At 42.5% G+C, this 72089-nt stretch overlaps 1 protein-coding gene across 2 annotated transcripts; it reads right to left on the bottom strand.

Annotated features, from left to right (window-relative positions):
* Positions 1-17668: 17668 nt before the first annotated feature.
* Positions 17669-71613, bottom strand: SGPL1 (sphingosine-1-phosphate lyase 1). 2 transcript variants are annotated; one of them, XM_082673206.1, is made up of 15 exons: positions 71455-71613; positions 70544-70605; positions 49356-49521; positions 44515-44582; positions 41483-41630; positions 39035-39111; positions 37495-37623; positions 28048-28136; positions 26000-26105; positions 24618-24716; positions 23832-23981; positions 23193-23431; positions 21703-21849; positions 20659-20779; positions 17669-20152 (listed from the first exon to the last, which is right to left on the bottom strand). In XM_082673206.1, exons 2-15 carry the CDS (start codon positions 70568-70570, stop codon positions 20012-20014), a joined length of 1707 nt encoding a protein of 568 aa, XP_082529332.1. In that variant the 5' UTR covers positions 70571-70605; positions 71455-71613; the 3' UTR covers positions 17669-20011. The 2 variants fall into 2 exon arrangements, with proteins under 2 accessions (XP_082529332.1, XP_082529333.1); XM_082673207.1 differs by lacking the exons at positions 70544-70605; positions 71455-71613 and adding an exon at positions 55832-55868.
* Between the last annotated feature and the right edge of the window lie 476 nt (positions 71614-72089).

The following is a 72089-nucleotide window of genomic DNA, read 5'->3' as shown; positions in this document are numbered from 1 at the left end:
AAAATGTGTATTCTGTTGTTTTTGGATGGAGTGTCCTATAAATATCAATTAAGTCCATCTTATTTAATGTATCATTTAAAGCTTGTGTTTCCTTATTTATTTTCATTTTGGATGATCTGTCCATGGACGAAAGTGGAGTGTTTAAGTCCCCTACTATGAATGTGTTACTGTCGATTTCCCCTTTTATGGCTGTTAGCATTTGCCTTATGTATTGAGGTGCTCCTATGTTGGGTGCATAAATATTTACAATTGTTATATTTTCTTCTTGGATCGATCCCTTGATCATTATGTAGTGTCCTTCTTTATCTCTTTTAATAGTCCTTATCTTAAAGTCTATTTTGTCTGATATGAGAATTGCTACTCCAGCTTTCTTTTGGTTTCCATTTGCATGGAATATCTTTTTCCATCCCCTTACTTTCAGTCTGTATGTGTCTCTAGGTCTGAAGTGGGTCTCTTGTAGACAGCATATATAAGGGTCTCGTTATTGTATCCATTCAGCTAATCTGTGTCTTTTGGTGGGAGCATTTAGTCCATTTACATTTAAGGTAATTATCGATATGTATGTTCCCATTCCCATTTTCTAAATTGTTTTGGGTTCGTTATTATAGGTCTTTTCCTTCTCTTGTGTTTCTTGCCTAGAGAAGATCCTTTAGCATTTGTTGTAAAGCTGGTTTGGTGGTGCTGAACCCTCTCAGCTTTTGCTTGTCTGTAAAGGTTTTAATTTCTCCATCAAATCTGAATGAGATCCTTGCTGGGTAGAGTAATCTTGGCTGCAGGTTTTTCTCCTTCATCACTTTCGGTATGTCCTGCCACTCCCTTCTGGCTTGTAGGGTTTCTGCTGAGAGATCAGCTGTTAACCTTATGGGGATTCCCTTATGTGTTATTTGTTGTTTTTCCCTTGCTGCTTTTAATATGCTTTCTTTGTATTTAATTTTTGACAGTTTGATTAATATGTGTCTTGGCGTGTTTCTCCTTGGATTTATCCTGGATGGGACTCTCTGTGCTTCCTGGACTTGATTAACTATTTCCTTTCCCATATTAGGGAAGTTTTCAACTATAATCTCTTCAAATATTTTCTCAGTCCCTTTCTTTTTCTCTTCTTCTTCTGGAACCCCTATAATTCGAATGTTGGTGCGTTTAATGTTGTCCCAGAGGTCTCTGAGACTGTCCTCAGTTCTTTTCATTCTTTTTTCTTTATTCTGCTCTGCAGTAGTTATTTCCACTATTTTATCTTCCAGGTCACTTATCCGTTCTTCTGCCTCAGTTATTCTGCTATTGATCCCATCTAGAGTACTTTTAATTTCATTTATTGTGTTGTTCATCGTTGCTTGTTTCATCTTTAGTTCTTCTAGGTCCTTGTTAACTGATTCTTGCATTTTGTCCATTCTATCTCCAAGATTTCGGATCATCCTTACTATCATTATTCTGAATTCTTTTTCAGGTAGACTGCCTATTTCCTCTTCATTTGTTTGGTCCGGTGGGTTTTTAGTTTGCTTCTTCATCTGCTGTGTGTTTCTCTGTCTTCTCATTTTGCTTATCTTACTGTGTTTGGGGTCTCCTTTTTGCAGGCTGCAGGTTCCTAGTTCCTGCTGTTTTTGATGTCTGTCTCCAGTGGCTAAGGTTGGTTCAGTGGGTTGTGTAGGCTTTCTGGTGGAGGGGACTAGTGCCTGTGTTGTGGTGGATGAGGCTGGATCTTGTCTCTCTAGTGGGCAGGTTCACGTCTGGTGGTGTGTTTTGGGGTGTCTGTGGCCTTATTATGATTTTAGGCAGCCTCTCTGCTAATGGGTGGGGTTGTGTTCCTGTATTGCTAGTTGTTTGGCATAGGTTGTCCAGCACTGTGGCTTGCTGGTCGTTGAGTGAAGCTGGGTGCTGGTGTTAAGATGGAGGTCTCTGGGAGATTTTTGCCGTTTGATATTATGTGGAGCTGGGAGGTCTCTTGTTGACCAGTGTCCTGAAGTTGGCTCTCCTACCTCAGAGGCAGAGCCCTGACTCCTGGCTGGAGCACCAAGAGCTTTTCATCCACACGGCTCAGAATAAAAGGGAGAAAAAGTAGAGGGAATTAGTAGAAGTATGAGGAAAGAAAGAAGGAAAGGAGGGAAGGAAGGAAGGAAGGAAGAAAGAAGCAAAGAAGGAAAGAAGGCAAGAAGGAAAGAAAGGAGGGAGGGAGGGAGGGAGGAAGGAAGGAAGGAAGGAGGAAAAGAAGGAAAAAAGACAGAAAGAAAGAAGATACAGTAAAAATAAAATAAATATAATAAAGTTATTGAATTTAAAAATTCTTATTTAGAAAAAAAAGAAGGGACGGATAGAACCTTAGGACAAATGTTGGAAGCAAAGCTATACAGACAAAATCTTACACAGAAGCATACACATACACCCTCACTAAAAGAGGTAAATGGGGAAAAATCATAAATCTTGCTGTCAGAGGCCACCTCCTCAATTTGGGATGATTCGTTGTCTAAAGGAGGGAAGGAAGGAAGGAAAGAAAGAAAGAAAGAACGAAAGTAAAGTATAATAACGTTATTAAAATTAAAATTGATTATTAAGAAAAAAATTTTTAAAAAAAACCATGGACGGATAGAACCCTAGGACAAATGGTGGAAGCAAGACTATACAGACAAGATCTCACACAGACGCATACACATATACATTCACAAAAAGAGGAAAAGGAAAAAAAAATCATAGATCTTGCTCCTAAAGTCCACTTCCTTAATTTGGGATGATTGGTTGTCTATTCAGGTATTCCACAGATGCAGGGTACATCAAGCTGATTGTGGAGCTTTAATCCGCTGCTTCTGAGGCTGCTGGGAGAGATTTCCCTTTCTCCTCTTTGTTCTCACAGCTCCCAGGGGCTCAGCTTTGGATTTGGCCCCGCCTGTGCGTGTAGGTCGCCGGAGGGCGTCTGTTTTTTGCTCAGACAGGGCGGGGTTAAAAGAGCCGCTGATTCGGGGGCTCTGGCGCTGATTCGGGGGCTCTGGCGCACTCAGGCCGGCGGGGAGGGAGGGGCACGGAGTGCGGGGCGGGCCTGCGGCGGCAAAGGCCGGCGTGACTTTGCACCAGCCTGAGGCGCGCTGTGCGTTCTCCCGGGGAAGTTGTCCCTGGATCCCGGGAACCTGGCAGTGGCGGGCTGCACAGGCTCCGCGGAAGAGGGGTGTGGAGAGTGACCTGTGCTCGCACACAGGCCCCTCGGTGGCGGCAGCAGCAGCCTTAACGTCTCCCGCCCGTCTCTGGGGTCCGCGCTTTTAGCCGCGGCTTGCGCCCGTCTCTGGGGTCCACGCTTTTCGCCGCGGCTCGCGCCGTCTCTGGGGTCCACGCTTTTAGCCGCGGCTCGCGCCCGTCTCTGGGGTTCGCGCTTTTAGCCGCGGCTCGTGCCCGTCTCCGGAGTTCCCTCAAGCAGCGTTCTTAAACCCCTCTCCTCACGCCCCAGGAAACAAAGAGGGAAGGAAAAGTCTCCTGCCTCTTCGGCAGGTGCAGACTTTTCCCCGGACTCCCTCCCGGCTAGCCGTGGTGCACTAACCCCTTCAGGCTATGTTCAAGCCGCCAACCCCAGTCCTCTCCCTGCGCTCCGTCCGAAACCAAAACCCGAGCCTCAGAGCCTCAGCTCGCAGCCCCGCCCGCCCCGGCGGGTGAGCAGACAAGCCTCTCGGCTGGTGAGTGCCGGTCGGCCCTGATCCTCTGTGCGGGAATCTCCCCGCTTTGCCCTCCGCACCCGTTGCTGTGCTCTCCTCCGCGGCTCCGAAGCTCCCGCCTCCGCCCCCCCGCAGTCTCCGCCCGCGAAGGGGCTTCCTAGTGTGTGGAAACTTTTCCTCCTTCACAGCTCCCTCCCACTGGTGCAGGTGCCGTCCCTATTCTTTTGTCTCTGTTTTTCCTTTTTTTCTTTTGCCCTACCCAGGTACGTGGGGAGTTTCTTGCCTTTTGGGAGGTCTGAGGTCTTCTGCCAGCGTTCAGTAGGTGTTCTGTAGGAGTTGTTCCACGTGTAGATGTATTTCTGGTGTATCTGTGGGGAGGAAGGTGACCTCCACGTCTTACTCTTCTGCCATCTTCAAGGTCCCCCCTTGAGTTTATTTTTTTGTATGGTGTTAGGGAGTGTTCTAATTTCATTCTTTTATATGTAGCAGTCCAGTTTTCCCAGCATCACTTAATGATGAGGCTCTCTTTTCTCCATTGTATATTCTTGCCTCCTTTATCAAAGATAAGGTTGACCATATATGTGTGGGTTTATCTCTGGGCTTTCTATCCTGTTCCATTAATTGGTATTTCTGTTTTTGTGCCAGTACCATACTGTCTTGCTTACTGTAGCTTTGTAGTAGAGTCTGAAGTCGGTGAGCCTGATTCCTCCAGCTCTGTTATTTCATTCTCAGGATTGCTTTGGCTATTCGGGGTCTTTATGTTTCCATACAACTTGTGAAAGTTTTTGTTCTAGTTCTGTGAAAAATGCTGCTGGTAGTTTGATAGGGATTGCATTGAATCTGTAGATTGCTTTGGGTAGTAGAGTCATTTTCACAATGGTGATACTTCCAGTCCAAGAACATGGTATGTCTCTCCATCTGTTTCTATCATCTTTAATTTCTTTCATCAGTGTGTTATAGTTTTCTGCATACAGGTCTTTTGTCTCCTTAGGTTTATTCCTAGGTATGTTATCCTTTTTGTTGCAATGGTAAATGGGAGTGTTTCCTTAATTTCTCTTTCAGATTTTTCATCATTAGTGTATAGGAATGCAAGAGATTTCTGTGCATTATTTTGTATCCTGCTACTTTACCAACTTCATTGATTAGCTCTAGTAGTTTTCTGGTAGCATCTTTAGGATTCTCTATGTATAGTATCATGTCATCTGTGAATAATGACAGTTTTACTTCTTCTTTTCTGATCTGGATTCCTTTTATTGCTTTTTCTTCTCTGATTGCTGTGGCTAAAACTTCCAAAACTATGTTGAATAAGAGTGGTGAGAGTGGACATCCTTGTCTCGTTCCTGATCTTAGTGGAAATGCTTTCAGTTTTACACCATTGAGAATGATGTTGGCTGTGCGTTTGTCATATATGGCCTTTATTATGTTGAGGAAAGTTCCCTCTATGCCTACTTTCTGCAGGGTTTTTATCATAAATGGGTGTTGAATTTTGTCAAAAGCTTTCTCTGCGTCTATTGAGATGATCATATGGTTTTTCTCCTTCAGTTTGTTAATATGGTGTATCACATTGATTGATTTGAGTATATTGAAGAATCCTTGCATTCCTGGGATAAACCCCACTTGATTATGGTGTATGATCCTTTTAATGTGCTGTTGGATTCTGTTTGCTAGTATTTTGTTGAGGATTTTTGCATCTATATTCATCAGTGATATTGGCCTGTAGTTTTCTTTCTTTGTGACATCTTTGTCTGGTTTTGGTATCAGGGTGATGATGGCCTCGTAGAATGAGTTTGGGAGTGTTCCGCCCTCTGCTATATTTTGGAAGAGTTTGAGAAGGATAGGTGTTAGCTATTCTCTAAATGTTTGATAGAATTTGCCTGTGAAGCCATCTGGTCCTGGGCTTTTGTTTGTTGGAAGATATTTTTTTTTGAATTTTTGAAATTTATTTTATTTTCTTATACAGGTTCTTATTAGTCATCCATTTTATACACATCACTGTGTACATGTCAGTCCCAATTCATCACACCACCACTCCCACCCGCCGCTGCTTTCCCCCCTTGGTGTCCATACGTTTGTTCTCTACATCTGTGTCTCAATTTATGCCCTGCAAGCCAGTTCATTTGCACCATTTTTCTGGGTTCCACATATATGCGTTAACATGCGATACTTGTTTTTCTCTTTCTGACTTACTTCACTCTGTATGACGGTCTCTGGATTCATCCACGTCTCTACAAATGACCCAATTTCGTTCCTTTTTATGGCTGAGTAATATTCTATTGTATATATGTACCACATCTTCTTTATCCATTTGTCTGTAGATGGGCATTTAGGTTGCTTCCATGACCTGGCTATTGTAAATAGTGCTGCAGTGAAGTTTGGGGTGCATGTTTCTTTTTGAATTATGGTTCTCTCTGGGTATATGCCCAGTAGCGGGACTGCTGGTTCATATGGTAATTCTATTTTTAGTTTATTAAGGACCCTCCATACTGTTCTCCATAGTGGCTGTATCAATTTACATTCCCACCAACAGTGCAAGAGGGTCCCCTTTCCTCCACACCCTCTCTAGCATTTGTTGTTTGTAGGTTTTCTGATGATGCCCATTCTCACTGGTGTGAGGTGATACCTCATTGTAGGTTTTTTTTTAAATAAATTTATTTTATTTGAAAATTTTTTTTGGCTGCATTGGGTCTTCATTGCTGCATGCAGGTTTTCTCTAGTTGTGGTGAGCGGGGGCCACTCTTCATTGTGGTGCGTAGGCTTCTCATTGTGGTGGCTTCTCTTGTTGCAGAGCACGGGCTCTAGGCGCATGGGCTTCAGTAGTTGTTGCACACGGGCTTAGTTGCTCCACGGCATGTGGGATCTTCCCAGGCCAGGGCTTGAACCCGTGTCCCCTGCACTGGCAGGCAGATTCTTAACCACTAAGCCACCAGGGAAGCCCATCATTGTAGTAGTTTTGATTTGCATTTCTCTAATAAGGTGATGTTGAGCAGCTTTTCATGTGCTTCTTGGCCATCTGTATGTCCTCTTTGGAGAAATGTCTGTTTAGGTCTTCTGCCCATTTTTTTTTTTTTTTGGTACACAGGCCTCTCACTGTTGTGGCCTCTCCCATTGTGGAGCACAGGCTCCGAACGCGGAGGCCCAGCGACCATGGCTCACGGGCCCAGCTGCTCCATGGCATGTGGGGTCTTCCCAGACCGGGGCACGAACCTGTGTCCCCTGCATCAGCAGGCGGACTCTCAACCACTGCACCACCAGGGAAGCCCCTGCCCATTTTTTGATTGGGTTGTTTGTTTTTTGTAATATTGAGCTGCATGAGCTGTTTATATATTTTGGAGATTAATCCTTTGTCCATTGATTCGTTTGCAAATATTTTTTCCCATTCTGAGGGTTGTCTTTTCATCTTGTTTGTAGTTTGCTTTGCAAAAGTTTTTAAGTTTCATTAGGTCCCATTTGTTTATTTTTGTTTTTATTTGCATTACTCTAGGAGGTGGATCAAAAAAGATCTTGCTGTGATTTATGTCAAAGAGTGTTCCTCCTTTGTTTTCTTTAAGAGTTTTATAGTGTCCGGTATTATGTTTAGGTCTCTAATCCATTTTGAGTTTATACTTGTGTATGGTTTTAGGGAGTGTTCTAATTTCATTCTTTTACATGTAGCTTGTCCAGTTTTCCCAGCATCATTTATTGAAGAGACTGTCTTTTCTCCATTGTATATCCTTGCCTCCTTTGTCATAGATTAGTTGACCATAGGTGCGTGGGTTTATCTCTGGGCTTTCTATCCTGTTCCATTGATCTATATTTCTGTTTTTGTGCCAGTACCATATTGTCTTGATTACTGTAGCTTTGCAGTATAGCCTGAAGTCAGGGAGTCTCACTCCTCCAGCTCCATTTTTCTCCCTCAATACTGCTTTGCCTATTCGGGGTCTTTTGTGTCTCCATACAAATTTTAAGATTTTTTTGTTCTAGTTCTGTAAAAAAAAAATGCCATTGGTAATTTGATAGGGATTGCATTGAATCTGCAGATTGCTTTGGGTAGTATAGTCATTTTCACAATATTGATTCTTCCAATCCAAGAACATAGTATATCTCTCCAACTGTTGGTATCATCTTTAATTTCTTTCATCAGTGTCTTATAATTTTCTGCATACAGGTCTTTTGTCTCCCTAGGTAGGTGTATTCCTAAGTTTTTAATTCTTTTTGTTGCAGTGGTAAATGGGAGTGTTTCCTTAATTTCTCTTTCAGATTTTTCATCATTAGTGTATAGGAATGCAAGAGATTTCTGTGCATTAATTTTATATCCTGCAACTTTACAACTTCATTGATTAGTTCTAGTAGTTTTCTGGTGGCATCTTTAGGATTCTCTGTGTATAGTATCATGTCATCTGCAAACAGTGACAGCTTTACTTCTTCTTTTCCGATTTGGATTCTTTTTATTTCTTTTTCTTCTCTGCTTGTTGTGGCTAAAACTTCCAAAACTATGTTGAATAGCAGCAGTGGGAGTGGACAGCCTTGTCTTGTTCCTGATCTTAGTGGAAATGAATTCAGTTTTTCACCATTGAGAATGATGTTGGCCGTGGGTTTGTCATATATGGCCTTTATTATGTTGAGGCAAGTTATCTCTTTGCCTACTTTCTGGAGGGTTTTTTTCATAAATGGGTGTTGAATTTTGTTGAAAGCTTTTTCTGCATCTCTTGAGATGATCATATTGTTTTTATTCTTCAATTTGTTAATATGGTTTATCACATTAATTGATTTGCGTATATTGAAAAATCCTTGCATCTCTGGGATAAATCCCACTTGATCATGGTGTATGATCCTTTTAACGTGTTGTTGGATTCTGTGTGCTAGTATTTTGTTGCCAATTTTTGCATCTCTGTTCATCAGTGATATTGGTCTGTAATTTTCTTTTTTTGTAGTATTTTTGTCTAGTTTGGTATCAGGGTGATGGTGGCCTCATAGAATGAGTTTGGGAATGTTCCTTCCTCTACAGTTTTTTGGAAGTTTGAGAAGGATGGGTGTTAGCTCTTCCCTAAATGTTTGATAGAATTCATCTGTGAAGCCATCTGGTCCTGGACTTTTCTTTGTTGGAAGATTTTTTTTTAATTAATTTATTTATGGCTGCATTGGGTCTTCGTTGCTGTGCGCAGGCTTCTCATTGAGGTGGCTTCTGTTGCGGAGCACGGGCTCTAGGCACGCGGGCTTCAGTAGCTGTGGCTCGAAGGCTCTAGGGCACAGGCTTAGTAGTTGTGGCACACGGAGTTAGTTGCTCCGTGTCATGTGGGATCTTCCCGGTCCAGGGCTCAAACCCATGTCTCCCGCATTGGCAGGCAGATTCTTAACCACTGCGCCACCAGGGAAGCCCTGTTAGAAGATTTTTAATCACAGTCTCAATTTCAGTGCTTGTGATTGGTCTGTTTATATTTTCTTTCTTCCTGGTTCAGTTCGGAAGGTTGCACTTTTCTAAGAATTTGTCCATTTCTTCCAGGTTGTCCATTTTATTGGCATATAGTTGCTTGTAGTAATCTCTCCTGATCCTTTGTATTTTTTCAGTGTCAGTTGTTACTTCTCCTTTTTTATTTCTAATTCTGTTGATTTGAGTCTTCTCCCTTTTTTTCTTGATGAGTCTGGCTAATGGTTTATCAATTGTATCTTCTCAAAGAACCAGCTTTTAGTTTTAATGATCTTTACTATTGTTTCCCTCATTTCTTTTTCATTTATTTCTGATCTGATCTTTATGATTTCTTTCCTTCTGCTGACTTTGGGTTTGTTTGTTCTTCTTTCTCTAGTTCCTTTATGTGTAAGTTTAGATTATTTGAGATTTTTCTTGTTTCTTGAGGTAGGCTTGTATAGGTATAAACTTTCCTCTTAGAACTGCTTTGCTGCATCCCATAGGTTTTGGATCATCGTGTTTTCATTGTCATTTGTCTCTAGGTATTTTTTGATTTCCTCTTTGATTTCTTCAGTGATCTCCTGGTTATTTAGTAACATATTGTTTAGCCTCCATGTGTTTGTGTTTTTTACGTTTTTGCCCTGTAATTGATTTCTAATCTCATAGCGCTGTGGTCAGAAAAGATGCTTGATACGATTTCAGTTTTCTTAAATTTACTGAGGCTTGATTTGTGACCCAAGATGTGATCTATCCTGGAGAATGTACTGTGCATGCTTGAGAAGAAAGTGTAATCTGTTGTTTTTGGATGGAATGTCCTATAAATATCAATTAAGTCCATCTTGTTTAATGTATCGTTTAAAGCTTGTGTTTCCTTATTTATTTTCATTTTGGATGATCTGTCCATTGGTGAAAGTGGGGAGTTAAAGTCCCCTACTATGATTGTTTTACTGTTGATTTCCCCTTTTATGGCTGTTAGCATTTGCCTTATGTATTGAGGTGCTCCTATGTTGGGTGCATAAATATTTACAAGTGTTATATCTTCTTGGATAGATCCCTTGATCATTATGTAGTGTCCTTCTTTGTCTCTTGTAATAGTCTTTATTTTAAAGTCTATTTTGTCTGATATGAGAATTGCTACTCCAGCTTTCTTTTGATTTCCATTTGCATGGAATATCTTTTCCATCTCCTCACTTTCAGTCTGTATGTGTCCCTAGGTCTGAAGTTGGGTCTCTTCTAGACAGCATATATATGGGTCTTGTTTTTGTATCCATTCAGTCAGTCTGTGTCTTTTGGTTGGAGCATTTAATCCATTTACATCTAAGGCAGTTATTGATATGTTCCTATTACCATTTTCTTAATTGTTCTGGGTTTGTTATTGTAGGTCTTTTCCTTCTCTTGTGTTTCCTGCCTAGAGGAGTTCCTTTAGCATTTGTTGTAAAGCTGGTTTGGTGGTGCTGAATTCTCTTAGCTTTTGCTTGTCTGTAAAGCTTTTAATTTCTCTGTCGAATCTGAATGAGATCCTTGCTGGGTAGCATAATCTTGGTTGTAGGTTTTTCCCTTTCATCACTTTAAATATGTCCTGCCTCTCCCTTCTGGCTTGCAGAGTTTCTGCTGAAAGATCAGCTGTTAACCTTATGGGGATGCCCTTGTATGTTATTTGTTGTTTTTCCCTTGCTGTTTTTAATATTTTTTTCTTTGTATTTAATTTTTGTTAGTTTGATTAATATGTATCTTGGCGTGTTTCTCCTTGGATTTATCCTGTATGGGACTCTCTGTGCTTCCTGGACTTGATTGACTATTCCCTTTCCCGTATTAGGGACGTTTTCAACTATAATTGCTTCAAATATTTTCTCAGTCCCTTTCTTTTTCTCTTATTCTTCTGAGATCCCTGTAATTCGAATGTTGGTGTGTTCAGTTTTGTCCTAGAGGTCTCTAAGACTGGCCTCAATTCTTTTCATTCTTTTTTCTTTATTCTGCTCTGCAGTAGTTATTTCCACCATTTTATCTTCCAGGTCACTTATCCGTTCTTCTGCCTCAGTTATTGCTATTGATTCCTTCTAGAGAATTTTTAATTTCATTTATTGTGTTGTTCATCAGTGTTGGTTTGCTCTTTAGTTCTTCTAGGTCCTTGTTAAACATTTCTTGTATTGTCTTCATTCTATTTCCAAGATTTGGGATCATCTTTACTATCGTTACTCAGAGTTCTTATTCAGGTACACTGCCTATTTCCTCTTCGTTTGTTTGGTCCGGTGGGTTTTTAGTTTGCTTCTTCATCTGCTGTGTGTTTCTCTGTCTTCTCATTTTGCTTAACTTACTGTGTTTGGGGTTTCCTTTTCACAGGCTGCAGGTTCATAGTTCTCGTTGTTTTTGGTGTCTGCCCCCAGTGCCTAAGGTTGGTTCAGTGGGTTGTGTAGGCTTCCTGGTGGAGAGGACTAGTTCCTGTGTTCTGGTGGATGAGGCTGGATCTTGTCTTTCTGGTGGGCAGGACCACGTCCAGTGGTGTGTTTTGTGGTGTCTGTGACCTTATTATGATTTTAGGCAGCCTCTCTTGTAATGGGTGGGGTTGTGTTCCTGTCTCGCTAGTTGTTTGGCATAGGCTGTCCAACACTGTAGCTTGCTGGTTGTTGAGTGGAGCTGGGTCTTAGCGTTGAGATGGAGATCTCTGGGAGAGCTTTTGCTGTTTGATGTTATGTGGAGCCGGGAGGGCTCTGGTGGACCAATATCCTGAACTCGGCTCTCCCACCTCAGAGGCACAGGCCTGACACCCGGCTGGAGCACCAAGACCCTGTCAGCCACACGGCTGGTTTCAGTTCTGGTTAGAATTTGACAATCATGATGATGTTCAGTGATTTTTTTTTTGGTTGTGTTGGGTCTTGGTTGCTGTGCATGGGCTTTCTCCGGTTGCGGCAAGCAGGGGCTACTCTTCGTTGTGATGCAGTGGCTTCTCTTGTTGCGGAGCACAGGCTCTAGGTGCATAGGCTTCAGTAGTTGTGGCACGTGAGCTCTAGAGCGCAGGCTCAGTGGTTGTGGCACACGGGCTTAGTTGCTCTGCGGCATGTGGGATCTTGCCAGGCCAGGGCTTGAACCCGTGTCCCCTGCATTGGCAGGTGGATTCTTAACCACTGCGCCACCAGGGAAGCCCCTCGGTGATTTTTTTTTGTTTAGTTTCCAAAACTCCTGAATCAATTTCCAGGTTCTCTGCATTCAGTCAACACTGATGCCCAGAGAGAGACCATCTCCTTTCAGTGGATGAGCATTCTTTTATTCGTAACCTATTTCCTGTTTCCTAAAAGAGAAATTTCCATTTCACCCTAGCCCTTGTGCATCACAGTGCACTGACTGGTGATAACAGCACGTGCAGCAAAGGAGACAAAACAATTCAGAAGTTTGTTTCTCCTTCTCTTCCATTTCTTATTTTTTTAACTCAGGTCCTCTTTCTTTTCTTCTTGGTGTTCCTGGCCAGAGGTTTGTCCATTATGTTTACTCTTTCAAAAAACCAACTCTTGCTCTTGGTTTTTTTGAATTTTTACATTTTTCTTCATCTCTATTTTATTTTCTCTCTGATCTTTATTATTACATTTCTTATGTTACCTTTAGGTTTTGTGTATTCTTTTTCTGATTTTCTTAGGTGGTAGGTTAGGTTGTTTATTTGAGATTTTTCTTATTTTTTAGGAAGACTTGTATGGCTCTATACTTCCCTCTTAGGACTGCTTTTGCTTCGTCCCAGAGATTTGGTATGGTTAGATTTTCATTGTTGTTCGTCTCATGGTTTTTAAAAATTTCCTCTTTTATGTCATTGTTCACCCATTGGTTTTTTAGTAGCATGTTGTATGGTCTCCATATAAGTCTTTTCTTTTCCTTTCTCTCTCTGGTTGATTTCTAGTTTCATGCCATTGTGGTTAGAAAAGATACTTCAAATTTCTATCTTAAATTTGTTTAGGCTTGTTTTGTGAGACAGTATGTGGCCTGTTCTAGAAAATGTTCTATGTGCACTTGAATAGAATGTGTATTCTAGTTTTTTGGATGTAATATGCTGAAAATATCTATTAAGTTTAACTGTTCTACTGTGTCATTTAGGATCTCTTTTCCCTTATCAATTTTCTATCTAGAAGATCTCTTTATTAATGTCAGTGGGCTGTTAAAATCTCCCACTATTATTATATTCCCATCAGTTTCTCCCTTTATGTGTCTTAACATTTATGTATTTAAGTGCTCCTATAATAGGTGCATATATGTTAATGAGTGTAATATCCTCTTCTTGTATTGATACCTTTATTATATAGTGTTTTTCTTTGTTTCTTTATGGCCTTGGCTTTAAAGTCTATTTTGTCTGATATGAATATTGCTACCCCCTGCTTTATTGTCATTTCCATTTGCAAGAAATATTGTTTTTGATTACCTCACTTTCAATCTATGTGTGTCCTTCACCCTAAAGTGGGTCTGTTATAGCCAGCATATTGTAGACTCTTGTTTTATTATCCAGTCTGCCAGTCTGTGTGTTTTGATTGGAGCATTTAGTCCATTGCCATTTAAGGTAATTATGGAAAGATATTTTTTATTGCCATTTTAAATCTTGTTTTCTTATTGATTTTGTATTTCTTTCTTTTTTTTCCTTTTGTGATTTGATGGTTTTCTTTTGTATTATGCTTTTTGTTCTCTTCGTTTTTTGTGAATATGTTTTTGTTTTGTGATTACCCTGTTTTCAAGTACGTTTACCCATTACTGTATCTACTTGCTTTAGACTGGTAGCCATATAGGCTCAAGCATAGTCTAAGAAGAAAAATCTACATTGTCTTACTTTCTTCCCCCACATTTTATGACTCTGATGTCCTCTTTTACATCTCATTTATACTTTTGCTGTTCAATGTGGCTATCATCACTTTCAGAAAAATTTTTTTGATTATTTTTCCTCAATCTCTGTACTGGTTTATTTAAGTGACTTTTTTTTCCAATTGTGTGATTTTTCTCTTTCCTATAGATTCTTCTTTTCTATTTAGAGAATACCTTTCAATATTTCTTTTAGGATAGATTTTAGTATTACTGTATTCTTTTAGTTTTTTCTTCTCTGAGAAATTCTCCTTCTATTCTAAATGATAATCTTGCTGGTTAGAGTATCCTAGGTGGCAGGTTTTTCCATTTCAGGACTTTGAATATATCTTGCCACTCCCTTCTGGCCTGCAGTGTTTCTGTATTGTGGTCAGCTCATAGTCTTATGGTGGTTCACTTGTAATTAATTCCTTGTTTTTTCCTTGCTGTCCTTAGAATCCTCTGTTTATTTTTCACTTTTGCCATTCTAATTATAATGTGTCTTGGTGTAGTTCTCTTCAGGTTCATCTTGTTTTGGACCCTCTGTGCTTCCTATACCTGGATATGTTTCCTTCTTTAGGTTTGGGAAATTTTCAGCTATAATTTCTTCGAATACATTTTTGATCCCCTTTTTCTTCTTCTACTGGGATTCCTATTGTGCGTAGATTGACATGCTTTATGTTATCCCATAGATCTCATACATTGCTTTTTCTTGTCTTTCTGTCTGCTGTTCTGATTGGGTGATTTCCATTACTCTATCTTCCAGATCACTTATTCATTCTTCTGCATTATTTAGTTTGCTATTTATTGCCTTTAGCTTGGCTTTCATCTTGGCAAGTGAGTTTTATAATTTTAATTGTCTCCCCTTTATAGTTTCTAGGTCCTTTTTACAGTGATTTGTATTTGTTGATAGCCTTTCTTAATTCTTTCTGTATCTTTACCACCTCCTTCTTGAACTGGGGGTCTGGTAGTCTGTAGAGGTCTGTTTCATTATTTGCTCTTTCAGGGGATTTTCTTATTTTAATTGGGAGTAGTTCCTCTGCCTTTTCATTTCACTTAAATTTCCTGACTCTATGGATTTAAGACAAAGTTATATACTGTGGTCTTGAAGGGCTGTTTTTCTGTGGGAGCATCCCTGTGTGGCCTGATATTTTTGGTGCGAGGACTTTTTAGTGTGGACGCCTGCCATGTCTGTCTTCAGGTTGTGCTGGATGTTATAGGAGGTACGATAGGTGTTGTGGTGACCAGAGCCTGCACTGGATGTTCAGCAGGGCCTCCTCTTTGCTCTGTGGTTGTCACAGCCCTCTTTGGGGCGGGTCTGCTCCCCAGTTGTTGGAGAAGAAGCCCCAGATCCATTTCTGAGCTGTGGTGTGAGGTAGGCAGGACTGGAGCACTCCCGCTGAGAGAGGAGCCACTGAGTATTCTTCCACCGGAGCTGTCCACTAGGAAATGCACTCTGTGGTGTTGCCTGTCACCTGTTGTGCGGGCTCACAAAGTACCCTGTTGTTGGCACTGCCCTCGGCCCCGAGTCAGCCATGGGAATGCAGGCAGTCTCCCAGGTGTACCTCAGGTGCTGTGCTCACAAAGCCACTAGCACAGATCCGCCAAAGTCAGGCATGGGGACCGCTGTAGTTGCACACCTGGACCCGCCGTGGGAGCTAAGGAGTCATCTCAGGCCCTGACCATGCATCTGCATGCACGGGGCCCACAAAGCCTGCAGCTACTAATGCCGGACCCGCCATAGCTACAGGAGCACCAGTAATCTGCTCAGGTGTCCCACAGGCAATGAAGGTACAAAGCTGCCTGCAGCACATAAATCCACTGAAGTCACACGCCTCAGATTTCAGCCCTGCCTCTGCACATGGGCAACCCGCCAGCACTCGCAGGCCCCCAGAGCTGTAGGGGGGGAGCCGTGCCCACTGTAAGCCCCGAGAACGAGGCTGCTATGGCGAGTCCCCCCACTCCCTTGGTGTGCACGTTAATAACGGGGCTTCTGTGACCAACCCATACTCTGTCCTGCACACACGCCTGGTTGCAGCCTGGACCACACTCCAGCCCCTTTGGGCTATCTCTGTGCAGCCAACCCGTCCTCTCCCTGGGTCTATCTGCTGAAGCCCAAGTTTCAGCACCCAGCCCCACGTGCTCCAGCAGATGCGCATCTGGGCTGCGGAGTGCAACGAGGTGGCCGGGACTGTCTGTGCTGGTCTCTCTCTGTTCTGCCTGCTGCAAGCTGGCTGGCTGCACTCTCCTCTGAGCTGCTGAAGCTCCCTGTCCCGGCTGATCTCCCAGCTGGTGAAGGGGGTTCCTGGGGTGAGGAGACCTTTCCTCTTTCACAGCTCCCTCCAAGGGGTGCAGGTCCCATCCTGATTCGTTTTTTTTTTTTTTCTTTCATCCTACCCAGTTATATGGTGATCTTTCTTGAAGCTTTGGTTGTATGAGATCTTCTGCCAGCCTCCTGTAGGTATTCTGTGAGAATTGTTCCACATGTACATGTATTTTTGATGTATTTATGGGAGGAGGTGAGCTCCATGTCCTTTTATATTCTGCCATCTTGATCTCTGTCCGATACCTTTTTTAGTAACAAGTTCTCAGTAAAGCTTAATGTTGAACCAACAAGGTTCAGACAGTGGTTCCCCCATCTGCTTCACTTCTGACATAAATTCTTCTAAATGTGCTTTGACCTAATGACTGGATCAGGGGACAAGCCACTAGACATGGCAGTATGGACTGTTATGTCACCTTTCTGCCTCTGCTTACTCATGGATCAAAGACTGAAAAGTGCCAACCTGGAGGGCACTACAGTTATATGAAGCACCTTGATGTGGTACAAAGACACAAGGAACACTTTTTGGAAATAAACATGTTTATTCTAAAATTAATGCAAATAATTGAAATTATAGCGGAGGATGTTAAGGAGCTATTATGGACCAAAGAAAACACAAGAAAAAGTAAGGCAATTACAACTCCAGCTCAAGAAAAGGCTCTCAAACACATGCCTTCTGCTTACAGGCTATAGCTGGTGGCTACCAAGTTAGGCCTCTGTCATTACTTCTGTCACTCCTGGGTCTAGCTAAAAGCAGCTTGTTGCTGTCAAGACCCACAGAGAAGGCAAAGGGGCCCACAGCTGTGAGCATCAGGACACCACTTCTTGGGTGGACCACGCCTCCTCACCAAACATATCCTGGCCCCTTTTTCTCTAGGCTTTACCCCAAAGCAAGTTAGGGGCTCAGGGAACCAAGTCCTTTGGCAGAAACCATATGGCAAAGGCGGTATTCCTTGGCTTGATTCTGGCAGTGTGAATGGGCTGAGAGCCAGAATGAAAAGCTGGGTTTCCTGAAGGACAGAACTTCAGAGCCTGAATAACCCTTCAGAAAGACTTCTCACTTCCTATTCATAATGGGACAAGAGGCCCAGTGGTTACGTGTGCAGATATCTGAGGAGTTCCATCAGCTCCCAAACCAAATGCAGGGCTTGAAATCAGTGTCCTTTGGTGAAATGGATCCACACTGCCCAGCTGGGTGGAGACCACCCCTGATGGCTCAGTCCATCAGTAAGATGTAAGCAGGTGTGGATGAGGGAGGTGACTGAAAACTTACGAGAAGGCCCTGGCCCTGAGGAACTGAAGATGTGAGTTCCAGACCTTTAAACAGGTGTGGCCACCACTCCTGGTGGAGCTACCAGGAAGGTGCTTGGAACTGAGCAGAACTGCTGCTCGTCCATGTCTGAACTGGTTCTGGTGTCAGTGGTCACACACAACCATTTTGACACAAAGGGGCGCTTCTCACCAGCCGCTGCCACCCCAGTAGGTGTCTTCCCTGTGTGCCTAAATAGACAAACAAATATAGTCATCCACAATGATTAAAACTGGGGACATTTTATTAACTGCTTCTTAAGAGATTATTGCTGCAATTAGGAAGGGAGCCTTGAGATGGAAAAGGGGGAGGTTAAAGACTGAAAAGATCTAAAAGAGGCCAGTACCGTTTTCCAGTGGTCATGTTAAAAGTGACATGGCAGTATATTCATGCGACTACTTAATTCTAACCCAGAAAAGAGTACAGTTTTTGCAGAGGCCGATGTGACACCTGCTAGCAACAAGACATCATCAAGACATTCCACCCACCACTGCCAGACTGTTACTCGTGCACAGGTGTACAGAATAGAAAGCCCACAAGTGTTGGGTCAGACTAATGCTCGTGACCATAACCTAAAGTGGCAACAAGCAATGTCACAGCACAGAGGAAGGTCCTGGGAGACACCGGAAGCAACAGCATACTCTGCAGGACACGTGCTTCTCCATTTTAGCAGCTGACAAACCACAGTGGTGCCTGCCGGGTGGTCCTGGGCCCCTGAACTTCCTCTATCCAACCTGCACACACTGGAGATCCAGGGACGGTTCATGCACAGTTTCTCTCTCAGGAGGTGCCCAGCAGTTCAGCCACCAGGGGGAACGTGACTCTCACGTCCGAAGGATCTGAGCCTCTAAGAGAAACATAACCCAACCATCCTTGGAACCTACAGAAGACAGGATGAAAGACATCACACCAGCCTTGCAACGACATGGCCAGCTGGTCACAGTTAGTGTGGAGGAAGTACAGAGCTAAAGAACACTTCAGACAACCGTGCCAAGGAGCCGGCGGGAAGTCCGGGCGTCGTGGCTCTCCCAGCCGGCGTTCCCAGTGAAGAAGGCTAGAGGAGTCCAGCCTGAAGAGGCTGAATATTCAGGAGTCCCTGAGAGGGGTAGGGGACAAAGGAAAGTTCCTCCTGACTTACCCCTACCCAGGTGAAAGCCTCAAGGACCGATCCAGTTGCCCTCGGCCCGGGTCAGGAGTAGCCCGGCCCCGCTGAGGAAGAAGGCACGTGGGGTGTCAGCATGAGAGCAGGACTGCGGCTCAGCCTAGATCAGGGCCCCGCACGGGAGGCGGAGCGTGGGGAGCGGGCGCAGGGTTGGGTCCTGTCCCTGCGCCACCCTGAGCAACTAGTGTGACGAAGGAATCCCAGGCCCTGGGCCACAACTGACACTTGCCATCATGTCTTCCTATTCCAGAAAGTTTACCTCATCCTAGCCAGGGCCGAGGAGCTTGCAGTACCTGAGGCTTAACTGCCGTCGTACCTTTGGGAGCTGAATAAAGGGGGAAGAGGCAGGAAGAACACAGAATGGAGAGAGATTTTCCCTGCCTTGGGGGCTCTCTCACGCCCACCTCGGGTAAGTCGAGGCAATTTGTGAAGGTGCTTTGAGCTGTCCTTCAGGCAAGCAAACATGCTTGACGGCTTAGAGCGGCAGGGAGGGGAGGACTGCTGCCCACTCTGGTGACACATTTGAATTTGGGTGCCCATCCCACCCCAATCCTCAGGAAAGTACAGAAAAGGGCCCAGCAGAGAGTTCAGGTGTGCCCCAACGCTGCCAGTTCAGGGAGGCAGCCCCAGAAGGCCCTAGATTCTCTGAAACCGCATTCTTTTCCTCGTCCATGGAAACAGGAACAAACCAGTGGGAGCATAATTTCCAACAACAGTCTTCAAAGATGACGACAACCAAGTATCAAGTGGGAACTGCAGGCACCACTGAGGACCAGCGACTGCTCCAGACCCTGCCGTGGTGGACTGAGCAGACCTGCTGGACCGCGCCGGCCCCGCATAGCAAGAACGATGGCTGGTCAACCTGTGTCCTCAGGAGACAACACAAGCTGCAATAGAAGGGACCCTGAGACAGCTAACCACTCACAGAGGAGGACTGGAAAAGCCTCCTCCTTAGAGCAGACCTCACCCCCACTGAAGGAAACATCGGTTATGGAACACTTCCCGTCTGACTAGCCCACCTGCCTGAGGTAACAAAGCAAACCTTTTCCTATCTCGTAAACTGTAGCCCACCTTCCCTAAGGAGTCAGGACAGGTCAGAGCTGCCACACCGTGATTAAGTGAAGCTGAAAGCAAGAGAGGTTAGAGAAGGAAATGGTTAAAACAATTCCCAGGGTAACATTTAGAACAAGGGCAAAATAATGACGTCACGGAATCCTTTAGAGTCTTCACGTTAAAAACCACAAAGGGATGGGAACAAGAATCCTGAGGGTCAGTCTGTCTCATGGTCTGCCGTGTTGTGCTCTACGGAGCAAAGACCAGATGTTGAAACCACGTGGCCCGTCCCACACCCCGAGAACCTTCTGAAGGCCAGATGCACCTCGGGGCCACGGAGGATCCCAGCTCAGCGGGGTTTTGGAGAACCATTCATCTGGCTGCCCTGAGTTACAGTGTCTGTGCTGAAAAGGCTGTCCAAGAAGACGGAGGACAATTCTGCCACCAGGTTCCTGTCGACTGTAGCCTGGGCCATGCCGTAGATCGCACCCTACAAACCCAGTCAAAGAGTGTCATTAGAGACGAGGGGTCCGGAGCAGCCCGCGCTGCGGTCGTGCACTCCTCCTCCCACATGCCCGCCTCCCCAGCCCAGGCACGATGCGAGCAGAAAGGCATAGGATGTTTTTCACAGGCATTTGCCAGCCTGCCGTTCTGCCTAAAGAACTGTCCTACAGGATTTGGTGTAGAAAATTCCGGAGGAAACAGGCTTATTGCCTTTCCTGTGTCAAAATTTTCTTTTTAAATGGACACTACCACCACCTGTCTTTGTACAGCACTTTCAAATTTACAAGGTGCTTACTATATCTAGCATACCTCGATTGAGACTAAAACAAACCCTGGGAATGGGTGAGCAGAGATCATCAGTTCTGACTAATAAGGAAAGAGGTTTGTGGATAAGGGACAGAGGCAGGAACAGACTGGAGATCATCTGATTCTTTCAAGCCCACCAACACCACCTGAACTTCCACAGGAAGAAAAAACCCCAAGTGTCCCTACCATTCCTGTGGTCTTTGCTTTCGGATTCTTCATGATTTGAGTGACGGATTCCCGGATGTCCTTTAGGAACTGTGTCGCTACTTGCTTACGGGTGTGTACCAGTGTGATGCAGAAATGAATGCTATGGGAGAAGAAAGACAAAGTGAGATGAATCCTGGAATAAGACGGGGGGAAAGTTCTGAAATCAGGCAGCCCCCAGTACAGGAATTTATTGATTGCTTCTTCATGTTGCTCGTGACAAGTGTAGTCAAAGTGCTCCCAGCTGTGGGCATCAGGGCTCTCAAATACACGGGCTGTCAAGAGGGCTTCATGCCCTCAGCGTGACCAAGAACCACCCTGACAAGATGAATACAGCTGGCTGTCCTGTCCTCCCCCTCCACTGCTGTTCCTTCAACCATGTGACAACCCACAGGACGCTTTTATCTTAGGTGGTGAACCCTCATGGGCTAGGGCCATATGGCTGGGGTCTCGACGGTCTTCAGGGCAGAGAAGAAACTGCCCCTGGAGGGAGACTGGGGTACAGCGGGATTGTGAAGAGGAAAAAACGGAATCCAGATGGGACTGGCAGTGGCACGACACATGACAGGATCGGGGGTGTGGAGGACACTAGGAGACCTACTCTGTTGAAGCAGAGTGTTTGTTTAAAGGCAGCCTGGAAGATGAGGTTAGAAATGCCTATGGAAGGCGACAGCAGCAGGCCTGAATGACTACAGGCCCTGGATTAGAGGCCCTCCGTTACTCAGGTCATGAGAGCACCTGCGGATGGGACAGAACAGAGCCCAAAAAGAGAGCAACTGTGTGTGGGGCGGTGGGAGACGATCTCATGACCGACCGCTCGTCTCAAGGCTGCCACCTAATTTGCCAGACGTTAAAGCTAACAGTCTTGTTCTTGGTATCGAATAACTCCAAATGGCAAGAGACATCCTGAGATACTACAGTTGCCACTAAAGTGCTGGGCTCTAGCAGTCACTCTCTATACTCCAGGTCATCTTGCTGCCCAAGTCCTTCAGCAGTCATGGAGCAAAGGAAAGTCTTCAAGCTCACCTGGGTGGGAACTGCAACTGGTTCAAGCTCCAGCCCTTGGCATTCATCAGGTTGAATAGTCGGTAGATGTCAAAATCATGGGAGCCCAGAGCAATGACTGACAATTGAGGATTCCCAAAAACAAAGATGCCTTTGATATTTTCCAGCCTTAAAAGGAACAGAAAGGAAATTCAGGCACGTACATTCTTCTGGTCATCTCATGTCTCCATTATAACAAATCTAACCTTTGGGGGCTTAAGTTTTCTCATAAGGTGGCTAGACTGAGATCAGTGGTTCCTAAATATTAAAAATATTTTAAGGCTCAAACCCCACTAGATCCAATGAATCAAGACTGTTGGCTCTTAACGTGTCTGCCCAACCCCCGAATTATGATATGCCCCCCAGGGGTATCTGAGGGATAAACAATGTACTTTTTTGTAAATCCTGGAAAAATAATCCATCTCTCTTTAAAAAAGTCATCCATGTAGGGCTTCCCTGGTGGTTCAGTGGTTAAGAATCCGCCTGCCAATGCAGGGGACACGGGTTCGAGCCCTGGTCCGGGAAGATCCCACATGCTGTGAAGCAGCTAAGCCCACGTGCCACAACTACTGAGCCTGCACTCTAGAGCCCACGAGCCACAACTCCTGAAGCCTGCACACCTAGAGCCCGTGCTCCACAACAAGACAAGCCACTGCAATGAGAAGCCCATGCACCACAACCAAGAGTAGCCCCCACTCACTGCAACTAAAGAAAGCCCGCATGCAGCAACAAAATAAAAAAATAAAAAGTCATCCATGTAATCCCTAAAGCAAGAAATGGTACAGCACTTCTCAGCAGATGGGTGTATCAGGACCATATGCAGGCCTTTTTCAAGTGAGCTGTGCCTACTGGCTGCTTTCATTCACCCTCAAGAGCGTGAAGAGGCCTCCCCAATCCTGGTGACACACGGAGAGCCAGGCAGGTGACACACGAAGAGGTGTGTTAGACAAAGCACACAAGCTGGTTCTAGCCTTAACCCCGGATTTCACCACCCCTTCCGCCCTCCCCCTCTCCAGTTCTTCTCTTACTCCAGCGATCCTCCAAGTGTGACTCAGACCAGCAGCATTAGTGTCCACTGGGAACTTTCAGAAACGCCAATCTTCAGACTCCCGTTCCAGACCTACTGCGTCAGAATTCTAGGAGTGGGCCCCGGCAATCTGCGTCTTAACAAGCCCTCCATGTGACTGATGAGGATTCAACCTCACGTTCTGAGAAGCACTGTCTTAACCATTAAGATGTACACCAGCACCTGGTAAGAGCTGCCAGTTGTCAGGGAGACAACACGGCCCACGGATGAAGCCCGGGTGTGGCCTCCAAGTCCCAGCACGCAAGGGAGCTTATCTCCCCAGGCCAACACCACACTCCGGGCCTGCAGACGGGCTGCAGCCACGGCACTGGGCCTAGCAGCTGCCTTGAGCCTACAGCAGACAAAGCAAGCAACACGGCGGAGCCCCCCAACCTTCCAGACATACTCTGACTTGAGGAAGCGAGTGGTTTTGATGATCTGCTTGGTAGCTTCAACGTAGCCGCTCTCACCGAAGTACATCAGGGCGGCCCAACAGGCTGCACTGATGCCACCAGGCCGTGAGCCCGCAATGGTTGGGGAAGCGTAGATGCCGCCCTGCCAATCTGTGTCAACGAAGAACTGATAGTGCCTGTACTTCTTGTCAGAGTATAACACCACCGAAGAGCCCTTGGGAGCGTAGCCGTACTGAGGGGGAGAAGCAGACAGGTGAGTGTACAGTTCCATGCGGCAGACCTGCCCCAGAACTCTCTTCATGCAGATTCCCCGTCTGTCAGTTTCCCTCTGTTCCCACTCACATTAAGATTTCCAACTTATTTATTAAAAAGTATAAGAAACTTCAGGGGGGTTCATGGGGTTTAAATTCTCTATTTTAGGAATGAGGACTCTGAGGCCCAGGAAAAGCAACGTCTTGTCTAGTTAATCGGTTTGCTTCCTATCTCTCACGTAGCATAGAGTTTTCCTTATTTAAGACAGTACCCCAGGAAGGTATGTCAGGATGGAAGCAAAGATAAATTTATTTTATTAGTAGTAGTCAAAATAATCAACTGTCTACTTTGATTAACATGTGGTCTCGTCCCTCACTCACCTTATGAGTATCAGCTGAAATGCTGGTCACACCTTTCACCCGGAAATCAAATGGGTGCTCCAGTGGGTATCCGGCTTTCTCCATAAAGACGATGAGGAAGCCCCCCAGACAAGCGTCCACGTGAAGAGGTATTTTGTATTTGACAGCCAGCTAGTTCCATAAACCAAAGACCATAGACAATATCAGTTATAGCTCTACAACGAAAACTTTGCAAGACACGGGTGGAATGGTGGGGTACAGGCCCAAGGCATTATGTACTGTCTTCCGTGTATTAAAACCTGGCTATTTTTGACATTTTTAATAAAGCTTGTCTTTCAAATGTAGTAAGCCTTCAAAATAATTCATCTGAATGTGGTTTCTATTTTATATTGAAATACGTGGGGCCTCAAACTCACCTGCAAAATCCAGCAAGAAATGAGACGCACTCTGCCTTAGGCTGGGGGCGGGGAAGGAGGGAGGGGTGCTCTGGGGCAGCACGGTGAGCTCTGACAGGCAAGCCCTAAATGCAGATTATTTCCTGATCTGAATCAAAACGTCAGGACTGCTTCAGAATGTCCGGTTTAAACAAAGCCTTCCTCCCCGTGTTATCCCTCCCCCATAGCAGAAGCTAGTCATTTCAGAGGCTTCGGCAGAGCTGTGCAGCTTATCACAGGGCGGACGAGAGCTGTTCATCACCACTGGGCTAGAATCTAAACTCGAAATCGCTTCTTTCTGCCAAGTACTGCACCATTAGATGCTACTTTAAAATCTCAGCCTGCCTGCCTAGTCGTCCATTCTCACACATACCTTGGCCACCTCAGGGACAGGATCTATCACACCGTGAGGAAACTGGGGGGCAGAACACACGAGCATGGCAGTGTTCCTGGAGATGGCTCTTCGCATGGCCTGGGGGTTGAAAGTTGAAAGGAAAGTGAGAAGCCACATCACAATTCCTCCTCTCTTCTGCCGCCAGGAGCAATCTAGGCTACCAGCCTCGAGTTCCAGTTCCACTAGCACCCCTGCTTCACCTCTCCAACCTGGAAGAACACCACCGCCCTGCTGTGCTGGCTGGATACAAACATTTGGGGGGAACAGTCTGAGAGCACAGTACAAAAACAGCAGAATCACTGTGAGGGTAAAAAAGAATATTCGGCTAAGAGGCAAAAGAGCCAAATGTGAGTCCTCGCCCCGCCTATTAGCAGTGAAGCCTTGAGGAAACTACGTAACCAGCCAGTGTGTTTCCTTGGCTGCAATAACACTAACAGCTTCTACGACCTCCCCAGGTTGTCATGAGGCTCAAATGCGATTCTGGTAACACTGAAAACTACAGTTCTTCTGTGTAAATGCAAGGCATAAAAGTAATTACTAAAAATAAGCCAGACACAGAAGGACAAATACTGCATGATCTCACTTATATGAGGAATCTAAAACAAACTCATAGACGCAAAGAGCAGAACTGTGGTTGCCAGGAGCTGGAGGATGAGGGCAACAGGGAGATGTTAGTCAAGGAGTACCAAGTTCCAGTTCCGCAAGATGAGTAAGTTCTGGAGCTCTAATGTAGAGCCAGGTGACTATGCTGAACAATACTGCACTGTATAGCTGAAACCTGCTGAGAGATCTGCAGGGTGGTCTTAAGTATTCTAACCATGAAAAAAGAAAATGGTAACTACGTGAGGTGATGGAGATGGTAAATAGCTTGACTGTGGTGATTATTTCACAATGTATACATGTATCAAAACACCAAGTTGTATACCTTATACACAATTTTTACTTATCAATTAGTTAATACCTCAATTAAGGTGGGGGGAATAATGCTACTGCTAATAAATTGTACAGTTTACTTCTGAAAAAAAAGTACTATTATAATGGCAATGGTACTAATTCAGGCCAATCGAAAGTGACAGTGAGAGTCTTAGGGCAAGTTAGTCCTGGCTCATTTTACAGACAGAAGAGAAAGTGATGGTGCTGAAGCAAAACCCAGGTCCTTGGAGTCGCAAGTTAGTCTCATCTTCCTATTCGGGTTCATGAAGAGACTGGAGCTGCAGTGACGCACCACTGCCAGTGGCAGTTTTTGCAACTCTGGCTACTACAATCAAAGGCATTTTGAGCCTATCTGTGTGTGACACTGGAAAAAGCACTTCCTGCTTCTTGCAGCCCAAGACAGACAACAGCCCTTCAGAGGAACTCACCTGAACATCCACCTCCATCATTTTGTTCAGTGGAACCCGTTTAATCTTCATCCCAAAATAGTTGGCTGCTTTGTCAAATGCAGCATGGGCACTCTGGGGGGCTACACTAAAGGACAGGGAAGAAGAAAACAGTGAAATTCAAATCAAAACAGGGTTCAAGAGATAACATGGTTAGCAGCTAATCTGAATCACCAGGAAGAAACTTCTGATTATCTTTAGTCCAGTTTTCAAAACTGTTTATATTGTTTTATTTTTCTTTTTAAGCACAGACAAAAAGAGGTCACCTGATTTTCTAGAGAAACCTTCTCCCTCCTTCTTCCTGCTACCAAACCATTTTGGTAGCAGGAAGAACTTGGAAATAATGCCACATGGAGGGACCCCAAGCATCAATCAGGCTGATGGGGAATCTGGATCAGATCAATATGCGGTCGAATCCTCAGGTGGCTGCCTGCCCAGAGACGGGTACCTCAGTAAGGGGCAAGCTTCCTGACACAACACATGTTCAAGCACGAAACATAAGACTTCTCAGCAGGGATACTAAAGCAGCAGTCAGGCGTCAGATCAGTGCTCTTCATCTCTGGAAGACCATGATCCTATGAAAAACTACAATCCCCATTTTTCCTACATATTTGGGAGCAGCATTTCAAACAGTATTGAAAAAGGAAACCAAGTCATTTGCTTTCAGACTTCCCTCAATCACTTCTCTCTTACAATTAATCTGTTCCCTTTAAGGCAGAAAAATCCCTATCACTGAACAAGTACCAAGCATCAAAGATTCATGCATGGAGAGAGATGGCAGCCTGACCTACTCTCTTAGGCTAGGTATGAATCACAGCATGAGATCATGTACAACAAAACCCTTAGTCACTGACACTTGTGGAAAAAAATTAACCCAAAAGATGTGGTATAAACACACTGTACAAGGAGGGAAACTAGAGAAAAAAAATGCAACCAAATATCAAAATTATGTCCATGGGGTGGCAATATGGGTACATCTCAAGAAGATTTTTAAAAATTTTCCTCCCAGAACACAGCTGTCAGGCTGAAATTTTCTTAGGGAGCACCCCGAGGCAGCCTATTATATTTAAGTAACTTTTACTGAACTAAGTAGAGAGCTTTCCTTAGGCACGAGATAAACTTATAGCATCACAGAATTCAAAGATGTAGTCCTATAACTCTGTCAACTTTTAGAAAAAGGATCTCTTGCAGTATACACCATGTATAAATCTGGGTGGTTGGGAAAGGGAATGACCTTCAATATTAACTAGCAGATCCACTTAGGATTTTGCTGAATGTGAAGGATAATGGTCAAGGGCACAGGATGGGAGAGAAGAGGACTGGAATTACCAGAGGAAGACAAGAATCAGAAAACAGATTATCAGGCTGTTTCACACAGCAGTATTCCACACAGACAAACCTAACAGGGGAAAAAACCCAGCCACACATACAGTCAAACCCTCCGTATCCGTGAGTTCAGCCACCCAAGGAAGGAAAATATTCAGGGGGAAAAGAGTTCCAAAAAGCAAAACTTGTATTTGCTGCATACCAGCAACCATTTATATAGCATTTACACATTAAGTATTCTAAGTAATCTAGAGATGATTTAAAACCATATGGAGGGGCTTCCCTGGTGGCGCAGTGGTTAAGAATCCGCCTGCCAATGCAGGGGACACAGGTTTGAGCCCTGGTCCAGGAAGATCCCACATGCCGCAGAGCAACTAAGCCTGTGCGCCACAACTACTGAGCCTGCGCGCTAGAGCCCGTGCTCCGCAACAAGAGAAGCCACCACAATGAGAAGCCCGTGCACCGCAATGAAGAGTAGACCCCGGCTCACCGCAGCTAGAGAAAGCCTGCGTGCAGCAACAAAGACCCAATGCAGCCAAAAATAAATAAATTAAAAAAAAAACACAAACCACTATATGGAGGATATGCATAGGCCACATGCAAATACTATACCACTCTATATAAGGGACCTGAGTATCGAGGATTTGGTATCCATGGGGGTCCTAGAACCAATCCTCCATGGATACCAAGGGAAATGTACATACATTTCTGGAGTTTTGATCCCATTCTCGAAGGCCAGTTCCCGATAAGCTTTACAGGCCATCAGAATACTTTCTGTCCCCCCGGAGGTCACCTGTAATAAAAAAGAGAGGCCATCTGTGGAAGGGAGCTGGGATAGCTATCAGCATGCACTTCCTGCCTTGGACTTGAGGGTATCTGATGCAGAAACAGGTGAGCTCTGCATGCTGCAGAGCAAATGCTTCTGTCCACCAGAAGGAAAATTTGACTTTATTGGCTAAGCCCAGTCTTGGTTCAGGAGAAGAATAAAAACTACTAAATGATGAGAAGCTCCACACTGTGCGAACAAATGTACATCTGCCCAGATCCCATCTGCGCACAATCTGCCTACATTTCTGTTGTTCGTCCAGTTGCAGATAGCATAGGGCATTTTACCCCATCCAAAAGCATCAGGATTGCTGACTTTGATTTAAATTTTAATGCCCATTGAAGAGTGTGAAACTGTGAAGTTACAGCTCTAGTCAGCTATGCAATACATTAGAAGACCAAAAAGAGACACTCAGATATTCCAGAGTAAACTTGTGGTTTTGACAAGTTTGAAACACAGAAAAAAGCAGAAGCCTCTACTTAGAAGTTTGTTAACTTATCTGAAATTTTAAAAAAACATCCTAATGTTTTTAGAGTGAAGAAAAATGTTCTCCTGAAGCTACTAGGCCTAGCACCTCTGATACAGGTGAATTTCTTTACCAGAGTTGATACAAAAATACTCAGAGGTCATTTCATTCATCTTGTCTTCCTCACTGGACTACAAAACTCATGAAGGTGGGGACTGTTCTGTTCATGACAATATTCCTGACACCTAGCTAGTAGCTGACACCTACCAGACCCTCCGTTAACATTTCTTAACGCCTGATTTGACTCTCAGTAAACCATGACCAATACAGGTATGTCATACCCATCTGGCTATCCTTTGATAACATCTAAGAATGAAATAATTTCAAAACAAACAGGGAAAAAAAAAAAAAGCCATAGCACTGAGCTAGGTGGATATTTCCTTAGATTTATCATCTCCAAAGATTCATATAATCTTAGAAAGCTTTTCCATTTTACAGGTAAGAAAACTGAGCCCCCAAACTGAGAGACTAAGTGATTCATCCAGTGTCATCCATCTTTTGATAAAAAGTAAAACTTTCTATATTTTCATATTTAGTGTAACTTAACATGAGATGAAATGAGAGCAGGCGATGACTGAAATTTCCTAAAGTAATATCCACATATAAGACAAAAATACCACAGGATACAAAATCCCAGTGGAGGGACTTCCCTGGTGGCAGTGGTTAAGAGCCCACCTGCCAGTGCAGGGGACATGGGTTCGAGCCCTGCTCCGGGAAGATCCCACGTGCTGCAGAGCAGCTAAGCCTGTGCGCCACAACTACTGAGCCTGCACTCTAGAGCCCGTGAGCCACGACTACTGAAGCCTGTGCTCTAGAGCCCGTGAGCCACGACTACTGAAGCCTGCGCTCTAGAGCCCGTGAGCCACAACTACTGAGCCTGCGCTCTAAAGCCCGTGAGCCACAACTACTGAAGCCCACGCGTCTAGAGCCCGTGCTCCGCAACGAGAAGCCACCGCAACGAGAAGCCCGCGCGCTGCAACAAAGAGTAGCCCCCGCTTGCCACAGCTAGAGAAAGCCCGCGCACAGCAACAAAGACCCAACGAAGACAAAAATAAAAATAAAAAATCCCAGTAGTCAGGAATTATATGGAAGATTAGCTGAGCAGAGTCAGTCATTTTGTAACTGAGGAAGCCTTCAGGAAACGTGACCGTCATCCACACAGTAAGTCACTGCACTCAGGCACAGGACACTTGTTTGTAGGCCTCTGCATTTCTCTGCTTACAGTTGAGGTCAGCGCTGCAAATCGTGGCATGTCCTGTGGTCCAGCATAAAACCTCAGAACATCATATGAGGAGCCAAGCCAGTTGTGAAGGAAGTCGAGAAAGGATCAAGTCCTCGGCGCACTCATCTCTCACTAAGGTCCAGTAATGACCTAAGCAGAAATATTTCCAAACCCCTAGTCACTCACTCACTTCACATGTCCTATTTTCAGTCCAATAACTAATCCAATCAACATCATTATCTGTTAGGCAAACACCAGTGTACTTTGGACTGTAAAAGCAGGAACACCTAAATTTTACTTCCAATTTTTATTTCTGATCCCTAAATTCTGTGTTCAAATATGCTGCTACTCTCCCATTTCCCTCTACCCCTGGCACCACCCCTCCAAAAATGGAAATCTAATTCTGAAGTAAGAAGACAGAGGCCTCAATAACTACTTATTACGTTAGTCAACATCTTGCAACGTTTTTAAAACCTCTCACTCTAATATATGACATCTAACTCAGCAACAAGAGAACAGAAAAATTTGGAAATTTTTCTTTCAGATACTCTTTGGACCTGATGGCATTTGCGCAAGCCAAGGCTGTTTCCCATGGCAACACTTTCTTTCAGTAAATAAAGTCACCTCTCACCCGTTCTAACTGGGGCAAATGAAGCTAATAAAAGGACAGTTTAAGGTTGAAGAAGAAAGAATGAGAAGAGCTTAATACCTTAGTTGGGAACAGGCTAAAGACTGCCCAGCCAGTTGGCCGTGTCTTCTTGTTTCCCACCTCTGAACTCTGAACTGTCTTCACTAGAGGTGGCTCATCAAGAGAGAGACAGAGAGAAAGACAGAGACGAAAGAGAGAAACAGAGAAACTCACATAATCCCAGAGGTAATTAGTTCTCTTATAAAAGTCTAAGTATCAGAAGAGACTGCGGATCTTAGACTCTGTCTTTCCTTCTCCTGACCCCTGACACAGCACTGAAAAGGGTCCTAATGGGAGAGGCATGGTTAAACTGTAGCAATGCAACCCCCCCACCCAGAGTTGGATTTCTGGATTAAGATGGAAGACTGAAACTACTTCACAGATTTTCTCTCCCCCAGTATGTGCAAGAATAAAGGAAAAAAGCATTAAAACCCTGCAGTAACAACAACCAAACAAAGAAAGAGGGAATCTAACACAATAAACTTCAAATACTGATGATGAGAAAAAGAAACAAGTTTCTAAAGCACAGCAAAGAGTAAAACCCAGTTCTTCATCCCTCCTCCAAGACATGGAAATTGTCCGGGTAAGTCAGCAAAACCCTGAGAATTCTCATTAACACCCCCAAACCTTCAGAGAAGCAAATGGAGGCGGATTCTTTATTGTCAGATGAGTGGGTGGTAGACATAGCGGCTGGGGAGAAACAAGCAGCCTGGGGAGAGAGGACACCAGGACTGACACTTTAAAAGTGAAGACTCCAGGGATACAGGATGAGCTAAAGAAATAAAGCCCAAAGAGTATTATTCTCTTCCAGCTAGGCAGAGTGAACTCTGGTAGGTAACTTTTAACAAAATCTCAGAAGAGGCCTAGATATTCTAATACAGGTGGAACAAAGCTTCACCCAAGCCTTGCCTCTCAGACAAGAAATGACCCATCATGCATCAGAACAAACAGAATGTCTAGAGACAATCACTGAAGCACGAGCCAAGATGAAAGAAATGGCATGGTAACTATGCAAACATATAAAAAGAAAAAAAGGTAGCCTGCAAAGTAAAGGCCAACTCAGAAGGAAATTCCTCCTGTTTCTCACTGTAGGACAATATCATAAGAACATGAATTCAAGAAAAAAGCTGTAAGACTGGCCACTGAAACAACAGAATGAGACCACAGACCTGAAAAAACCCCCAAAGTACCAAGTAGCATGATTCCAGAATTACTGAATACATTAGGAACAGCAAGAAACAGACTAAACACGGCTGAGAGTAAAAATATTGACTTAGAGGAAAGGTTTAAGGTAAATTTAGTGAACCCAGATAAGAAAGAGATTGAAAGCTCAGTGCTGCTCTACCTTTGCAGAACTGCGTCCACCTGGCTGGTCATAGATAACCAAAAGGCGTGCAGAGAGGAAGGACGGGCACGGGTGGAAATCTGTGAAATCATATTCTCTAAGAAAAGCGGAGAATCCTAGGAAAACTGTGGTGAAGAGAAGATTCAGGGGGAAAGAGGCTTTCAAGTATACAAAGGTCTCCCACATGGAAAAAAACAATCATGGAACTTCGATTTCCAGCAATCTACATTATATACCTTGGGCAACCGTCCTAACTAGAACAACTAAAAAAGCTTGATAAAACATTAAAAAATATTTTTACATCCACCACTGAGTTAACATAAAGGAACACACTGAACCCCCAAACAAAGCAAAATCAAGAATCCTACAAGATAAGTGAATGTCAAAGCTGGTTTTAACTTTGAAGGTTACTGCCAACTCCTAGATCTAGACCTCAAACTCCCACTTTGACAAATAAACAGGAAATAAATGTAGGGCCTGCTCAAGATAAGGAATCTAAGAGGCGATGGCTGAAAACAGAGACTTCACCCACACTCTTAGCAGTACAAGAAATAAACCCCGCTGGTACAGAAGAGAACAGCAAGAAAAATTACTTTTCTCAACCCAGATGCTCAGGGTAAAGAAAAATAAGGATCTCTCAAGAATGTATGCCAAGACAGCTTTTATTCCAGTTTGTGGTCTGAGTTCAGACTACTTCCATAGTACAAAACTGTGAGCTGAAAATCAGACTTAAATTGGTTCCAGTGTGGCAGCACTTCACAGCAAATCCCCAGTAACTGGCAGGAGTAAATACAAACATACAAATCTTCTCTGGAAGAACTTAACTTCAATCTAGGCCTCAAAGTTAAGTTTCCAAGAAAATGAGTGACTCACAGGAAAAAAAAAAAAAAAACACAAATATAAGGATACAAGACGGCATAAGTGAAACCAGCAGAAAAAGACAGGTAAGACTCATGAATAATGGAATTATCAGACACAGACTACAAAATAATTATGTGTAATATATTTAAATAAACAAAGCATAAGACAAGGAAAGGGACTACAAAGAACAACCAAGCAAATTAAAAAAAGAACCAAACAGAATTCTCAAGAATGAAAAACACAGTAAATGAAATTTAAAAACCCAATGGAAGAACTAAAGAGTGGATTATACACAGCTAAAGGGGGAATTAATAAAACCCCTGCATGTATCACCCAGCTCCAACAATTCTCAACTCATAGCCCATCTTTCTTCTAACCGCAACTGCCCCAGCCATTGTTGCTATTGAGAATATCAGTCGTTCTAAAAGTTACACCTTTACAGGTTATCTATGTCTTCTGGCTGCTTTTAAATACCAACTAGAGGTGTGTTAGCCTTTCTCACTCTATCATTCATGTCTCTTAACTTTCTATTTGTCTCTCCAGGTTTTATTCTGGTTAATTTTTAAAACTGTCTTATCCCATAAATTTGACTTAGGAACCATGTAAATATTTTACATGGCTATAAATGAACTAGGGCTCCTTGAATAAATGGCTGATTCTGGGTCTGGAGCAGGAAATGTAAAAGGTAAACCTGGAATATCTCATCAAATAAAAATATTTTGTCCAGGGCTTCCCTGGTGGCGCAGTGGTTGAGAGTCCGCCTGCCGATGCAGGGGACACGGGTTTGTGCCCCGGTCTGGGAGGATCCCACATGCCGCGGAGCGGCTGGGCCCGTGAGCCATGGCCACTGGGCCTGCACGTCCGGAGCCTGTGCTCCGCAGCAGGAGAGGCCACAGCAAGGAGAGGCCCGTGTACCACAAAAAAAAAAAAAAATTGTCCCAAAAAAAAAGAAGGAAAGAAAGGAAGTTTGCAAAGACTACTTGAATCATGCAAAAAGACCCAGGAGCCAAAATTAAGAAGTTCCCACTGGCCAAAAATGGAGTAATTTGAGTATCATTCTGAGTGACAGCTACAACAGACTGACACACACACACTATTCTATGATTCATCCACCCCACTGTTGATAAGCATTTGAATTATTTCCAGTTTTTAGCTACCATGAACAATGTTGCTATGAATATACATCTATCCTGATACACACATGTACGTTTTTCTAGAATATATCCCAAGTAGTGGCATATCAGGGTCATAAGATACAGGTACCTTCAACTTCACTGGATAAGGCCAAAGTGTTTTTGTGCTTGTTTAAACTGTGGTCTCTTAAAAGTTCACAGAGCCTGTCATACAGAGTGAAGTCAGAAAGAGAAAAACAAATATCATATATTAACGCATATATGTGGAATCTAGAAAAATGGTACAGATGAACCTATTTTCAGGGCAGGAATAGAGATGCATATGTAGAGAACGGACATGTAGACACAGAGGGGGATGGGGAGGGTGGGACGAATTGGGAGGTTAGGATTGATATATATACACTACCATGCGTAAAACAGACGGCTGGTGGGAACCTGCTGCATAGCACAGGGAGCTGAGCTCGGTGCTCTGTGATGACCTACATGGGTGGGATTCGGCGGGGTGGGGGGGTGGAAGGGAGGTCCAAGAGGGAGGGGATATAGGTATACATATAGCTGATCCACTTCGTTGTACAGCAGAAACTAACACAACACTGTAAAGCAACTATACTCCATTAAAAAAAAAAGTAAACTGAGCAACTGATCTTCAGAAGAAATTATTTAAAAAAATATTTAGTGAGGCTTAAAAAAAAAAAGTTCATAAAGAGTCTAATGGCACAGAAGAATACCCATGTACTGTACGTATACTGGCATCTCCCCTCTACATCATCCCATTCAGCTAAATGCCATAAGGGAACCCACTGCTAGATTATGGCTGGTTTGTAACAGTTTTGGAACTTTTGGGGGGAAAATGAATGCCAGGAATACCAGTTTTGTTAGCTACTGAGTATTTGAACATGTTGATTTTTCATGGTGCCAACTTAAAAGTAAATGGAGAGATATACCATGTTCTTGGATTGGAAGAATCAACATTGTGAAAATGACTATACTACCCAAAGCAATCTACAGATTCAATGCAATCCCTATCAAACTACCACTGGCATTTTTCACAGAACTAGAATAAAAAATTTCACAATTTGTATGGAAACACAAAAGACCCCAAATAGCCAAAGCAATCTTGAGAAAGAAAAACGGAGCTGGAGGAATCAGGCTCCCTGACTTCAGACTATACTACAAAGCTACAGTAATCATGGCAGTATGGTACTGGCACAAAAACAGAAAGATAGATCAGTGGAACAGGATAGAAAGCCCAGAGATAAACCCACGCACATATGGTCACCTTATCTTTGATAAAGGAGGCAGGAATGTACAGTGGAGAAAGGACAGCCTCTTCAATACGTGGTGCTGGGAAAACTGGACAGGTACATGTAAAAGTATGAGATTAGATCACTCCCTAACACCATACACAAAAATAAGCTCAAAATGGATTAAAGACCTAAATGTAAGGCCAGAAACTATCAAACTCTTAGAGGAAAACATAGGCAGAACACTCTATGACATAAATCACAGCAAGATCCTTTTTGACCCACCTCCTAGAGAAATGGAAATAAAAACAAAAATAAACAAATGGGCCCTAATGAAACTTCAAAGCTTTTGCACAGCAAAGGAAACCATAAACAAGACCAAAAGACAACCCTCAGAATGGGAGAAAATATTTGCAACTGAAGCAACTAACAAAGGATTAATTTCCAAAATTTACAAGCAGCTCATGCAGCTCAATAACAAAAAACAAACAACCCAATCCAAAAATGGGCAGAAGACCCAAATAGACATTTCTCCAAAGAAGATATACAGACTGCCAACAAACACATGAAAGAATGCTCAACATCATTAATCATTAGAGAAATGCAAATCAAAACTACAATGAGATATCATCTCACACCGGTCAGAATGGCCATCATCAAAAAATCTAGAAACAATAAATGCTGGAGAGGGTGTGGAGAAAAGGGAACACTCTTGCACTGCTGGTGGGAATGTGAATTGGTACAGCCACTATGGAGAACAGTATGGAGGTTCCTTAAAAAACTACAAATAAAAATAAAAAAATAAAAAAAAAAAACTACAAATAGAACTACCATATGACCCAGCAATCCCACTACTGGGCATATACCCTGAGAAAACCATAATTCAAAAAGAGTCATGTACCAAAATGTTCATTGCAGCTCTATTTACAATAGCCCGGAGATGGAAACAACCTAAGTGCGCATCATCGGATGAACGGATAAAGAAGATGTGGCACATATATACAATGGAATATTACTCAGCCATAAAAAGAAAGGAAATTGAGCTATTTGTAATGAGGTGGATAGACCTAGAGTCTGTCATACAGAGTGAAGTAAGTCAGAAAGAGAAAGACAAATACCGTATGCTAACACATATATATGGAATTTAAGAAAAAAAATGTCATGAAGAACCTAGGGGTAAGACAGGAATAAAGACACAAATCTACTAGAGAACGGACTTGAGGATATGGGGAGGGGGAAGGGTGAGCTGTGACAAAGCTAAACGTAAGGTAGATAGCTAGTGAGAAGCAGCCGCATAGCACAGGGAGATCAGCTTGGTGCTTTGTGACCGCCTGGAGGGGTGGGATAGGGAGGGTGGGAGGGAGGGAGAAGCAAGAGGGAAGAGATATGGGAACATATGTATATGTATAACTGATTCACTTTGTTATAAAGCAGAAACTAACACACCATTGTAAAGCAATTAATACCCCAATAAAGATGTTAAAAAAAAAAAGTAAAACCTAATGCTGCTTATTGGGAAAAAACAAAAAAGTATAAAATGTTCTCGTCTTGGGATGGGCCCTTCAAAATTAAATTTGCAGACTTTCTCATGATTACAAAAGTATTTGGTATGATAGGATTAGCACCCCTAGGTTACCATTACAGCACTCTGGGTTAAATCTACCTATCCTGATAAGATGAAATTTACTTTTTTCTAGAGAAGGCAAGATCAGTTTGTGGTACCAAACCTCAACAGAAGTTTATCAATCACAGTTTAGGAAAACTAACGAACATCTACTGGAAAGAACAGTTGAAAGAAGGAATCCTCATGTGCATCTTTAAATACAATGACACCCTCTTCCTTTATTCCTAAACCAACTGAGATTCAATTTATAGCAAAATAATAAACATCCAGCTCAAGCAAAACAAGTATATCAAAAAACTATGGGATGGTTTGAAAAAATTATATAGATAAGTGGGTAGGTAGGTAGGTGGGTGGAAGAAAGGGAGGGAGAGAAAGAGGAGAGAGCAGATATGACAAAATATTTATATTTAGTGAATCTAGGATGTTCTTTAAACTATTCTGACAACTTAATGTAAGTTTAAAGTTTTTCAAAATAAAAGACTGAAGAGAAAAAATATCTAGAAGATATTTACCAAAATGTTGACACTCCATGAATTACAAAATCATAACGTTTAAAAATCGCTGTTAACCTCGATCTTCCTACAATAATCATGTATTACTTGTGTAATAAAATGTTTTGAATAAACTCTTCCATTTTAAGCTAAAAAAATCAGATTATAGGATGCCACCTGCATATACTTACACATCCACAGGAATCTGGTCCCCCATTGAATAGGGAACAAGCCATCCTCACAATCTCTGCTTCTATCTTACGTAGTCCTGGGAAGATATCTGGATGCAGCGGATTACTCCATGCAAAATCTCCATAAGCCTGCAGAGAAATGCAAGCAGATGTGAAGACGATTACATTGTATAAAAAAAAAGAATCATGCAACAAACAAAAGTTTCTAGGTATCAGACACAACACTAGAAACTGGAAAAATGGTAAGATATGTTCCCCAATCTAAAGAAGATCAAAATATACTGGGGGAGACAGGCAGGCATAAAAATTATTTTACAGTGTGGTAAGAGAGGAAGTATAAATGCGGTTAAAAGCACAGACTAAAACACCAAACAGCCCCAGTTTGAAATCTTAGCTTTACCTGTCACTTCTAGCTGTGTATTCTTAGGTCAGACAACCTCTCTGAGGCTCAATTTCCTCATATGCTAAAGGGGATAATCATAGTACCTACCTGATGGGGTTCTAGCCATAAGTAAATAAGGTAACGCATGCGAAGCACTTTAACTATTTTAAGTGCGATACCAGATGTACATACGTACATGAGGGTTAGGGGCCTTAAAGAGGGAATAACGAACATCCTGAGTGGTCTGGAGGTTATCTGTTCAGTGGAACCTTGAGACATGAATAGGAACTCATCACTCAGAACAGGAGGGAAAGGAAAACAACATAGGAGCAAGGTGTACTCAGTAAAGAGAAAAGGCAGTGGTTAGTATTCATGAGGGAAAATAACAGGAATGGCTGAAAAAAATAGGTGGGAGCTGGCTCACGAAGGGACTTGTATTTTCTGCTGCATGGGCAGCCTGACTTTTGTCCTGTAGATAATGGGAAGCCACTGAAAGATTCTTAAGCGTAGAAGTAAGGTCAGGGTATTCTGTCAAGATACAGCTGAGCAAAACCTATAATATTTAGTAAGGTATGCACAGTTTCATAGTTACAATAATCAAACACAAAGACCTTAGAGACCAGCAGTCCAATGCCAATTTTATACGACAAAGTGGGGCTTAAAAAATAAATCTGATTAGAAGTGGAAGAAGCTAAAGGCAATTTTAAAGGCAACGAAAAGTGAGAATTATTTGAATTATAATTGAGACCACTGCTCATTCTCAGATCATGTGATTTGAGACTCATGCAGTACCGGAAATTATGACCCAGTGTCCATCCCTTGTCTCTTCTGATCCAACAAAATATACCTTGTCATTAATAATGTCCAATGATGGACTACCTTCCCTAGTACCTGCCTCCTACACAGGGCGTCTGTGAAGCCTGGAAACACAAGTCACATTTTACTTTTTTACAGATTGAAGATGTCTTTGATCGATATTATTATGCATATTCGCCTATGTCTGGGTAAAGAGACACTTTCTAAACCTCTTTAGTTTTATTTTAACAATAAACTTTCATTAAGTAATTTTTTTTTAATTACAAAAATAAGGAGGAAAAAATGCGGTAATCTGAAGTGGCAGGGCCACACACTCCCTGCAAGTACGGGGCACTCGCTCACCTTCACAAGGAGTTCAGTGAGCTCCTTCTCCCCACTGTACACCGCTCCGGAGGCCTTCCCTTCTTGCCACAAGACATCTACAGAGAAAGGGAAGACCACTGGATCAGTAAGCACGAGCCTTTGGGAAGACAGGTTCTAATAAAGAAGAAATAGGAAGAAACTCCTCTGCGTACAAAAGAAAAAACAAGTTGGAGTGGAAACCCAAAGGTGTTCTTACATAAAATCAAGAAAAAGAACTCCAATAAAGAGCTATCACAGCAAAATAAAGATGAAAGGTCAACAATTACCATCAACAACAGTGTGAAAAAGGTATTAACAGCATCTAGGTGCAGTGAAGACAGTCCAATAATAATGTCACCATCCCCAGCTGCCTTCCAGCAGCAGAACAATTTCCCTTTATCTGTACTCCTTTTCTGTTCTCTGTATGGCTCAGCTTGACCTGTTTTGGCAGTGGCTTCCTTCTTCTCCCCCTTCCTAGCCAGTCAAAGGAAGTGTGGGAACTGCTATGAGCAGAGTTAGCAGAAAAGAGTAAGGCGAAGGTGCAGAATTTCCGTAAACTATCTATCACCAGAGCTGGAGCCAGGGAACTGAATCCCTGACTAGACAAATCGTGGTGAGATATGAACCACTGGCATCCTGTCCTCAGGGACCCCTCCTTCAGACAAGCCTGGAAACGCATACAGAATTAGCCACCTGCTTCCAGCAACCTCTGCTGCAGCACTCAGCATCAGGAACACAGCCATCGCTGGGAGAAGGCTCAGAGGACAGGTTCCTGACCAGAATGTAAGGTCCGACTTTCCACTTCCTGTCTGAGGTGCCCCCCCCACCAGAGACACTCTACAATACCAACAAATCTGTTCATGTGGGTGTCTCAGGTCCTTTTAGGACAACATGGCTGTGCCCTATTGAAAATGGGTAGTGAGAATTACAGAAGCACCCTAACTGAAAACTGTTGCCATGGGCTCTACAAAGCCAAGATCTGCAGTTCCAATGAGAGCAGAAGACTGAGTAGTGAATATCCCGAAAAACCCCTCATTCTCACGTGATCTGCCAGCTTGTGGCCAGTTTGACCTTCCCTCTTTCTTTAGAGGACACTGGTCTGTGCCATGTATGTCTTCAGACCAGAGGTCACCAGCATTTCAAAAGCAGGATATATGGTTTTATTTCCTGTTATTTTACTGGGGCTACAGAGTATGGCAACGGACAGTGACTTAAAAATGGAAGGGAAGGAAATATGGGGCAGCTAACCAGCCCTCATAATCATAGAAATCTTTAATACACAGGCCTCAGAGAATGCTAATCCTTGCTTTATATCATATATAAGTCCTGCACTGTATCGAGTTTTGTACCATCTGATGTCAAAAATTCAACAGATTTCAATTAGAAATTTAAAAATGTAATATGGTATCCTGGACTAGATCCTAGAACAGGAAAAAGGACATTATAGAAAAACTGGTGAAACAGGAAGAGAATCTGTAGTTTAGTTAATAGCACTGTACCGATGTTAATTTTTTAGTTTTGACAAATGTACCATGGTTATCTTAGATGTTAACATCAGGAGAAGCTGGGTAAGGGGTATGTGGGAAATCTCTCTATTATCTTTGCAAATTTTCTATAAATCTAAAATTATGCCAAACTAAAAAGCCTATTTTTAAAAGGTATTTGTAATATGATCTTAATTTGTAACAAACATGTTTGTGTTAATAATAGTTAACACTTATCGAGCACTTATTATAAGCCAGGTATTATATATTTACATGCATAATCTCATTTAATCTCTACAATTATCCTTTCAGATAAGTATCATTGTTATTATCCTCATTGTAGAGAGACAGAAACAGAGGCAGAGAGAAGTTAAGTAACCAACCCAAGGCCATATTTTAAGTGGCTGAACCAGACGTGAATCCAGGCTGAGTGAATCCGGGCTGTACTCTTAAACATTAAGCTACTTATTAGTTCATTTATCCTTCCCACACGTGCTCATGCATATACGTACGTGTGTGTGCTTATTACACAAGACACTATTAACATTCTGAGATGATACATATATATCATCTGTGTTTCTTTTGAGGATGAAATTATACTGACTTGTTATTTTCTTCTGTGCCTCTTTACAGATTTCACAATTTCTATAATGAATCTGTATTTCATTTTATTAGATACTTTCTCTTTCCAAAAAACAAATCGGTCTATTTTATTCCGGCTTAGAAAAGAAAATGGAACCAAGTTCCACCATCTCCGAGATTTGTCTGCTTTATGGGTGAAGGATGAATCTATATAAATACAGTTTTTAAAATACGAAATTCAGCCTTTGAGACAGGGAGTGGGCCCTCCTGAATATAGAAGCACCCGGGATGAACTCTTCTTAACCTCTGCCAACATCAAATGATGACCAAATAAGCAGCCACATTAAGGAAGCAGGGAGCATATATTTGCTGAGAATCGTACCCATAGAGCTGTATTCTTTGAGCTTCTCCAGAACTGCAGCCGGGCTCATTCCTTGAGAGGGCAGGGCTTTCACGTAATCTTTGTCCACTTTCAGGAATGACATATTCTTGCTAATATCTTCCTTGGTCTTGTTCAACTTATCTTGGATCTCCAAAGATAAGAAAGATAAAGTTAACAGGAGCTGGAAGAATACAGCGTGGAGAGTAGAAGAACAAGTTACAACACCAAACCAACTGCTCAACGCTGGGCACTGCACAAGCGCTTCAGAATAAGGATGGTATTTTTTCTTAAAAAGGTGTGGTGACATTTTGACCATTCAGCTATTTTCTGGCCTGGGCAATAGTCTCTAAGAAGTCTGAAAAGTCAGCTTTCTCTCTGAAGGTCAAAGAGACACTCAATTCCCTACTCCACCCCCACCCTTTTCCTCTGCCACGACGACCTCACCAAGTCAGCACTTCTGTGAGGGCGGTATTTGGACCTTGCTCGACCCTTGGCAGCAGCTACAGTGTGTGCACCAAAGAAACTAAGGTAGAACCATGAACAGTAGCCAGAAAACAGGCCAAGCAGCAGTAAAACAGATTCTGGTGCTTGAGCAAGGGATGAGCTCCTTCACCAAGGCACGCCCAGAGCACACCAGGCATCTGGAGGCCCTACACAAATCCCCACACAGAAGCCCGAGACATGCTGGGAAGAGCCAGGGAGGCTGCCACCTGTCTCCTCGGGTTGACAGCTTTGCACTGCTTGACTCTTAAGTGCTAGGAGGAGCTGAAGTCCTTTCTGCTACATCACTTATCAGCTATGGTTATTTTGTTTCCATCCTCATCAGACATTTTCTTTCATTCATGCACTTATTTACTTAATAAATATTTGTTGAACTACTACTGTGGGCCAGAGATACACAGTGAACAAAACAAACTTAGGCCGGGAATGGGGGGTGTGTGTGTGTCCTGTTCTCCTGAGCTTATTTTTAGCATCACAGTCAGAAACTAAAAGTCAGGTAATGAAAAGTGCCGTAGATGGTTAGAACCCAAGAGGGTCTTCTCAGACGTGGCCCTCAACGGAACCACAGGGAAAGCCTCTCCTTTAAAACACGCCTGCAAAGCCTAACACGCAGACGTTGGCAGGAAGCAGGGTCCACACTCCTGGGCAATGCCAGGGCATGTGATGGACATGAAGATATTTTTTAAGTTGTAAATAAAGAATTATGCTGCATAAATGTAACCAGAACTATGAAAGCTGAGCTTCCATGCATAGATGCTGCTGCTGTAATGAAGCAGACAGAAATGAGAGAGAGGCAGGTTAGAAGCACAGCAAACACATCCTCACCCCAGTTCTTGCCTCAGAACCTCCACTGCATTTTAATTTCTTCACAGCATTTATTTCCAAGTGAAATTCTTATGTATTTGTTTACTCACTCATTTCTATCTTTCCTTAGTACTGAAATATAGATTCTATGGAGGAAGGACTTGGCCTTGTTCACCACTGTGTCCCCAGCACCCAGAATAGTACCTGACCCTGAGCAGGTGCTCAATGAATGACAGAGGGACACACACACTCACTCAAAACAAGTAACTTTTGTCTCTGCGCCTCAAAATCTGCATCTAAAAATTGAAAGGTGATTATACAGTTTCTAAGTACCTTCCAATTCTGTTATCATATACATTTAATGGGTTCTGGAACCCCAGCATTTATCTGTCTCAAAATCTGAAACTGAAGGAGAAAAATGTGATGAATAAAGGCAGAAAAAATACAGGGAATAATATGGGGAAAAGCTATTATCCTTTGTGATCAGTCCATCCTTTCTATCTTCCCTCTCCCCTACCCTTCATTTTCTAAGGACTGAAGTAGATTTAATTTTAGGACTTAATATGATTAGAGGTCAAATAAAAGCCCTCATGCTCCTTCTCCACCCCAGTTATTCCTTCCACTTCCCCACAGGAAATGAACCTGAAAATACAAAGTTCTGGGAGACTTAGCACAGGGGGCTGAATGGACTTTAGTCAAAGGCTAAAAGGTAACTGCCATCTTTCCTGGTTTGGCCAGGAAAGGGGAAAAGGAACTGAAAGCCAAAAGTGAAAGAAAGCTTGCAGCAAAGCTGAGGGGCAGGGCAGGGAAGCAAGGAAGATGAAGCCATCAAGGATCATGCGCATTCCTTACAGCCTGCAGTGGGGCCTGCCCTGCTTATGTTCACCTGTGATAAAGAATCTGCGGGAAGGGCACAGATGTGACTGTTTTATCCTGAGCGTGGACGAGGATAGAGAGGATCCAGTGAAGGGAATGTACTAGACTACAGACATGAACAAAGGGCAAGAGAATGGCTCTGCTCTAAGTTTCTAAACCTGGGATCAGCAAACTACAGGCCAAATCAAACTATAGGCTGAATTTGGCCTGTGCCTGTTTTTGTAAAGAGAATCTCACTGGAACACAGCCAGGCTCATTCCTCTACCCATCGTACTATCACTGCTTTCCCTCTGCAAGGGCAGGGGTGAGGAGCTGTGGCAGACATGGCAGGGCCTGCAACGTCTAAAATGCTTCATACCTAGCCCTTTACAGGAAATGTTTGCCAACCCTGATCTAAACCATGTAAGCACTCAATCCCTGATAAGTATCTAAATTCAGCCAAATATTGCTCCAAAGCTTCATGTCACTTCTGTCAGGTTGTCAAATGTCAAATTTCTCCTGAATAGCATCTTTCTCCTTCGGTCAGATACGTTGGAGAAAGGGCTGGGTCAGCCTTCTCATTCTTGGCACTTCTGCTATTTTGAGTCAGCCAGTCCTCTGCTGTGGAGGCTGACCTGTGCACTGGAGGGTGTTCAGCAGCGTCCCTGTCCCCTGTCCACTAGATGCCGACAGCACCTACCTCCTCTTGTGATGTCCAAAAATGTCTCCAGACATTGTCGAATGTTTCTTGGAGGTGGGGGACAAAACTCACCCAGCCCCCTTGAACTTCTAGTTTCAGTGACTATACAGAAAGAGGTCTGATGACCATGGGGGTAGGAGGCGGTAGGGAAAATCTACAGGATTCTGCTTACCTTACGACCAATAATAGGCATCTTCCGGATAAGCTTAAAACATCTCTTTTTAAACCTTGACCATAAACCTAAAAGAAACAAATGGTTCTATTATCCAAATAAATTTCCACATATTATATGACCTGACAGTCATAATGTATGAACTATTCAACATGTCCTCTGCAATCTCACCTGCCCTCAGATGGCAAAGGTAGTTTCTTTCCTTTTTTAAAAAACCTTTTAATTTTTTAATAAGTAATACATTTACATGGTTCAAACATAAAAAAATAAACACACACACTCTCTCATCTATCCCCCAGACCCTCATCCTACCCCCAGGTTAATATTACTACTAGTTTCTAGATACCCTTCTAGAATTTCTTTATGCATATACAAGTAAGAATAGAGGTATGTTCTTATTTGTCTCTTTTACACAGAAGGTAGCATACTCCAGCACTGTACTAGACCTTGTTCTTCTACTTAGCAATATTCTCTTAAAGATCTGTGCTTCCTCATTCATTTTTATACCTGTAGAGTATTCCATTAGATGGATGTACCCTAGTTTATTTAACCTGCCCTTTCCTGATGGAAACTTAGGTTGTTTCTAATATTTGCTATCACAAACCATGCTGAAATAGCTAACCTTGTAACACACGCCGTATGTGTACGTGACAGTATACCTACAGGATAAATTCCCAGAAAGAGAATTGCTGGGTCAAGTATATTGCAGAGCTCCTTACCTTCCCAAGGTTTCCGGATGCCCAACATTTCTCTCCCCTCCCTCAGAACAAATGCCCAACCCGTGCTTTTCTTCAGGATCTATGCTCCAGTCTCTCATCCAACACACATCCCAACAACATTTTCTGGACCTAAAAAGGCCTTCAAATATCACGGACACCAACCAGACTCCATTCTGTTGGGCAGCACACAGGACAAATATGGAATTCTGACCCTATCAATTACAATAGTTATAAATACATGGCATCTAAATAGACAGTCGTGCCTTTTAATGAATTCACTTCAGTATATCTCAACTGACTGACAACAAGATTCTGAGGTTGGCAAAGAAGGCACTACCTACTATCCAAGGGCAGCTAAGGATCAAAGCATTAACTTGCTCAAGGCCACAGATCAGATCGGTGATGGTGCGGGGATTTAACTGAAGTCTTTGTTTTTCTAGTCCTAGATTCCCAGGCCTCTACACTGCTTCAGATGCACAACAGGAATTTTCAGTTAACCCAAGTGAGTTTCTAAGGAATCTACACGTAGGCTTTCTGCAAAGATACAAGGCATGAACTGAATGAACTTCACTGCTTTCCTAGGAGATCTGGGAAATCCAATTTCCTTGGCCAGAAGGTGCTTTCAACAGCCAAAGAATGTGTCTGTACCTTTTTTGGGTATTTATTATATGATGCCTTGCATCTTTACTAGTTGTTTTTGCTTAGGTTGCATCCCTAAGTGCCTAGCACTGAGGTCAACACTCTGTAAATGTCTGGGACAAAACCCACTATCTAAGACACAGACTGACTAAGACAAAGGGACTGAAACCACTGTTACTTTTTGTTTAAATTTTGGAGTATCTCCTTTCAGTCCTGAGATCTTACTGTATGTACAATGTCATACCCTCTTCTCATTTACAGCATTTTCTACATTATTAAAAATTCTTCTTAAACGTATTTTTCAGTGTTACCACAGTAGTCCATCAAATGAGCATAACTTAGTGTTGGATAGTTAAGCTGCTTGTTATTTGATTATTTCTAACAATGTTAAAGCTGTAAAGATTCAGAACCACTTCCTTATTTAACAGATGAAGTAATTAATTAATGAGGTAGAAAGAGGTCTAGAAATCAGCAAGCTGAGTCAGGTGTCCAAAAGTACATTGATGTGACCACAGGTGGAGGAGAAAAGAGTAAACGAATTTTGTGGAAGCTGTGAGATAATATGGTACAGGGTAAAAAGAACAGAATACAGACCAGAGATGGAGAAATTGAGAATGAAAAGATTATGTGGTCAAGACCTAAAAAGATAATCTCAAAAGCAAAATTTCCCAGAGGCACAGGAAAAAAAGGTAACGAGAATGTTTTAAGGTAATACAATAAGAAATGCCAGTGTAAGAACGACAATGCTTGGCTCTTTACAGTTTACAAATTCCTTTCACACCACTTATGCCACTCGATCCTCCCATCACTCTTTGAGACTGGGTAAAGCAGTATTATTATGCTCATTTTACTGTGAGGAAACAGGCCACCAGGCTTAAGGGTGTTGCCCAAGGTGCCATGGCTAGCAACCTCCTCCTACCACAGAACTCAGATTTCTGTTGATGAACTGCAGACAGTCCCACAGTTTAAGTCAACATGAGTTAGTAAGGATGGAGCAGGATTAAAGGAGAGATCACACCTTAGAGGGCTCCAGCCCTGCCCCGTCCCACCCTCCTGCCGCCTCCATTTCTTATCTACCTGTGTCTGTCCTGTGTTCCGCAATTACCCTCCCCCCTCAGAAGGGTACCCGGAATTTGAAGATCAGCAAAATTTATCACTAAACGGACCTTAGACTCCTCTAAGGCAATATACTAAAAGTGACTGGATGTTCAGTAATACGTGGAATACTTCTACATGAGCAAGGTGCTGAGGAAATCAGCAGTTCTATCAAAATCACCTCCGATCTCTGGCGGGAAGACATTTCTATCTGTGTCTAAAATTCAAGTTGGAAGTTACAAAATAAAAAATGTGTTGTTTGTGTATATGTATTAAAGCAATATGAAATTGCCAATATTCAACAATTTTTGACCGACAAAAACTACATTTTATATGATTCAAGCAGATTCAGATATAGAAAGAGATACAGATACATAAATGGTGGTTGTCTCTAGGTAATAAGATTTGAATTTTTTTCTTATGGTTTAGCTACATTGCCTAATTTTATACAATGAACATGTACTGCTTTTATAATAAGAAAAAATGTTATTAAAAATAAAACAACCACAATGGCTTGGAGTTCACAAAGATTCAGATGCCACATACCATTAACACACTGCTCCTATTAATTTTCTCATGGTGTACTCAGAAGCCAGCACATTCTTTTTTGAACGCTAAAGGCAAGTAAGTACCTGAGACCTAAGACGGCCTTGCTTCAACTACCGGTTAAGCAAAATGCACACGGGCACCGAGGGCTGCACAGTGGAAAACAGAAGTGAAAACCTAAAGCTAATACTAATCACAGTAAAGAAACATAAACCTCAAGGTCTCTGGCCTTAGTTTGGATTTACAAATGCACCATCTTAAAAGGAAAGGTGCACAGAATGGTGGCTGCCAGAAGCCGGGGAGAGGGAGTCGTGGGAAGTTTGTGTTTAATGGGTACGGAGCTTACAATGATGAGAGAGTTCTAGAGAAGGATGGTGGCGATGGCTGCACAACAATGTGAATGTACTTAACGTCACTGAACTGTCCACTTAAAAATGGGTAAAATGATCAATTTTATGTTATGTATATTCTATCACAATTAAAAAAAGAGAAGTACATTTACTGCTACTCCTTAGAGGTCTCTGGAATCGGACAGGATGGTGGGCAGCACTGAATCAAATGCTTCCCCGGAAAGGAATAAGCCTGAGCAGAAGAGACAGGGGTTGCGTCCGTTTCCAAACCATGGAGCAAACGAAGCACAAGGGTTAGGTCTGTCTAATTTGTCAGAGTTTATGAGAAAATCTTGCACGGACTAGGAGCAGAAATTGAGGACAGGGTTTTTAAAGCTGGAGTGAGCTAAACTTCAGACAGGGCAGTCACGTCTCATTTCCATTTTAACTAAGTGCAATGTTGACTCCGCCATAACCCGGCAATGTTACTAGAACAGCTGAATGGCTGTCTGCATGGTAAAGAGAGGAAACAGAATCTGGCCTCTAAGTTGACTTTTCTGGGGGAAGAGGAAGAAAAGCAGAACCAGTATTCTGTTAAAGAGCCCCTTCAAACAGATGTTATCGGGGAAGCAAATAGTTATGGAAATTTTAAACAAAAGAGAAATGGCAAGCAACTCTCATCAATGTTATTAACTCAGATACCCTACTAAGGGTGAGGAAGGGGTGCAGGGGAGTGTACAGAGCACCCACCACCTCTCCTACCATTTACTTACAAAACACAGCCTGCAGGGGAAAAGAATTTGTAAGGAGGTACCACACAACCAGGCGGTCGGGAGGTTGGGAGGGGTGCAGGGAGTGTGGGCAGGATATGAGGAAGGATGGAGGATGTTCAAACTGATCACTAATAGACTTCTCATCTTCCACACTCCCTGAGAAGCAGCCTCCTCTTCCCATGTCAGTCTGGCTCCCAGAGTCACTACCCAGGAAGCTCAAAGTGTACTGTCCCCTTACAGCAGAGGTTCAACTCCAAGAGGACACGGACCCTGTATTACTTGTATAGATCCCTAGAGCCTGGCAGTGCCTCACACACAGCAGACATTCCAATGGTCACTGCATGAGTGCTGTTCCAATGTCACATAATCTTTATTGAAACAATGGCCTAAAATGAAAGCAATAAACTCATGCTTGGGGAACTCCAGGTGACACAATTATGTTCTAGGCAAGAAGCTGAAAGTGAAGAGAGTTTAAGCCATACTCTGTGGATCCTTACCAGGACTAATCTCTCAGGGGTTTTAATGTAAACTGCAAATCCAGAAAAAATCAATGTAACAGTTACAGTTACACAAGTCCTATTAAAATTTTACCAGTCAGAAGGCAATGTCCTTTCTATTTAAACAGATTTTAAAAATCACAACCAAACCAACCAGACAAGAAATTAGTACAGTCCCTCAGCCATCAGTTCCAAAGCTAGTGTAACTCCACTGTATCTTTACAGGGGGGACAGTATACTTACTCTCTGGCTGGAAGATAAACTCGTATACCCAGACTATCAGCAGAGTCCACACGACACTCCATGCAATTAGCTGCCAGGGCTCATACTTGCTGCAATGCCCGTTTACATAATTCTTGGCCTTTGTGGAATACACTTCCAAAATCTCGAGGTAGGGCTCAAAGGCCTTCTAGAAATACAAAAGAAAAAAGAAATATTACATTCAAAGAGAGAAAGGAAGTCTATTCTTAGTTTGCTCTTCAACTCATTTTTCAAGGGCAAGGCCACTCATGATCTGGCCCTACCCCAGCAATAATCTTATCATCCTGCTTCTGCGCTAGGAACTCCAGTGCACACTGCCCCTTAACAGACAAGTGGACTTTGACAGCGTTTTTGATCTTCTATCTGTAAAATAAAAGGTTAATTGGACTTCCCTGGTGGTGCAGTGGTTAAGAATCCACCTGCCAATGCAGGGGACACAGGTTCGAGCCCTGGTCCGGGAAGATACCACATGCCATGGAGCAACTAAGCCCATGCGCCACAACTACTGAGCCTGTGTTCTAGAGCCCGCGAGCCACAACTACTGAGCCCATGCACCACAACTACTTAGCCTGCACTCTAGAGCCCAGGAGCCACAACTACTGAGCCCGCATGCCACAACTACTGAAGCCTGCGCACCTAGAGCCCATGCTCGACAAGAGAAGCCACCGCAATGAGAAGCCCACGCACCGCAATGAAGAGTAGCCCCAGCTCACCACAACTAGAGAAAGCCCGCACACAGCAACGAAGACCCAACGCAGCCAAAAATAAATAAAATAAATAAATAAAAGGTTAAGCTAGATCATCATTTCAGCTCTAAAGTTTCTAGATGACTGCAGTATTCACTGTCCCACTCAACTAATCTTCTCAATATGTCTTTCTCTTCTCTACTTGAATCTTTCCCCACCTCTAACACAAAAGGCAGCAGACTGTTTCCGTAAAAGGCCAGATAGTAAGTATTTTAGGTGCTGCAGGCCGAAAGTCTCTGTCACAACTACTCAACTCTGCTGCTGTAGCACAAACACAGTCACAAAATAGTGGGTAAAGAAATGAACGTGGCTGTGTTCCAACAAAATTTAATTACAGATGCTAAAATTTGAATTTCATGTAATTTCACATATCACAAAATATTCTTTTTATAAAAACAATTTCAAGTTAAAATATCATTTTAGCTCATGGGCTATACAAAAACAGGCAGCAGGCCAGATCTGGCCCGTAGGCCATAGCCTGCCAATCTCTGCTCTAAGGCCCTATTTGACGAAAACTCTTATAGCCAGGAACCATATCTTATCACTATGTGTATCCCTCACAATACATAGCACAAGCAAGAAAAAATCCTCTCCCCTGAAGTTACCAGAATACCCAACTCATGAGAATTAATCTCCCCCATTAAATTCTCGTCAAACATTCATTTGTGCCTCTACACAGAGCTGATCACAACGTGCCTTGCAGTCTACTCATCTGTTTCTCATCTCCTTTACAACATGATTAGGCCCCTGAAGACTGACCGGATCCCAGTCATATTCACAAGCCACCGAGTGCCCTGTACAAAATACGTTCATCTTCAGTCTGCCATTCACTCACTTATTCAACATTTATGAAGCTTCTCCAGTGTTTAAGGCATTCAGCTGGGGGAACATTAAGGTATATATGCTAAGTTCTTGCCCTTACTGAGCTTACAATCTAATAAGAGAGGTTCATACATACACATGCAGACACACATGGGCACACACATATATAAACAAGTAACTGGAACTCTTCAGGATAAACACTATAAAAAGGTTGTAAATGAAGTGCTAAGAGAGACCACTAAGGAAGGCCTATCTAACTCTACCTGAGGGGAGATAAGGAAGATACGACAGAGGATAAAATCTAACAACGATCAAAAAAAATTCTCTAGGCAGAAAAATTAAAAGAAAAAAAAGTCATACCAGGAAGACAATAATAGCTGCAAATGCATAAAAAGAGTCTGAGAATGGCAAAAAGGTCTGTGTAGTAAGAGCACAGGCTACATGAGGGCAGAGACCATATCTGTCTTCTCCAGCACTAAATCCTCAACATGTAGCATGGTGCCTGGCAAACAATCTGTACTGAATAAAAGCTTGGAGAGTGGCTTGACAGTGACCAAGTAAATGAGTGAACACATCAAGTTACAAGAGAACTGAGGCTGGGAGAAATACACTAGGTCCAGATTTTAAATGGTCTTGGGAAAAAAAACGCATAGAGATTGGAAGTATAAATTGATAGGTACTTTTTGTAAAGTGCTTTGTCAGTATCTATTAACATTTTAAATGTATATTCATTTTTACCCAGAAATTCTTTTTGATATCTATATAATTGCACCTATGTACATGTTCAAGGACTTTCACTTCAGTATTCTTTGTAACAGCAAAAGAAAAAATATAAATGACTGTCCATTGATAAATGGTTAAATAAACTATAATATATACATTTTATGTACCCATACTATGCAGCATTAAAAAGAAGACAGATTTATGGACTTCCCTGGTGACGCAGTGGTTAAGAATCCGCCTGCCAGTGCAGGGGACACGGGTTCGAGCCCTGGTCTGGGAAGATCCCACATGCCGCAGAGCAACTAAGCCCGTGCGCCACAACTACTGAGCCTGCGCTCTAGAGCCCGTGAGCCACGACTACTGAAGCCCGCACACCTAGAGCCCATGCTCCACAACAAGAGAAGCCACCACAGTGAGAAGCCTGTGCACCACAACAAAGAGTAGCCCCCGTTCGCCCCAACTAGAGAAAGCCCGTGCGCAGCAACGAAGACCCAATGCAGCCAAAAATAAAAAATATATACATAAATAAATAAATTTATATATTTTAAAAAAGACAGATTTAAATGAACCACATGGAAAAATTACCAGAACACGATGTTGAGTTAAAAAAAAAAAAAAGAAGAAGAAAGCAAATAGCAGAACAACAAAAACAAAATGAAAGGTATGGGTATTAATCAGGAGAGCAATTTTTTTTTTTTTAAGATAACTTCATGGGAAAGGAATAGAAGGAGGACAGAAATTAGAGACAAAAATTTTAGTTAAGAGGACTGTTGAAATAGTCCAGGGGAGGGGCTTCCCTGGTGGTGCCGCAGTTAAGAATCCGCCTGCCAATGCAGGGGACCTGGGTTCTAGCCCTGGTCCGGGGAGATCCCACATGCCGCGGAGCAGCTAAGCCCGTGCGCCTGTGCCACAACTACTGAAGCCCGCGCACCTAGAGCTTGTGCTCCGCAACAAGAGAAGCCACTACAATAAGAAGCCCATGCACCACAACAAAGAGTAGCCCCCGCTCACCGCAACTAGACAAAGCCCGCGCACAGCAACAAAGACCCAATACAGCCAAAAATAATAAATAAATTAAATTAATTAATTTTAAAAAAAGTCCAGGGGAGAAATAAACTGGGTTTCACCTTAAGCAGTATGGTATCTGGGCCAAAACATGGTATGGATTTGAACAACATTTTTAGAACAGTGTTTGATAACTTATTAGATATAGAAAGTATGGAGTGGGAAAAATACAGATAATTCCAGATTTTCAAGTTTGAGAGACTGGCTTAGTGGTGACAGCATTAACCATGGCAGACTAGAAGAGGAAGGGAAGCTGAAGATGGTAGAGGAGATTCTGAGAACAAGATAATGCCGTAGGTTTATGTTCCTGTTGGATATCTACATGCAATGTTCGAGGAGCAGCATGAAAGCTCAGAAGGAGGACGGGTGCTCAACTAATGTTTGTTGAAAGCATTTATACACTTAGCAATTAGGATGCAGTATAAGGTAATTAGCATTAGACAAGTACTGGGTTCCCAGAGGGCTATCCATGGAAACACAGTTTATCTGCAACCCCCTCATAGTTCTTGGTGGCCATTCCCTAGAGCCCACTGTTGCTATCAACAATCTCAATCCTGCACAGCAGTGGCAGTGCTGGTCGAGACCAGAGAAAGACCAGAGGAGTCTACCATCATTGAAGGTATGTCATAATTTCAACTATTATAGAGAATCTTCTAGTGTTAAAGCTGTGATCAAACCAAATGGTTGAATGGTGTGTATGAATGGGATGACGGAAGAACAATCATACAGATCAGCTTTTCCTCTGGTGATTCTAGTTCCTGGTTCACCCAGAAAATAGAGGTTACCAATTGCAAAAGATGACTGTAGATATTATCACAGCACTGACTAAACAAACGAGTAACACAACTAGTATTAGGGAAAGAGCAAAGAATCAGCACATGCAAACTACTTCCATTTTTAAAAAGCCTATTACGATATGAAGGCATTCCTTGCTAACATTTACAAAATTATATTCAGCAAAAGTATATTTTCTTTGTAATTGCTATGAGAAGATAATGGGAGTCCTTGAATATATCTCCTTAAGAGGAGATATAGAGAAACACCTCTCAAGGAGATCTATTTCTATATTCTCTTACTCCAGTGACAGAATGATACTGTACTTGGAGGGGTCCTAGCAAGCTTTTTGAATGGGCAACCAGTGGGTCACAGAAATTATATCTCCTGGCCTCATTCCAAGGTTCTTCTAGGTTACTACAAACAACCTAGGCTCAGTCCCAACAAAGAAGCACCTCACAACACTGACAACTCGCTGCACTATAGGGCTCTGTGGGGTAACGTGTGCTATCTCCTTGGAAAAACAGGATGAGGCAGTTCCTTGGGGCCTTGCAACCAGCAGCAACCCCAGGCTGGGTTCTGATGCAATAGTCCAGCCCTGGGGAAGTATACAATCTAAATGTTGAAGAGAACTTTAGAGATCAAGCCCACATTTTCATTTTACAGAGGCCCCGAAGCAGCACGGCGTACCTCACTCAGCTCATGCAGACGGGCTTGTGTCAGAGTGGAGAGTAGGAACCCACGCCTCCTGCCAGTACTTAGTACTCTTTCAATTCTTCATTCTCAGTGTCACAGGCAGAGGATCACTAAACACATTACAATCCAGTGCTATCCCAAGAATTTTCTTTCCACAATTTATGCTCCTGGCAGAATATACCTTGGATATATGGTAACATACAACAAACCAAAATTGTACTGCTAGGTCATGACTACAGAAAAAACATCTAGACAGAGATGGCACGAGAACTTAATATAATTACAATTACTATTTCCCACCGCATCTTTCTTCTTATAGAAATATATTTTGTCTATATACACTTGCATGTTTATTTATAATTACAATACTTAGGCTTCTGTCTATTTCAACTTAATCTCTACATTGTGTCTCTGGAAATACAAGAACCATAAGTGGTCATCTATGAAGGCCACTAGCTTATTGTGCAACTCCAGGCAAATTATTTTACCCACCTGTGCCTTCATTTCTTTATCTAGAAGGGACACAGAATATTCACAAAATAAAGTGTCTGTGTACATGTGTGTCTGTGGGTATGTGTGGGTGTTTGTGGCTGTTTATCTCCAATATTTGCTTAATAGAAAAGTAGTATTGGTAAAACTTCCACAAAAAAAAGCATTCTTTCCTTCACACTTCTATAAAATTGGAAATGTATTCCCCTAGAGGAAAAAAACAAAATACTTTGCCCAATGAATGTATATAAAATGATAGTAAGAATACCATAAATCTTTTAAAAGTATAATATTAAAGGAAAAAATATCAACTTTAGTGTGAAGATTTAAAATATTAACTACTTTGAAGAAGCTACTGTCAAATAAGGATGAATAAAGTAACCAGACTTTCTCTTTTTATTCATCCCACTTCAATCTAAAGATTTAGGTTTTAGCAGATACCTAAAAGACATCAAAATAGTACTCAATAATCCTAATCATTACTAGACAAAAGGCAGCTGCTGGAATGTATGGGAGCTTGGTAGCCTACTATTCTCATACTGAACCCTCTCACCCCCCAAATCACTTCAAGGGAGCAAGACACTTTCGTGAACATGATAGTAGCAGTCTACAAATTTGGTAAATTTGGGGCCTGCCACTTTTTTTTTTTTTTTTAAGCATATGGTTTGGGCTTTTTTGGCTGTGTTGGGTCTTCACTGCTGCACGTGGGCTTTCTCTAGTTGTGGAGAGCGGGGGGCTACTCTTTGTTGTGGTGCACGGGCTCCTCACTGTGGTGGCTTCTCTTGGTGCGGAGCACGGGCTCTAGGCACACGGGCTTCAGTAGTTGTGGCTCACGGGCTCTAGAGTGCAGACTCCATATTGTGGCACATGGGCTTAGTTGCTCCGCGGCATGTGGGATCTTCCCGGACCAGGGCTCCAACCCGTGTCCCCTGCATTGGCAGGTGGATTCTCAACCACTGCGCCACCGGGGAAGTCCCAGGGCATGTCACTTTTTAGACCAAAGAGTTTCAAACTTTTCCAATACAGTCCCACAAAAATGTATTTTACAACACAAACTAGCACGCACAGCAACAGAAAGATATAAAACCAAAACAAAAATTTCCAAAATAATACTTAACACCTTATTACTTGTAATACACTTACATTTCTTTTCTATTTCTTCCTTCTTTTTTCAAAGGCTTGGCCCACTAAATTGATTCTGCATCCCTCTAAATGGATCATGACCTTCAGTTTTAAAACCAGTGTGTTACAGTGGTTTCACTCCTGGCTTCCTTAAATTTAGAATGCGGTTCTGTTCTGTAATGCAGTGAAGGGAGTTAACACTAAGGTTATTTTCCACTCAACACAATCTCAGTGCTTTTTATACTTAGGATTTATTCTCTTAACATTTTTGTGAGGCCAGGATTATGACGTGATGGAGTGACTCAGTCCAGGAAACTCAGAATTCTCCAATCACAAGATACTTTCCTATCAGTACTAGCCACGGTTGTCCCCAATGATAATAAACTCTTTCAGTCCTTAAATCACTTCAAGATAACAAGATTCTGTAAGCAGACTTCCCATAATGGCACTATCCACACCCCCATTCCCCCGAAAAAAACTTCTTTGAGAACTATTACTGTACTTAACCAACTGCCAATTAGGCAGTGATAATTTTCTCCCATTAAATGTCCTTAATTACCAACTTATACCAGAAGAAACATTCTAAAAATGATTATCACTGAAAGAAGACATTTCCAGACCCACACTGGATGGTGCTTCTTTCCTTAATAATAACAATCCCTTCACCATGATTTAACGGGGGCGAACCAGTAGAACGCATCAAAATCAGCCAAGGAGCTTTCTCCAGAACACTCCACCCCAGAGGTTTAGTAAGTACAGAGTGGAGCCCAGAAATATATATTTTGGAAAACTTCCCCCAGGTGATTGTGACAGACATCCTTGCTTGGTTAAGAACCCTTTCTCTACACCACAACATGGCCCCTTCTCTCCCCATCACCTTCTTTGATAAAAGAATTACCCAATAATTGAGTTAACATATTACTAGACGGGGGTAAAAAGACATCCACCAAGTTTTACTGTAAGTGTTAAAGTTGGGGCCCAGCCACATCAATCCACAGATCAATGCATTACTCATGGCTAATATTTATTCTTTGGCCAGATACTAAAGAAAATCAAAATCTTCCACTCTGCAATGCTACAGAGAAAAAAAGGATTTTGTTTTCCTCTTCCTTCCACTTTCTTCACCTCTAATACAAGTGCACAATTCAACACTCAAAAGAGTTTTTCCAGAAGAGTCAGAAATCTGAGCTTTAAAGCAGGAATGGGCTGTTGAGGAAAAGAAAAACCTGTTTTACCCAGTTCATCCATGCCTGAATGTCTTCAAATCAAATGGTACTCTAGTGACTAAGACTCAGGTAAGGGAGTAAAGTTAAAATACAGAAGAAAGCCTAAAAGTTAAGTATTTATTCTTACTCTACTTCTGCTCTAAAAATGGGAAAAAAATGAACTGAATCTGATTCTCTTTCATAGTACATTCTGCAGAACTTCAAAGTGCAAAGCAAACAGGTAAGAAAACACTATTGTCTTTAGAGCCTCAAAAGGCATTAAAGTTTATCAGCAAAAACAGATCACAAGCTCAAAGGGAAAACTCCCTTGGGTCATTAAAGAAGAAAGAATTGTGCAATAAACCAAACAGTCATTCCAACCAACCAACAGTGACTGTGTGATATAGAAATGTTTAAAGGGACCGAGTCATCATTTCTTAGGAGGTAAAGAGCAAACCATATACTTCCGCCAAAATTCTACTATGTAAGTCAAAAGATCCAGTATCTGAGAAGCTCATCTCAAAAAGCATAACTGTCCAGATTTCCCTTCCAGCCATGCCTCGAGTCAAGTATACATGCTCAGTACTAGTTCACAAGCACTTACAAAGTCTAATTGCTCTACACTTAACACTGGAGTATTTGGGCAAAGCACCCGGTCACTGAGACACAATCTTGGCCTCAGAAAGGAGAGACAGCCATGCAATGTTCTCCAGTCATTAGGAGTGCACTCACAGAAAATCCAAGCTCCTGGGTTCATAAAAGTGGGCAGCCCCGAAGACTGCCAAATGGTTGCTGAGAACTTTTTATTCATTTACTTATGGTCAGGACCATAAGTCTGTCTTCAAGTGAAGACAGATGCTGATTCTGTCAACTAACAACTCTGAGCACCTCTCTTCTGATGTCTATCAAGAAAGGCACTACAGGGAGCTTAACCTAGCAGAGAAGACTGAAATGCATAAAACTAAGCTGAACAAGCAGAGGAACAGGCTGAGGGATGTAGAGGTAAGGGCAATCATGGGTTTTCTTGGTAAATACATTCTCAGCCTGAGGGAAGTAGGGAAGATGTGGGGAAAAAGTACTCTGCAAACGTGAACATGTCATGTTGCCAAATTTGCTATGAACTCCCAGAGTCTCTTAAAGTCAGTAGCTAAATGACTCACTGTACACGTGCACAGAAGTTACCTTTCAAAGTAAAAGAGGTTCATTATCCTCTGAAGACTGGAAATGAGAACCCCCTGGAGAATAAGCAAGGTCTAGTGGAAATAATCCTACGTTCTTCACACACAAAGGAGAAGTCTTCACTTCCCTGAGCATAACACAACTGGGGAAGAAGTTGTCTAGGCTTCTCCCTTCCTGTACTTCTTTTACTAATAGGATTATCTAGCTACCTTTGTCAGAGTTAAGATAGCTAGACTTTTTTTTTCTAGAAAAGCTAGACTTTTCTAAACTAGTTATAGAAATCCCCTCCCTTCAATAGTCATGCTGATATTAGAGATGAGAAATACTGAATATATGCCCAAAAGTGTAACCTAAGTTAAGATGCAAAGCCTACTTCTCTGGAGATTTCTAACAAATAATCCTGTTCAAAAGAATAAACCAGAGACCTATCCCTGGGTCTCCGACTGATACTCAATGGATACAAACATTTTTCTAAATCTAGTCACAAAGGAGATGCTTTTTAAAACTGAAGTAAAACTCTAAATTTAAAATCAACACTTGGAAGACTTTCAGACTTTTTGGATAATCTGTTGAAAGTGCAGGAAAAAATGTGTGTTTCCAGTGGAAAATCATACATTGTCTAGGACATCCCTCTGATTCTGATTATATAGCAGTTATTTTACAAGTCTGGAAGTTGTAGATAACTGATAGCAATGCAAACTGATCTTAATCTATAAACATATAAAGTCTGCCATGTCCAGTAAAGGTTCAAATGACCTCCCTCTCCACTATGGAAGAAACTAGTTTTGCCTCCATTTGCATACTTATTTTAATATTCCTGATCTATAAATGTATCTGTTCTTTGGACTTCTCCTTTGAACACTGTAAGTAAAATAAAGTGTGTATTCATTTCCTAACTGTATGAGTGTCATGATTTTACCTTTTTTGGGAAATTATCTTTTAACAAAAGCTAAATTCTCAAATTTAACCAAAGCTAAGTTCTCAGTCCCCTAACCTCCCCCACCAAAAAATGCCTGGGAATATAAAATCTTGCAAATAATTACAAAGGGTTCAGGACATCCTGAAGGCCAGTCATATATGGGATCCATATTCCTCAGATTAATAATGCCTTCCCTAAAATGAATCATAGAAGTAGCCTTAATATGAAAAACTATCCTATTATATATAAAGCTATTATATCCTATTATATCCTATTATATATATTATCCTATTATATATATAGCAATTATATCCTATTATATATATCCTATTATATATAAAGCAAACAACATTTTTGAGAACAAAATAGAAACACTGGATATATCCATCACTTACAATTCTTCAGGAAAAGCCTCATGAGTATAATAAAAAGGAATGAAGTTCTGATCCATGCTACAACATAGATGAACCTTGAAAACATCATGCTAAGAGAAAAAAGTCAATTATAAAACACCACGTAGTATTTATATGATTCATTTATAGGAAATGTTCTGAATAAGGAAATCTATAGACGAAAAGTAGTTTGCTGGTTGCCTAGGAGTAGGAGACGGGGAGGAAGTGACTACTAATGAGTAAGGGGTTTCTTCTGAAAATGTTCTAAATTGTAGCGACAGCTGTACAACTCTGTGAATACACTAAAAACCACTGGATTGTATACTTTGAAGAAAAAAAAGCATTATGACTCAGCAATTCCATTTATGCTCACCAAATGTTCTCTTAGCTAAGACCAACCACCTAAGATTGTTTGGATTCAAAGACTTCCTTTAAAAAAGTCTTTCTGGAAAAAAAGTTTCCATATGGCCAAAGATAGCAGAAACTTTGCAATTCCAGAAACAGAGATTAAAGCTTTGGACTCCAAATGAAAGCAACCCTAAGTATCTTAAAAATAATGTAGAAGTTTGTAGAGTAATTATGGGTAAACTAGACAAAAAGGGTCATTATTGTCCAGAGGTATAGTTTTTAAGAATCTATAAACAAAATTACTAACTGCTAAAATGACGAAACTTTTTCAAAACACTTTTTGTGTTTTTTTCATGAACACATACTCCAGCCACTACCCAGGATATCTGAAAAGGACCGACACCTCTGAGTATTGTCCTGAACTGACACCTCATCACGACTCCTGTGAATTCTTTGAGAGTCGTGTTAATAGTGTTTTACAGGCCACTGTGGTGTCCTAGAAAGTCTGGATAGTGTCAAAGGCTTCTACTCTAGTTTTAGCTCTCACTTAGAAACTGTGTGACCTTTGGCACTTATTGAACCTCTGTGCAACTGGATTTCGCTCATCTGCAAACAAAACTAGATGCCATTGTTATAGTTCAACAAAAAAAATCACAAGAAAAAAACAATTCACAGGGTTGTTGTGAATATTAAATGCAGCAAGGTAATGAGCAAATGACTGCAGATAATAAACACTTCACAAATTATTTGATGAATCTGAATTCTCTGATAAACATTTTCCTTTCCTTTTCAATTAGCAGCAAGGAAAAGTGACCTTTGCAATGTTCCAGGCAAAGCCACAAAGGTAGAGCTGCGAGAGGCTTTAAGTAGTTTGATTTCCATGCCTGTGCTGTATTTTACTACAGATGATGGTAATAAATGCAGGTAAATAGTGAGCTGCTCCTCAATTTTGTAAGACAGATGTTAAACCAACTCAGCTTTCCACAATCTAATTCAATCAGAAGGTTGCAAGTGTCCCCTTACCTACTAACAGAACAGGATTAAACCGGTTACCTACTTATGTTTACAGATCATAAACCTGATTTCAGTCATCCAGATAGACTATTGTTGATTGCTGCAGGCATGACTCATGCGAAAGCATCTGAAACCTTAAGCTTATCAAAAAGGGCTGGGTAATATAGTCTAATCCTAGGCTTTCTTCCACCCTGGCTGCAATACAGCTCAACAAGGAGCAAGTCCACCATGGCATTCTCATATTTGTCCTCAATTCCTCTCCATCAGAATTTGAAACAATTATCAATTTCCCTCAACTGTCTCAAAGACTCAGCACCATTAAGACTGGAACTCAAGGCAGGATTAATGTATTCCTTTTTAGCCTCATCTACCAAAATGCAGTTCAAAGGAGTGAACTCAAATGCCTCTCAGGAAAAGTCTCCAAAAAGAAGGTCTTCCCACTACTGAGCACAAGGCGTAAATATACCACAACTACTTAGGTTCCAAAGAGTTCCAAAGGATTATGTTTTCAGCCTTGGAATTAACTGCTACAAACGGTGTTTTACAAATCTAAACTCTGCTCTTAACAGAGCCCTTTTAATACTCAAAAAGAACCAAGGTTTTTTTTTCCATCAAATGGTTATTAATAGTTATAGACTAGGTAAACGAGAATGCAAAGAAAAGGGCATTTCACATTTTAGAAGTACCTACACTACTTCAGGAAAGAGTTCTTAAAGCTCCCTCCACTGTGCAGGTAACAAAATGTTAAAACTTGTTGCCCAAAGCTAAATCCAAAAGTTATATACTAAGAAAACCCTATAGGAGTATAAACTGGTACAACCACTTTAGAAACCTGTTTGGCAGTATACCTCATGACCCAACAATTGTATTTACGTTTACTAAAAGACATGTTCAAGAATGTAGCAATGTCATTCATAACAGCCAAAAACTAGAAACATAAATGTTCATCAACTACAGAATGAATAAATTTTGATATTTTATATACCATAAAACTACACAGCAATAATTCTTAAAAATATTGCTACATCAGACCATGGCTGAAACTCACAGATACAATCAACATTCAGAACAAAAGACATTCACAAAAGAAAATATATTGTATGCTTCCATTTATATAAAGCTGAAAAATAAGCAAAACTACAGTGAGAAAAATGACAGCCTTTGGTGGGTATCAACTGGGAGGGATATGAGGAGCTTTCTGGGATGCTGGACATTTTTCACATCTTGATCTGGGCAGTGAGTACGTGTATCCATATACAAATATTCATTGGCCTGTACAATTAAGATTTGTGCCCTTTACTGTACACAAATTATCCCTCCAAAAAGAAAATTCCACACTTTTTTTTTAAAATTTAAAAGTGCTTTGTTCACTTCGTAGGATAACAGGACATGTAAATAACAATGTGCCAGGAGAACAGGCTAGGACGAGTGCTCTGCGGTTTCTGCCTATACAACAGGCAAGTCATTCATTCATCAAACACTTATAGTTTGCCTATCTCATGACAAAAAGCTCATATAGCTATGTTATATTAAGTCAAAAAGCATTATTAGATAAAAATCACAACTCACTAGATAAGATGTAACAATTTTAGATCTGGATGCACCTAGTAATAAAATATCAAGTTATGTACAATAAAATCTAATAGAACTACAAGAAGAAATAACGGAAACAGTCCAAATATCCATCATCAGTGGAATGGCTAAATAAATTGTAGTAATCATATAATGAAATGCTATATAACAATGAAAATGAATGAACTAAACTATAAACTACATGCAACAACATGGATGAATCTCGCAAATACTGGGCAATATAGGAAAATCACCAAAAATACATATAAATCGTTCACTGCAATCCCTATCAAATTACCAATGGTATATTTTTCACAGAACTAGGACAAAAAATTTTAAATTTGTATGGAAACACAAAAGACCCCAAATATCCAAAACAACCTTGAGAAAGAAGAATGGAGCTGGAGGAATCACACTCCCTGACTTCGGACTATACTACAAAGCTACAGTAATCAAAACAGTAATGGTGCCGGCACAAAAACAGACATACAGATCAATGGAACAGGATAGAAAGCCCAGAAATAAACCCACACACTTATGGTCAATCTACAACAAAGAAGGGAAGAATATACAACGGAGAAAAAATAGTCTCTTCAACACATGATGCTGGGAAAACTGGACAGCCACATGTAAAAAATTGAGATTAGAACATTCTTTAACACCATATATAAAAACAAACTCTAAAAGGATTAAAGACCTAAATGTAAGACCGGATACTATAAAACTCCTAGAGGAAAACATAGGCAGAACACTTTCTGACATAAATCGCAGCATTATTTTTTTTGGACCTCTCTCCTAGAGAAATGGAAATAAAAACAAAAATAAACAAATGGGACCTAATTAAACTTAAAAGCTTTTGCACAGCAAAGGAAACCATAAAATGAAAAGACAGCCTATGGACTGGGAGAAAATATCTGCAAACAATGCTACCGACAAGGGATTAATTTCCAAAATACACAAACAGCTCATGCAGCTTAATATCAGAGAAAGAACCAACCCAATTAAAAAATGGCAGAAGACCTAAACAGACATTTCTCCAAAAAAGACACACAGATGGCCAACAGACACATGAAAAGATGCTCAATATCACTAATTATTAAAGAGATGAAAATCAAAACTACAATGAGGTATCAGCTCTCACCAGTCAGAATGGCCATCATTAAAAAGTCTACAAATAGGAGCTTCCCTGGTGGCACAGTGGTTGAGAGTCCGCCTGCCAATGCAGGGGACACGGGTTCGTGCCCCGGTCCGGGAAGATCCCACATGCCGCTGAGTGGCTGGGCCCGTGAGCCACGGCCGCTGAGCCTGTGCGTCCGGAGCCTGTGCTCCGCAGCGGGAGAGGCCACAACAGTGAGAGGCCCATGTACAGCAAAAGAAAAAAAAAAGTCTACAAATAATAAATGCTGGAGAGAGTGTAGAGAAAAGGGAACCCTCCTACACTACTGGTGGGAATGTAAACTGGTGCAGCCACTATGGAGAAGAGTATAGAAGTTCCTTAAAAAACTAAAAATAGAGTTACCATATGATCCTGCCATCCCACTTCTGGGCATACATCCCTAGAAAATTCTAATTCAAAAAGATACATGCACCCCAATGTTCACAGCAGCACTATTTACAACAGCCAAGACATGGAAGCAACCTAGCTATCCAGCAACAGATGAATGGATAAAGAAGATGTGGTACATATATACAATGGAATACTACTCAACCATAAAAAAGAATGCAATAATGCCATTTGCAGCAACATGGAGGCACCCAGAGATGATCACATTAAGTGAAGTAAGGAAAAGACAAATATCATATGCAATCACTTATAAGTGGAATCTAAAAAAATCATACAAATGAACTTATCTACAAAACAGAAATAGACTCACAGACATAGAGAACAAACTAACAGTTACCAAAGGGGATAGTGGAGGGGCAGGAGGGGGGATAAATTTGGAGTTTGGGATTAACATATACACACTACTATATATAAAATAAACAACAAGGCCCTACTATATAGCACTATATTTATTATCTTGTAATAACCGATAATGGACAAGAATCTGAAAAAGAATATAGATAGACACATATATATCTATATATATAACCAAATCACTTTGCTCTACACCAGAAACAAACACAACATTGTAAATTAACTATACTTCAATTTTTTTTAAAGGTTAAAAAAATACATATAAATCCATTTGTGTCAAGTTGAAAACAAACAAAATTAAAATTCAGGATGTAGAACTAGGTGGTAACACAATTTTTTTTCTTAAACAGCAAGGGAATAACTATCCCCAAAATCAGGATAGTAGAGTGATATCAGTAGAGAAAAGGGAAGGAGATGTAACCAGGGTGGGGCACATGGGGTTGGTGGTGAACGCTCTATTTCTTAACCTGGGTGGTAGATATATTATTGTTTTCTTCATTGTTATTCTTTAAAATGAGGATATGTGCTTTATACACTCTTCTGTATGTACAATAAATTAAGAATGCAGGCAAGCTCTTTTCCTTCCCATTTCCTCTTCCCGCTGAATGAAACGTGAACCTGACAGCTCAAGCTCAAAGCAGTTATCCTGACCTGGAGAGGATGCACTGAGCAGTGGAACCTCCTCAAAGACCTAGGAATGGCAGTATCAGCACCAACTGTTGACTCTGGATTTCTCTTACTTTAGAAAAATTTATTTCTACTTTTTAGAAATCTCTATTTCTGTAGATTTTTCTCTTATATTCAGCCAAACCTAATCCTGATACATTCAGTGATTTGGACAAATAAAAACTTTCTAACTTTTAAAGCTGTCCAACAATGGAAAGGACTCCCTGAGAAACTATACCACGCCCACTCCTGGCCAGGCATTGTGGAAGGAATTCCCACATGGGAAGGGAAGTGGCACTGCAAGATTTCTAAAGGCCCTTCTGGCAATTAAGATTCTAAGGCTACTGCGGGAACAAACTAGCTCTGAAGCTGTGGCAACTCTGCCTCTGAACCTATCCTTCTGTTATCAGCAAGAACATTCCTTTTCTATAACGTTCCATGACCTACATTCTTCAAGACTGCTCCAACACTATCTTCTCACTTGTACATTTCAAAACTAACTTGACCTTGACTTCAGTATACTCCTCTACCGAACCTTCCTCAACTCTGTTATGTGCTTCATGGGGCTGTCCTATAAATTAAATCACCCAGGTTCCTGTAACCTCTGGTTTCCAGTTGGGTTTGACCAATGAAAAGCTCCAGTAGACCAGAGGGTGGGAAAAGAAAACATGTGAGGTGTTTATTCCCCTTGATTCCCTTGCTGCTAGGCCACTGGTTGGAAGTGGTTGCATTCCCAGAGGTTACCTTCTCTTTCCGCTAAGCTCTCTCAAGTTCCAGAAATTACTCCCTCTCTTGCTCCGTCAGGCCTAAGGGCGCTAATTGCTCTTAGCCCTGAAGTGTTTCACCAACCCCTGTTGGTGTTCCTTAACTCTGGGCAATCACACTGCTGGAGTGCACCAGGAGATAACTGACAGACCCAACAAACTACTTTCAGCCTGCACTGTTCCGTCACCCCTGATGGCTCCCATCTCCCCTTACCCCATAGCATTGTTTTTCTCTCAGTAATTGCATTCTGTATGCTTCCACATATGGACTGATTCACTACAAATCAGTTCCCTATGGAAAAGTCTTAATCCCAGGCTGATTCCCATTTCTGCCACCAATGCATACAAACTACATGTAATACTAGATTGGGCAATGCCTAATTAAGAGGTAAATGTTACTAAAACTTCCTGACACACAGACTGCAAAGCCAAGCCAAAGACTGGGATTTGGGGTTTATCTATTTATAACTTTCCTTTCCTTTAGACCAAAAGCTGGAGAAATTATCATACTTGTTATTATATTTTGCTTTATTTACAAGAATGGAACAAGGCCAAAAACAGTGCTCATCCTACAATGGCCACTCAAATTGTCAACAAAAATTGAAATGTCCTACCAGTTCCAATGAATCCTCCCTTTCTTACAGACAAGCCTACAAGTAAGACACCAGATTCAAATAATAGAAATGAGCTTTTAGTGTCAATCTTTCAGTTTATTGGTTAAATCCCATTTGAGAGTCATAAAGAAAGCATCCCTGAAAAAGATTCAAGGGTCAAAGATAAAGCTCTAATATCTGGAAAGATGTGATTTTTGCACCTGAAAAACAAAACTGAGACAGGCTTACCATTTCCAAATCAACAGTGCTGCAGAAATGTTGCAAAAGACAGCACTTCTTAGGACTTCTACTGTGCTTCAGAATATCATGCTGCACACTCTCCAATATATATTCCAAAGTAGCAGAGCTTGATCCATGGGCAAAAGAACCCAAGTATCACTGTAACAGACCCATTAAACTCTAAGAAAAGACCTACTGCCCCATCCACATGAATGCCAGGGCTGCACAGATACTGTTACTTATGTTAAGGAACCTAGAGCAGGGTTTCTCAACCTGGGCGCTTCTGACATTTCGGGCCAGGTAATTCTAGGTTGTGAGGGACTACACTGCAGAGTAGGGCAATCAGTTGCATCTCTGACCTCTAGCACTCCTCCAGTATGACAATCAAAAGTATCTCTACACACTGCCAAACGTCCGGGGAATGGGGGTTGGGGCAAAAACTGCCCCTGGCTGAGAACCTCGACCCTAGATCAACTTTTATCACTCACACCCCACCCAGCACTACCACAGTGCATACGGTAACTCTGAGTCATCCATCTGGATAGTCTATGGGAGTAGACTTAGCTTCATAAAGTACCTTTTTTTTTTGTTAAAGCTAGGAGTATTTGGCAACTCGCAAAGCGATACAGACCCCTAGCACTAGGAAGGAGGAGAAGATGATGAAAAGAATGGTTGCTAAAGTGGAGAAAGACTGCTAAAAAATTTCCAGACTTGAATTCCCTCTGAAAGCATCACAATTCTCAGATGAATGAATACACTCACTCACTTTATTCTCTCTGAGACGTTACGTGGAAATATCACAGTCCGTGGCATAAATGAACAAATGGAAATAGGCAGGCAAAACCCTTTAATCAAATGAGGACAAAGCACTGAGGGCTGACAGCCCAAGAACCTTTGTCTGGAATCCAAAGTTTGTCATATATGGACTCCAGTCCATCTTCAAGTTTTATTGCCATAGCATACTGTCCACAAAAGTGGCTTTCTACCCTATCAGACCCAACGTCCCCTTCTGTAACAAATATTTTGTAATGCTCTTTATTCTGAAATGAAATTCAAAGATTATAACATTATACCCATAGACATAACTTTTAAAATTTCAATATAGCGCCCCAACTGCAATGTAAGGGAAGAAAAACAAGAAGATTTGTATAATAAAACGTATGTTCCGACAAGACGAGACTGCAAGACAAAAGCATCCCCACCACTCTTCCGAAGTGTCCCCTAGAGGGCAGAGCTATCCCACTCCTGCTCCACACAAACCTGCTCTCAGCAGTCACACAGTTCAGCAACCTCCATCCCTTTCGATGAATATGACACAGAGGCAGCATCACAAATAGGTAAGAAAGAGGGCTTTGGGGCTTCCCTGGTGACGCAGTGGTTAAGAATCTGCCTGCTAATGCAGGGGACACGGGTTCGAGCCCTGGTCCGGGAAGATCCCACATGCCACGGAGCAACTAAGCCCGTGTGCCACAACTACTGAGCCTGCGCTCTACAGCCCATGAGCCACAACTACTGAGCCCACGAGCCACAACTACTCAGCCCGTGTGCCACAACTACTGAGGCCCACGCGCCTAGAGCCCGTGCTCTGCAACGAGAAGCCACTACAATGAGAAGCCCGCGCACTGCAACGAAGAGTAGCCCCCGCTCGCTGCAACTAGAGGAAGCCCACGCGCAGCAACGAAGACCCAACGCAGCCAAAAAAAAAAAAAAAAGAGGGCTTTGAAGTCAAACCAGCTGTGGCTAAAACACAGCTCCGCCACTTCACTGCTATGGTACCCTCTAAGCCTAGTTTCTCACCTATAAAAAGAGAATGCCAGCATATTTTTCAGAGTTTTTGGGAAAATTAAATGAGCATGTAGAATATCTATTTCTGCACCCAACACATAATATGTGCTCAATAAATGTTAGCTATCAGACCTAAAGTATTATTCCTGAATCCATCTCATATTATGTCTTAGCTTATGCCATCTTACTCTCCCAGGAGAAAGTATGGATGACTGGATATTCATTTAGCAGAGATAGTCTAAAAAGGATTCAGGTACAATATAAGAAAGAAGTTGCATCATATGACTTGTAAGGTTGTTTCTAATTCTGAGATTCTACCATATGCTGCCCTACACTGAAGTTATCTTCTATTAACTGGGGTCCTTTTTTCCCAGTTAGAGGACCAAGAACATGTCTAATGCATCATACTGTACAAAGCAGCTACGGAGAAACACCTTGAACTCAGATCATGACAGTTTAGGGTCCCCCTTGAAAGCCCAGCCCTGGTCATTGGTTCTTTACCATTTAGCACAGGACAGTCAAAGAAAGAACTTTTCCAGAGAGAGCACCTCAAGCAACATGTACAGTGTCTTCAGAGAGTGATGATTCAAGGGCCAGCTGTTATCTATATGAATTTATTCCCTACACCAAGGAGCAAAGCAACACCCCTAAACATCTAGATTTTCAAACAAGGAAGTGAAAACTAGTGGTGACAGCTAGAGAAATACTTCAAACTGATTCCAGAGTTAATATTCTGAATAAAAGCACTCACTGCTCAGGCTGTTAAAGGGAGCCCACAGGCCCAAGAAGTAATAAGCACATGGCTGGGCATGCAGTTATATCCTACTGACATACAGGAATCTTAATTTACATACACATACTGCTTCATAAAACAGAAAACAGAAGTTGCCAATTATTGCAAATCATTCTGCAAGGTGCTAACAGTGGTTATTTCTGAGTAGTGGAACTATCAGGGGTTGCTTCCTTTTGCTTATTAATAGTTTCCAATTCTTCTAACACATTGCTCTCGTAATGAGAATTCAAAATTACACAACACAATTTATTATCTACTGACAATCCATGAAATCTGGGGCAAAAAAAACTATTTTAGGTGAACTCTTCATCTGAACCTGTGGATAAACCAAGTATTGATCTATGTCTCTAAAAATCATCTTTGTTCCCCACCTCAAACCAGAACCAATCACAACTTTGTTGCCCTCTTAATCTCTCCTGCAGACCTTACAGGTTTTGACACTACAGGACATCAGCACTGGATATTAAAAAAAACCTCACTATTAGTTTTCACCAATTTCCCAGTGGCAGCTACCAACTACCAATTGTAAAGAGAGGGAAAGGAAATGTTTTAAATCAATGTGTTTTTTGCACAAAAAGATATCAGATTCAAAGAAGTAACTTATTCAAAACTAAACGCAGACACTTCTACATCGCTATTTGAAAACCACGGGCTCCTCACAGTAACAAGCCTCTATGAAAAAAATAAAAATCAATAAAGAGCCTCCATGGAATCATGAATGTCCCAAGAATAAAACGTCATTTTGGTAAACACTCATTTGGCAATTGTATCTTCCCTGCTCAGGGAAAAAACAGCACAGAAAGATCTCAAGAGGAGAGGGGAAAAAAACAGCCTTTACCAAAACAGGCATACTCCTCAGCACAGCAGAAGAAAGTAAATTCAAACCAGCTCAATTCAGCAATTAAGCAATTCACCATATACGAAGCACCATGACAGGTGTTTATCATCTCTAAACAAATAAGACAAGATATCTGCCTTCCAGGGAATCAAAACTCTAGTCTGGGAAACAAACACTTATAAACTAATATACGGCAGATCCAGACAAAATTTAATAGAAGTTTGAAAACTGTTCTGGTAGTATAAGAAAGGAGAGATTAAAATCAACTGCAAGAATTTTGAAAATGATTCTTCATATTCATTATATATATATATATACACACACATACACTTAAATCAGTCACTTATCCATCTTAATCATTGAACCCAAAATAAAAGGCGGCAGAAACTCTCAGCTACCAAAAGCAAGCATCAGAGGTGAAATCTACACACTCATCCTTCGGACTAAAAATAAAACGTAAACGACAAGTGACTTACAACAAGGAGAATAGATGCAAAAAGGACTCACCAACATCAGAAGGTCCGTACTCGGCATCTTCCTCTTCCAGGCGTCCTTTCAGTGCCTCCCCTCTGCAAAAGGGAATCACGTTTGTTTACTTCTAACGCTTTAAACGCTCCCGTCGGCCCGCCGAGATTCGCCAGAGCTGCAGAGAAAGGGTTCTATCCCTCCTTTAAGAGCTCAGATTTCACTCCTAGCTTTCACACTCCACCCCAGCACCCCAAACCAGCGAATCAGAATCCTGCTGGCACTCTGCTTCCCTCCCACAGCTGCCCAAACGCTTCCAGAGCCACCCTCCCACAAAGCAATCCCCCCCAGGTAGCTACCGGGGGAAACGCCCAGCCTGCAGTGGACCAGGGCCTGAAGGCCCGGAGCCCCGCCCATTCAAACTAACCCGGCCAAGGAGCGGACGCTACAGGCAGTCCAGTCCCAGGGTCCAGCCTCCGGTGGACTCCCTTTAGAAACAGGTAGGCCTCGTTCTTGACTTCATCCCTCCCTCCCCACAGCCCTCTCCTCGCCTGCGAAGGACCAGCAAACCTGCCCACCCCAAGACCACTCCTACCCCGCCAGCGAGTGGAGTTTCGGACCCCGCTCCTTCTCGGCCCTGGCGCCCTCCCCCACCCACTCGCGAACCCTGCACTCACTCAGACCTCAGGTGGTCGGCGCCCCTTCCCTCAGCCCGAACCCGAGCCCGCCCCAAGCTGCTAGCCCCTCGGTCCGGCCTGGCCCTTCCTCCTCTCCTCACCCCTCCGCAACAGGACCCCTCCTCAACAGGACCCCACGCAGTCCAGACACTCCTCCCTCTCCCCGGCCAGGACCCGCCTCCCATTCAGTCCCGACTCTCCCCTATCCCAAGCCGAAGCCCTCCTCCCCAGCCCGGACCCTCCTCCTTCCTCCGGGTTCGCCGCGGCCCCGTCCACCTCCTCAGCCGGGAGCAGCTTCTGCGCTCCTTCCCTCGGACACTGTCTCGCCGGCCCTGCTCCTCTTCACCGCGAAACCGACTCGCGGGCCGCTGGGCGAAAGCTCCCCAGGCGGCGTCTACTGCTACCGCTACTGCCACCGCTGCTGCCGCCGCCGCCGCCGAGATTAGAGATCCGGCCGCCGGTGGCCCCGCCCCTCCCCGCCCCGTCCGGAAACGGCTCCCACGGTGCCCGCCCCCTTCCCCAGCCCTGGCGTGCGCGGCTCCGCCGCCGGTCACGCGCACGCCCCGGCCTGGGCGGCAGGCCCACTGTCCCCTCCGGGCCCCACGGCGCGTGCGCGCCGCCTGCTGGCCTGGCGGGGGCGGCGCCCGGGCCTTCCGAGAAGGTGGAACGCGCCCGCCCCAGAGGGTACCCAGCTTCTTCAGTCTCCGATTTTAAAAACCAACTTGCTGGTCACTTTTGACCACTTGGAGCCCCTGAGAGAGTCAGCCTGCAGAGCACTGTGCAAACTGATCCATAACAACGACTCAAGATGGGTCTCCAGAGAGGCCTTTGCGATTTTGAGTGACTCAGAGATTTGCTCCTTGTCTCCTTCCTGGAGACTTCCATCGAGGTCAACGATGCCTGAAGAAAAG

The sequence above is a fragment of the Grampus griseus genome, assembly GCF_964374135.1.
Source record: "Grampus griseus genome assembly, chromosome: 16".
NCBI lineage: Eukaryota > Metazoa > Chordata > Mammalia > Artiodactyla > Delphinidae > Grampus > Grampus griseus.
This window is presented reverse-complemented; position numbering and strand designations above follow the sequence as displayed.

What these genes read in the sequence shown, in the direction of transcription:
- SGPL1 (XM_082673206.1), bottom strand. Translation starts at nt 70,570, where the DNA reads ATGCCGAGTACGGACCTTCTGATGTTG. An exon ending in CTGTCCCTGAGGTGGCCAAG is followed by an intron (nt 23,982 to 24,617) that starts GTATGTGTGAGA and finishes TTATGGAACTAG; the next exon opens with CTGGCTGTCAAATACAAAAT. An exon ending in AAGCAAAGACCACAGGAATG is followed by an intron (nt 20,153 to 20,658) that starts GTAGGGACACTT and finishes CTGGGTTTGTAG; the next exon opens with GGTGCGATCTACGGCATGGC.